Genomic DNA, 61,721 nt, shown 5'->3' with positions numbered 1-61,721 from the left:
GCAATGTATCATCACTTACAATAGTGATCACAGGTCATTGTCTGGCACGTGGTTGCTATGGCAACCCATGGGCCCTCTGCAATTAACAGAGGCCCGATGACGCTATATGAACCCTTGTAGATGCCGCTATCTACATTGATCACTGTTGCAGTTGTTAGGCTGACTGTCAGTCACAGTCGGCTTCTGCTGTGGGATGGCGCGGGCTCACTTCTGAGTCAGTGCCGTCCACAGGATATAAGTTTATGTTCTGTTGCATTAAGTACCATGCGTGTAGAATATGAACTTATGTCATGTGGCGTTAAGGCGTAAATTTTTCTTTTTGTTACTATCTTCTGAGATCCATTTTCTTTTCCTTTGAGAGTATGAGGAATAAATACTACAATGGTAAAATAGATCAGGCTTTTACAAATGAGGCATTTATAGACAATTGTTAGTACAATTGTTGTCCTAATAGAGCAGTCATTGATCGGCTGTACATCTCTCCAGTTAAGGCCCATTTCCACGCAATGATTATCGCTCAAAATTCGTTCAAACAGACAAATTTACGTGATACTCATTACATGTAAACGCAGGCAGTCATAGCCGATTCGTTCACTTGTTGTTTATGGCTGGTTTTTAGCCAGCATAAAAATAGTTGTCAGGCAGTTTAAAATTTGTTCCATTTGAATGGGAATTGCTCAGTCTCTTGAGAGGCTTGAGAGTAAACAATGTAATCAATGTGTTTGCCTTGCATGCATAATGAGTACATTGTTTACTCCTGTCAGGAGAAGACAATAGAAACCTGCTGGACAGATAATTCCTTGCATAAACAGATTCTCACATGAGCCAACAACTTCTACTGAGTTTACTTAAGCTAATGAAGGAAACAGAGAGGATTTCAAGGCACTAGCTGTACTGCAATTTTATGCAAAAAAATCATCAATTTGTTCAGTCATTCGGATGTTTTAGGGATAATTATATCATTGCGTGTAAATTGGCCTCTACACAGGTAGATAGATGTACAGCCAACAAGTGAGAATCTTTATTTTTATATAAACAGATCTGCTAATCAGCTTCGCTCGTTTATTGCCTCATGCTTTTGGTCAGACTGGACGATATCAGATAATTGGTAGAAGTAATCTTATGACTGTTCAAACTATCATCTTGGCTTCAGTTTATAACACTGAAGTATCCGATTTTTCAATTGCTCCAACCTGACCTTGACGGATCTCACTGACTTTGCACTGAAATTGTGCAAATTGTCCACGTGAAGTTAAGGTGGGCATACAGATTAGCTGGCACCAATATGTTAGCCCATACTGGCCATTACAGTGATTCAGACTGGTCAAACATTTTAAATAGCACCAGTCGAAGGACAAATGATCTTTTTGGGAAGAACTCTTGTCAAACTATCCAACCAAACTTTAAAAAAGGACCGACTTCTTTCAAGATAATGACAGTTTGTCATCAGTGACCTAAAACGATGATTTGTTATTAAAAGGGGTTGTCCAATTTTTTAAAAACTATGTAAAGCCTTCCCTATATTTTAGGGATGTGTTTCTTAGACTGGGCAGCAGATTGTGCAGTGTCCAGTAGAAATAGTTCCCAGATTTGTGCTATGTGTGAAGACAGTGGATAATTACAGCGCTACTTTATAACTTTTTACTAGAGGGTATGCAGACAGCTGTAAATGAAAGCAGTGTCTGTGAGAGGAATCATGTAGCCCTTCACATTGCTAATACCACCCACAGTAAGACAAGCCAGCATCAGAACAACGGTGCTTTAGGCTGGGTTCACATGAAGCAGAATTGCTGCGGAAATTCCGCCTGTAATCTTAATCCTGAGATTAAGCAGCAAAGTGGACGAGATTTGCAAAAATCTCATCCAAGTCCTGCGGTAAAGCAATGCGGAAACTGACACGTAGCACGGAATTCAAATCCGCGGCATGTCAATTGTATTGCTGTCCTCTCTATGGGGAAAGATGGCAGCAGCGGAGTACAAGCGGACAAGCTGCTTCTAAAACTGCGCCGAACAACGCGGGTTTTGAAGCCGCCTCTACACAGTGGAAATCTTGCGGCGTTTACGTGCGGTCCCACTGCGGACATTCCGCAAGATTTCTGCAGGATTTTCGCCCTGTGTGAACCCAGCCTTACAGAGATGGAAAAGGTAATGAAAAATAACTTTCTCATCTATAATGGCATTATCTAGGGAGCTTGCAAAGGTACTTTCAGAAAATCCTTTGCATCAACATTAGCATTTACTTGTTTTGGACCAAAAGATGGATTTTGCAACTATATAGACTGACATTAAGGCTGGGTTTACACAGGGCGGATTTGCTGCGGCTTTCCGTTGCGGTTTTGCCGCAGAAGAAATGCTTCTGTGGCAAAACCGCTTCAAAGGTTCATATTGGCTTGCAGATTTTCTTGCGGAAAAATCCGCGTTTTTTTTCCGCAGCATTTTTTACTTTTTGCTGCGTATTTTGCTGCGTCCATAGAGGTCTATGGACAAAAAAGTGCTGCGGAAAAGACAGAAGAATGGACATGCTGTTCTTTGAAAACCGCGACGTAGTTGCATTTCCGTACTGCGGCTGTGCGGAAAAAATCCGCCCTGTGAGAACAGCTTTTTTGCAAAACTCATTTGTGCTGCATTGCACTGCAAACGCAGCAGTTTTGCCGCAGTGCGGATATGCAAAACCGCAGCAAATCCGCCCGGTGTGAAGCAAAGGTGCAGATTTAAGTTTAATTGTTCATTAAAGGGCAATACATTCTCAGATAACTTCTGCTCATCTAATAGCTTATTAGTGTCTCATCAATCTCGCAATATACTTTAATATTTTTTTGTTTTACCACTGTAAGTCAGCCTCTCTGCAATGCACTGCCTGTTGTTAGGCATCAGCTTCTCTAACAACTAGGACATTAGGTTGTTTAACATCTGTGGGGGAGGGGCCATCTTCACCAGTTTAGCTTCCCTGCACTCACACAGCTTTCAGATCTGCAGTCAGTGTGTATACAATATCTGCCTCTCTTGGTGTTACCTATATCTAACCAGCTATGTGCATTTATCTTTATGTTGTAGTCATTAAATTTGTCTCCCGTTTGCTACGGGCAAAACAGCATAATCCTTATTGGACTGATGTGTATTAGCTTCTTTACCAGGTCTTGTGTGTTTGTATGGTCACAGCATATATACAGATCTATAGAAATCTATATACTGTATATGCTCTATACATGATGTGACCATGCAAACACACAGGGCCTAGTAAAACAGCTAATACAAATCAAAACTGTAATAATTATGCTGCTTTGCCCAAAGCAAACTGGAGACCCACATAATACCTAGAACATAAAGATAACAGCACATACTAGTAACACCAGGAGAGGCAGAGATTGTGTACACACTGACTGCAGATTTGAGAGCAGTGTGGGAGCAGGGTACCTGAGCCTGTGAAGACAGCCCCTCTCCCACAGCTAAGAAAACCTCCTAAAGTCCTATTTGCTAGAGAAGCTTAATGCCTAACAACATGAAGTGGATTGCAGAGCAGCTTTTATTTACAGCAGTAAAACAAAACAAATAATGAAAGTAGATCAGAAGATGGATGAGATAAACAGGCTATTAGATGAGCAGAAGTTGTATGAAAAATTTTCAAGCTAAATGCAGTTATAAACATTCTAACCCAGTACAAGTATTGTATCTAGAAAGAAGTCTGACAAAAAAGAAAAAAGCCGGTGAAACCTTGCAAGGAAAATGAATAAAGTTATATTTATTATACCCCTATATCACATCAAATAGAATGTTCCTCTAAAAGCAAAAAATTGTAGCTCTAAAACTGCAGCTTTTGCTCACTCTAAGGTAATTCTGTATGGCATTTTCTAGAAAGAGTATTTTGTGAGATTTTAAACAGTTTTTTGTCAGTACATTTGCTGTAAAAATATAAATTGTGGCTCTGAATAGCTATTGACCGATGTCCTCAGCAAAGCATCAGAAGAGAGACTCTGATTATTATCTGTGACAGGTAGCAACATCTGGTGGTCTTCTGGGCCAATGTGGAGAGTAAGAGGCAAGAACAACTCAGATGGCTTCAAATCCGTGCAGTCTGGTGCTGAATTATTCTTTTCTGTATCTTCCTCGTCGAGGCTTCTGTCAGTAGGTTCTGCCTCGTCCGGCTCTTCATTCCCTGCAAAGCATTAAAGGGACTGTCTAGTTTACAAATGCCATTTTCAAAAAATATATAAAGGAAATTTGACTTAATAAAAGGGGATCTGATGTTCCGGGCCCCTATCTATGAGACAGAGAGGATAAGAGGAGCAAGTCTTGTTCTGGAGGACTTGGCAACACAAAACCTATTGATTTCAATGGTCCACATGTAACGATATCAAGTGCTTAGTTCCACTAAGCGCTACCAATCAGTCCACTAGCAAATAACAGCTTATGCATCAAGGTCAGAACAGCGCAACACCTATTAGCACCTTATCGTTGAGGGATCCCTCTAATAAAAGGGGATTCTTAAACATGAGTAGTGTGAAGCTAATCTGGTGTTCCTATAATCTATAGAGCCAAAAATCCAGCTTCCCTTAGACTATCTTTAGCTTTGATGACCTTATGGCCTATTCTTCTCAGTACATGTACAACTAAGGGTCCCCATACCCATTAGACTATAGTCAACCACAGTCCACGATAATGGAGGGGCCACATGACTGTCAAATGTGTTTGTGAGTGCTAAACTTTCCTTTGACACTTGATATCAGAGAAAATAAAGACCAGAAACATTGAATTTCAACCCCAGATCCTTCTTTTTCTGTAAGACATAATGCACAGAGTTCTGGCTGCGGTTTGCCTCCCTAAACACATGACCACTGCTGAGCCGGACGTTCATGTGAATGGGACAGCCAGGGAAAATAGCTGTTGGGTGAACAATTATTTGTCTGACAGCTGTTGAATGTGTAAAAGGCTTATTTTCCCACTGTTCTTCTTCTATCCAGCACAGGCTCTGTCTCTGCCTTCCTGCTTTCCATCGAGGTCTCACATATTGACCCCTATGGTTCGTTCCTGCTTTCTTCTATGCAGAAAATTGCATGCGGACGAAAAGCAGGAAGGAACCATAGAGGTCAATATGTGAGACTTCTTTGGTCTAAATTTCACAGTTTCCACTCATGTCAGTCTATTAAATTGGATAGAAAAGTGCTAAGAAGATTGTACAGGGTAGATCAGATTGTGGATAGGAAGGAAAGCATCCAAGTCTTCAGGCATGGTAGATCACAGAAGTTATAATGTAACAGTATAGATATAGAGGAAGAGTACAAAAACACTGTAAAAAGAGGGGTTGAATCACATAAGCCGTGTACCAGTATATAGAGAAAGAAAACAACACTAGCGTCAGACTCTAGAGGGGTAAGAGGAAATCACACACCCCTGAACATCAGTGCCTATCGGCAAAAGGGCGAGGAAATCCCTCATGGGCTATAGAAGCAGAAATCAGTACAGGAAAGAAGCTGTGCTGATATATGCAAGTACTAAAGGCAGCAGCATCCTGACATCCAGCACGTATTAGGCCTCCAGCATACTAGTGTCTTTTTCATCCGTGTGTAATCCATTAAGAAAAAAAAAAAAAGGTCTATACATGAACAGCATACAGACCTTTATTCTACTAGCTGATTTAACTCGGGTGAGGCCAGGTATCTTTGTACGGACGTTTGCCTGTTTGCACAGAAAATTTTATGAAGTTGTGGTTACTCAGAGGAACTGAAGAATAAAATATGTATACGCATAGAGGAGCGTTGGATTCTCCTCAGACTGCATGTACCGATGTCCTCTGCAGAATGTGCCACCACTCCCACTCTCCTCACTTTTTACCCTTAAAGGTAACGCCCCTTTTTGGGGGAGGTTTGTTTTTACATCGTTCACCATACGCTAAAAATACCATGATACCATTCTGTGCATCAGCACAATTAGGCCAGCTTCACACGGCTGAGAAAGCACGCAAGATTTGTGCGTTGAGAGACGCACAAATATGAACCCCGTTCTTTTGAATGGGGTCATACACATGAACTATGTTTTCCCGCATTGCACCGCGATATGATATTATAGAAAAAAACAAATAGCAGCATTTTCTATCTTGTGTGTGCTCTTGCATCGCACCAACCATTGCTTTTAATAGGGCTGGCGGCAGTAGCGCGGCGCCACTGAAAGCAATAAGAGAAATTCTGCGATCCTCTGCAGCGGAGGAGACAGCCGTACTGGAGGATTCCTTCATCCCCGAAGTGATGAAAAGGCTGTTTTCACATGAAAACGCCTCGCATCCCTGGGGAATTCCCATGATCGGGAGCACGATATGGGGGTCAGATTCACGGCCCCATATCACGCTCGCCTGTGTAAAGTTAACTTTAGAGTGATACTAAATTTATATAGTTTTTTGTTTTACAACTTTTGCATACTAGAAAACCTTTCTTTTAAAGCAATATATATCTTTTGGGGTATTCCTACATTCAAAGAGCCATAATAATTTTCTGTCAATGGAGCTGTGTGAAGTCTTTTTTTGTGGGCCAAACTGTAGTTTTTAATATCCTTTTCTGATCGCTTTTAATTCCAATGCTTGTGAGGCAGGATACTCAAAATTAGCAACTTTGCCAGCTGAGCCCCTGCTGTTCACAGGCTTCGGATGCAGTGCTGTAAAAAAGGCACATGCATTGAAAGAAAGCCAATTAGTGGCCACCATAAATAGGCGTATAGTCCGTTACTAACGTGTAATGGGGCAGCATGATGAGAAATGGAAAACAGTTGTTGCAAAATAGAAAACTAATACCGTACTTCTGTTGTAATATGAATGAGAGTGGAGTGTCCAGCTTGTTATATTTGCACCAGCTATAGAATGGATTTTATTCACAGAAAAAGCCAAAAATACAATACCTGAAGGTCTGCAAAGCAGACACGGTCGCCATAGGCACGATCGCCATAAGGCAGGCACAATCGCCATCGGCACAATCGCCGTAGGGCAGGCGCAATGGCGTAAGCCCTGGAGATATGCAGTCAGCCAGACAAAGTGAAGGAGCAGCTTGTTCTTGGCAGGCTAATATGCAGTCACCCACTCAACCCAGCCCAGATTGGGGAGGAGTGACTGCATATACTAATAGCCTGCACATGTGAACGATACCAAAAATGCCAGCCATAGATGGGTGGTGACCCACCATACAGGATATCAACCCTGGCTGATATAACAGCGGGTTGCCCTGTATCTCTAAAGTGGGCCACACTGGCTGACATCTTGGGCTCCCCCACCAACTAGCAAAACTATATACAAAAGTACTAATGCATACTAATAAAATGCGGGTGTTGGTACTGCATTTTGGCCAAAACGCATAGGCTGACGGGCCGCGCCGAGGCCACACCGCTTCCGTCAGTACCTACGCTAACTCACTATATAACTCACTCCTCTACTTTATTGTCTGGCTGACTGCATATCTCCAGGGCTTACGGCCATTGCGCCTGCCCTATGGCGATTGTGCCAGTGGCGATTGTGCCTGCCTTATGGCGATCGTGCCTATGGCGACCGTGTCTGCTTTGCAGACCTTCAGGTATTGTATTTTTGGCTTTTTCTGTGAATAATGTCTTTGTTTTTTTTCCCCTCACCTCTGTGATTTTAAGCTATAGAATGGAAGGGCACCACAATGGTTTAATAAATTATCATTATCTATCGTATTTCACAAAGAACCTTTCCAGTCCAAGGAGTATATAAAAGTATTAGATAATAGTTGACAAGATAGCTAATAGAACATCTAAACTTACCATTGTGCATTTTCAGTTTGTGTTTCTTCAAATTTTTCACATCAGTGTATGAATTTCCACATACTTCACACACAAAAGGCCTTTCTCCTAAAACCAGAATGATATAGAACATGTAATAGTCCATACACAACAACCTGTAAGGCTGGCTGTCCACGGGCGAGGTGTCACGCGAGCTCCGTGGCGATAAATGTATCAGTTCTGTATAAACGTGTACAAGTACTTCATATGCTTGCTCTCTTCTGCTGACTAAAGCTGTCCACACACTTTAGATACCGGTCAACCAAAAACTTGTCTGTCTGACAGCTAATTCCTCCCCGATCCCTACGCCCGAGTGGAGTGAGCATGTATTCTCAATAAGGAGAGGGAGGTAAGCTGCTGTCGCCGAATTACCCTCTTTGAGAACAAAGGATCAGAAATGTATCAGGGAAGGGAATTATCACCCAGATATTTTACTAATTAAAACCACATAGTGAAACATGTTCCATTTTTCGAATCTGCTTTTTTTTTTCTGATTGTTGAATCCTTATTCTATCGCCTGTACATGACTATGGTTGCAGCCATCTTGACTGAGCTGCAGTTATCAGCATATAGAGCCATGCTTTACAGCAGAAACCATGGGTCACAGACACAATGGACAGAAGTGGACTTATTGACTTCTATGAGAGCGCCTTGTGGGCATGCTCTGTAACCTGTGCATAGAGGAGGTGAGCTGTGATCTTCATAATCCTGCTTGTCATGATCATGAGATTTCTACTGAAAAGTGACCTCTACACACAGTAGTGTTGCACTATTATTAGGCATAACGGTCAGTGTGAAAACTACGCAGTTTTAGGATTATTTAACCCATTAGGGACCAAGCACTGTAAATGTACAGTGCTTGGTCCTGGGTTTTAATCCCAGCTGATTGTAAAAATATGGCGGGGGATTAAAGCCCCTGCAATCAAGCAGAAGCAGGTCGGTTGTCAGCTGTTAGTCACAGCTGAGAACCCGAAGGAGAAGGCAGGGGTGTTTTTTAACCCCTTCTGCCTTCTCCTTTCCTGAGTATACAGTGCATAATGAGCGCTATGTACTAAACAGAGAAAGTGGAAGTGTTTCTTCCACTACTTGACCGCCAGGATCCCCTGGCACAGCAGAGCTACAGGGTCCCATCAGACCCCGATCAGCTCTGCCAGTAACTATTGTTACTACAGGGGATATTTTCCCCTGTAACTGGGGCTCCTATGGATACCCCAGCTATAGTGGAAAAGTGTTAAATAATAAAAAAAATAAAACATGTGAATGTCCCCCAGAGGTCTTATATGACGTCATGGGGAACATAATAGTAAAAAAAAAATATATACATAAAAAAGACACAAAACCATTGCCGTATGAACTCTGTAATCCAAAACCATACATATTATATATCAAAACATCTGAAACAAAATGAGAAACCCGTTCCCATACTTTATTTTAGCAAAAATATACTAATTAAAAAAAAATAACTATAAATGTAAAAAAAAAATATATATTTTTTTTTAGCTTTTTTTTTTACTCCCAATAAAACTGAAAAAAAAGTCAGTGAAAGATATAAAAAAAAAATAAAAAAAAATCGCCCTATATGTCACGGGGGGAAAAAAAACGCAGCAAAAATAATTTTAGTAGCTGAAGGAAAAAAATAGGGCAGTTAAACCACCACATGGGTAAAATCCCTTAAAAGTATCTGGTCCTTAAGGTACAAAACAGCTTGTTTCTTAAGGAGTTAAAACTCTAGTTCGTGACAATAAAAAAAAAAAAATTACTATACATTCTTAAAAAATGTGTGAAAAGGCTATGGGCACCATGACCGGCATTTTTTTCTTTAAATCCAAGTGCTTTTACATAAAAGTAATATTTACAATTTAAGGTTTTTTAAATCTGTCAACCATTTATTTCCTGGGCTTGCATAGTATCCAATTACACTGCTAGTTGGAGGACTGAAGAAACTTGTAAAATCCATCTGTCAGTCAGGCAGACTGACAGACTGTGAAACTAATGTGGGAGAGAATCTGTATATGAACTAGGCAGCACATGGAGGGGGAGATATGTCATGTACTGGTACACAAGGGGAGGATGGGGAAAGGGGTCTGATGGATTGTACAAAAAGCTCATTCCTCCAGCGATCACTGTAATGGGACACACTGCAAACCTAGAGAGAATAAACATTTGAAAGTTTTTAGTAACATTAAATTACAAATAGCACTTTTATGCAAACAAATATAGATTTAGAGAACGAAAAGCCTGCACGTGTGTCCTAGAATGGTAGAGTTGGAAGGGACCTCAAGGGTCATCTGGTCCAACCCCCTGCTCAGTGCAGGATTATTACAGCGGTACTGGTGTAACTTGTCTACACCAGACGTAGGGGTGGAGATATGGGTTGACCGGGTACAGTAGTAGGGAATGGCAAGGCTGACAGCTGTACAGGCCCCTCTGGTAGTACACTTTTTGAAGGACTGCAATCTGCGATCCTTCTGGCTGTTTCACAGCTGGCGGCTGCGGCATGCCATGTCAGCTCCTGCCGACCCTGTGACTGTCTCCCCCCCCTCCCTTCCGTCTCAGACTTTTACAGCTGCAGCATGTTATCTGCGCTTCTGTCAACCCGGTTACTCTCCTGCCGGTGGGGTGCCATCTCCGCTCACCAGCTGCCTTTCACATTTGCGGAGGTCTCCCATGCAGTCCTCCATCCCTGCTGAAGCTGCCCCCCTCTCACATGCTTCCATGCCGTCTTCCCTCTGCCATCCCGTCATCTGTCCCCGCTGAAGGTGTCCCCCCTGCCCACCATTCACATAGTCCCATGCAGTCGCCGCTCAGCTGTCTCCAAACGCCGGTGTTCAGGGCCCTGCTGTACTGTTCCTTGACGCTGCCGCCGGCAGCACTGTCACTCTCCCCATTCTCCTTGCTGCAGAGGGGGACCGCTGTCACTTTTCTCCCTTTCCCCTTCCCCATGCGACCGCCACAGACGAGGGACCGCTGTCTGTCTCCTCCCCGCTGTCACAGGTGGCCGACCAGCAGCAACAGTAGCAGCCGTAGCTTCTCGGGTTCAGATGAGGCAAGAGGTACAGCTCAGGAGAGCACATCTGCGGCAGCCAATCAGGCGGTGGGGGTGTGTCCTTCAACTGAGGACTGCCAAAGCATGTCTCTACCCATTATTCTGGTGGAGACAAAATGCACTAGTACCCACTAAATCATCTCAGACAGCCTCTGTTTGAAAACTTCCTGTTCTACGCATTGATCACCCTCACTGTTAGAAAGTTTTTTCTAATATCTAATTTGTGTCTCCCCCCTTTCAGGTTCATCCCATTGCTTTTAGTCTTTCCTTGTGCAAATGAGAATAGGGCTGATCCCTATGCACTGTGACAGCCCTTCAGATATTTGTAAACCGCTATTAAGTCTCCTCTCAGACTTCTTTTTTGCAAGCTAAACACTCCCAGATCCTTTACCCGTTCACCATAGGACATGGCCTAGCCTATAACATAAAGACGTGATTTATAGAATAGGTCATTTTCTGATGACACCTGAGTATAAACAACTGTCCTCCTATGACTGTGACAGATGAAGATTTTGGCCACTGTGGCACCAGATAAGTACAGGAAAAGTTGGTTGGTGTACAGAAGTATTGATATTTTCATAGAAAAACAATGTAGAACTCATTTCACCAGTGACTTACCTGTATGAGACCGAAAGTGTTTGTTAAGTTCTCCAGAAGAAATGAAACTCTTTCCACAAACTCCACAGATGTAAGGTTTCTCCCCTGCCAACAGCATATGGTTGAAAGTAAATATAGATTGAAGATAACAAAGCAAAACCAAAGATAGGTGTGTTATATAGTCGTCAGGGTTTTAGATCTTACTCTATAACAACACTCTATTGCACATACCCCATGTAACTAAAAAAATGTAAATACTTATTTGGAATTAAAGGGACAAAGAAGACAAAAACATTTGGCTATGTTATTGCAGGATTTTATACACACTGATCCACCCCATTCCAGTTACCTGTATGCTTCCTTGCATGAGTAATTAGAGAACTGGAGACAGCAAATGCTTTTCCACAGGTGTCACAGACATATGGTTTCTCTCCTGTGTGTCGCCGGACATGGTAGGTAAGGGTGCTAGCCTGCGCAAACCTCTGACCACACCTGTCACAGACATATGGCTTTTCTCCACTGTGTTTCCTAACAAGAAGAAAGCAAAACCATAGTATACAACAACAAAAAGTTATGTCGCTGTACTAGAAGCCTTACAACAAGCAGCTTTAGAAGAAGTCATTTATGTCCCACCAATCCACCTCTTTTATATGAAGATATATGCAATTATGTGACCCTGCAGTATTTTCCTATTGCTATGAATCAGTACCGAATGTAAGACCAGGATTTTTGGTAAGCTGAAATGAAATGACTAGCAATTTTCGCTCGTCACTCTGTCGGTGAACATGTTTACCCTGAACAACAATTGATTGAATTCCCTCTTTCGAACATTTATTTGGCCAATAGTCGTCCCATGTGTAGGTACCTTTAGGCCTCAGTAATATTGTGTCCCTGAAGTAACATAACATAGTATGTAAGGCCGAAAAAAGACATATGTCAGTCCAGTTCAGCCTATTACCCCCCAAATGTTGATCCAGAGGAAGAAAAAAAAACCCTATAGGGTAGAATCCAATTTTCCTCATTTAGGGGTAAAACTTTCTTCCCGACTCCAAATGAGGCAATCAGTAATAATAATTGGAAAAATAACAAGTAATGTCACATGACAGCACTATCTGTCTGAAGACCGTAGTGTTAATTCGTAAAAATTGAGGTAACATCCTGTTGCGATAACTGGAAGACACAGCCCTGTGAAGGTACATCGCTGTGGATGCAATGTCACTATATCATTGATGGAAGCTGGCAGCACAGGACTTATGGAGAATTTTAATAAGTCTCTTAGAAATGCTTATAATCACCCTTTGCAACCCAATTTTGTATTCAGGGTTTCCTACGGGGCTTTCTCTTTCTGCCATTATACAATGGCGCCATCTGCTGGCTAGAGCCAGTACTGCAGTATGGGACATGCTGGAGAGGCCCCCGACAACACAGCGGCCAATAATGTACAATAAGAATTCCCTGCCGGACGTCTTCCGACATCTGAACTGTATAGCCTTCAAATCAGAATGTTTTTGGACGTCAGACAGTAGATTGGAAAGGGTTAGACGTCTATTTCTTACTGGTTCTGCTATTTGCAGTAAAGGTCTGAATCTCTGACAAACCATTTCATGTCCTGTACATCTACAGTCGCCCATATACCTTCTATAGCTTTTGGCCGAAAGCTTGTTTGGCCAACAGCTCTCTCTCCAGACTCCTCCATACACATGAAAGCTCGGTTCACACAAGTGTTCATGTGTTTTGCATGAAAGACAAAAAGAGATAGAGGTGAAAAATGGAGAAACCGTTGTGTTGTCAGTACCACTAAATAAGGGAGTAGATCCTGTAAAAGGGGGAGAATGTGACACTTTGTGGAGGTTAGGACATTACTAGTGTTACACACCTGACATGTATCTTCAGATTGCTGGAAGTTGCAAACTGTAGGTTGCACGCATCACATTTATACGGTTTCTCTTCTCCATGGTGCATTCGGCTATGAAAGACTAACTGGCATTTCTGAGCAAAACCTTTATCACAAAGCTTGCACTGATATGGCTTTTCTCCTGAAAAATACCAGAAAACAAAAATGGAAGTGATTCAGAATCTGGACTGCATATGAATGGTCAGCTTGTCCACATGAGGGTTATGGAATGACTGAATCGATGGAATAGAGCTGGCAGATCATGAAGCTGTCTTACAATACCCATCTCCGGTGATACAGAGGTCTTCATAGTATTATACAGAGGCATACATCCGACCATCCACTGACAGTGGAGAGGCCAGGATCCCTGAGCTTCTAGTGCTGCACTGTTTCCATAACCCCATTCACTTCTATGGGAGTTACAAAAACAGTGTGCAACAGTCAATTTGTCTTAATCCAGGCCATCACTAGTTTTGGCAGTGAGCCGAGTCAGGGGACCCCTGTTCTGGTAAGAGGTACGGGTCACAAAGGTGGGACCAGCATCTGTCAGACATTAATGGCATGTCCTTTGGATATGCTATAAATGCTGAGATGGTAATATACCTTTACTGGAAACTTAGCTGGAAAAAAGGAGTAAAATCAGTAGAAGTGACAAACCATTAGGCCATGTTTACATGCGGGGGAATGGTTGCAGATTTCCGCACAGAAAGTACATTTTCTTTGAGTCAATGGAGAGAAAAAATCCCATATATTTTCAGGCAAACTGCAGAAATTCATAGCAAAACAGCACGGTACGATCTGCTGGTGCTTTTCTACACATTTCTGCAACAGGGTTAGAGAAGCGGGTCCTGAGGATCCTACAATCGCTCCATGGATTATGTTGGTTGTGTTACATTGGGAACATATAATGTAGATGCAATTGGAAGCAACTGGCAGAAAAGATCCTTTGGACAGGTAGGTTTAACCCTTCTATTCCCCTAACACTGCAATGCATAAAGTGAACATGTGGAATATCTGTGTATTTAACTCGGTTTTTACAGAAAGAATAGTAGTTGCTAAAATAGCAGAATCAGTCCAATAAGGGCTCATGTCCACGGGCGGGTTGGAATTCCGGAATCTGCGCGGATGATCTGGAGTTGAAACCGCCCATAGACAATCATGGGCGCCCGCAGCTTAATTAGAGTATGCAGGTTTGTTTTCCATACCTTCCGGACCGGAAATCCCGCAGCGGGGCTCCCGCCCATGGAACCTGACCCGCCCGTGGATATGAGGCCTTAGTCTGACAATCAAGGCTGAAAATGCTTACGTCATAAAAGGGTTAGACTAGTTTAACGTCTCACCTGTATGCGTCCTTACATGTGTTTTTAGCTGGTTACACTGAGTGAAAGCTTTTCCACATAAATGACACACGTAAGGCTTAACACCTTTGTGGATCCGCATGTGTCGCCGAAGACTGCTGGCTTCTGAAAAAATCTTCCCACAAGTATTGCATGTAGGTTTATTCTTGAAGTAGCTCTGATCCCCCTCCTTAAACACATCTTCCATCTTGCACATGTTGGATGCACTTGTAACATTAAGCATGCAGTGTTCCTTCAGGGCACCGTTTTGTGGCGACCTCACTGATGCAGTGGGTGCAGCATGAGCTTCTGGTAAGTGGCCTTCACAGGTCAGCGCAGCAGTGATTGGCAGTAAGAAGTTATCCTCATCCTGAGTGTGTTGCTCTGCTATACATTCTCCCAGTTTATTCAGAGGCAGGTGGGAGTCCGATACAGTTTTCTGATGTTCCGCCCTCTTTTTAGGAACTTTTTGGGTAGAGGGTATTTTCCTTTTCCATTTTTTGCTCCTAGCCGTTTTCCTGTTTGTAATCTTCTTAGAAAGACATATATCTTCTCGTTTGTCCGCTGTTGCTGTGCTTACCGGATGGGTATTTGTGTCAGGACAATCCTCTGCAAGATGCAGTTCTGTACCGCAGGCTTTCTCCATCATAGCACAGTCCAATTTAGTTCTGCATATCAAAACTACTTCTTCTAGCACCAAGTATTCCGCTGCAGTAAGCATTTCTTCTAAAAGACACCTGTAAGAGATGCAACAAGATGAGTGGCACTTGTTTTATGTAATTGGGCTGGCATTTCATACCACAGTTTTATAATAGTATAAGATCATTATGCTACTCTTTGGGCAATACATTTCTCTAACTACTTCATGCAAATTTGTCTTCCCAAGGGCAAGAGATGGATTCCTACCCTAGGTAAGCTAAGGGTATAAAAGAATAAAATAACCATCACTCACCCTTTAACTGACCCTCCGGTCCAGTACCGCTGCTCTGGTCACCGCTATTCCAGTCCACGCTGCTGCAGGAAATGACGTCACATCCATGTGACTACTGCAGCCATTGCACACAACTACTGAGGCAGGCAATTGCCTGCAGCTGTCACGAGGACATTGAACATAATGTCATGACTTCCTGTAACAGTGGTGGCCAGAGCGGTGGCGCTAGAAGAAGGACAGTTAAAGGGTGAGCAATGGTTATTTCATGCCATTAAAGTACTTCTCTAACTTCTCGATGCTGTAGGAACATAAAATTTGGCACAACCATTCTTTAGGTCCTAAATAGAACAGGTAAAGGTGTCACAATTTGATTATTCAGTGCTAAGTGCAAAAGTATTGGCACTCATATGTAATGTACCTGATCTAATTCTCTAACCTCCCGATGTTGTACAAACATGAAGTTTGGGAGGAGAATTCTTTAGGTTCTAAATAGGATACGTAAAGGGGTCACAACTTGATTATTTAATGCTAAGTGCAAAAGTAAGTGCACCCCTATGTAATGTAACTTCCCAGTGCTGTACAAGCGTGAAACTTGGCACAACAGTCTGTGTGTATATATACTGAGGAGAATCTACCTCACCTCTATGTGTATATACTGAGGAGAATCTACCTCACCTCTATGTGTACATATTTAGGAGAATATAACTTACCTCTATGTGTATATACTGAGGAGAATCTACCTCACCTCTATGTCTATAGACTGAGGAGAATCTACCTCACCTCTATGTGTATATACTGAGGAAAATATTACTGAACTCTATGTGTATATACTGAGGAGAATGTAACTGACCTCTGTGTATACACTGAGGAGAATATAACTGATCTCTATGTGCATATACTGAAAGGCTGTAAAGTACATAAGGAAGCGGCCATGGACTGCAGGAATGGAGCATGCCTTTAAGGCTAAGAAGGGGCTTCGACCTCCAGTCTGGGGGTAAATGTGAAAAAGGGGTATTATTTTTAAGGGTAAAAAGTGAGGAAAATGGGAGGGAGAGGGACATCGGTACATGCAGTCTGAGGAGAATCTAACGCTCCTCTATGTATATACATATTTTATTTCTCGGCTACTCTAAAGTAACCACAACTTCATGAAAATTTTCCTTGCGAACAACCAGTAAACAACCTGTACCAAATTAACTCAGGTGAAGCCGAGTATATCAGCTAGTGCTGGTATTAAAGCCATAGTGTACTCATAAAAGCAATCACACTATCCATAGTGTACTCAGAGTCAAATTTACTTGCTTCTGCTTTACCTTTCCACAAAGAACAGAGAGTTGTAAGGGTGCACCATTGTAGGTTTCTTCGTCTGTGCTGCTTTGCACAGGAGATCTGGCAGGCAGAGTTGACCTCTGATAGATTGTGGGGTTGTGTCCCAGGACAATGAATCCTTGTTAGTTACTCTGGTCAATTTGGGTGGACATGGTAGCTGCTTACACATTTTCTGATTTGCTACAATTTTTTTTATAAATGTTGAACTGCGAACACTCTCTTCAAACTCAACAAAACTGTTAATAAAGTCCCTTTTACACAGCACAAATATTGTGCAAATCCATCATTAGATCAGTCTGCATGATAATTGTAAAAATTTTTAAATACACACCTGCCAAAGAACCTTACACTCCCTAACTAATTGGAGAACAGCCTAGAACTGTGCCAAAATACTGTTTGTTGGGGCTTCAAATTGATTGTTAAAATGGCTGCACAGTTTTACAGGAAAACAGCAGTTTTACCTCCAAACGTGCCCGGTCAATAATAATTTCCAAACTTTGACAATATGATGCATATTTCAGCTGCATCATTGCTGCCCAGAAACTACACTGTGGGGTCCTAGGCTCAGATGTTCAGATCCTGACTCCACAATGTAGAAAAAAACTAAATAAATCTTTGCCCCGGGTGCAGGAAGACCTAGCTACACTTCAGATTTATGTATGTGAAGTTGGCCTTAAGCCCCATTTACACGCAACAATCATTGCTCAAAATTGATTCAAACGATGGCTTTTGAGTGATAATCGTTGCATGTGAATGCTTCCATCTTTCGCTCTTCGGTTGAACGATGATTTTTAAGTGAGCATAAAATCCATCGTTTAGCCAGAGAAATATAACAGGGACCGCACGCTGTGTTTTCACAGGAGCAGCTGATTACATTGTATACAGCTGACAGCCGCTGCGAGAACAAAGGAGCTGATTACAGTAATCAGACCACCTGCTGTGTTCTGCAAGCAACTCCTGGAGGCTCATTTACATGTAAATAAAGCTGAAAAAGTGCTAATGGGTATCAGTGTCCATTAGTACTTTATGCAAACCTGTCAATATTTCAATCTTTAGAAAGATTGTCATTGCGTGTAAATGAGCCTTTAGACACCCACTTGTTTACTGCTTGGTTGAAAGCCAAGTAAGGGTGTATTCAGACATTGCTGTTCAAGGTGCGTTTCTGAACTCAGAATTCTGACACCATTTTGCAGGGGAAACTACAAGTTGACTACAATCTCTGAATATATATTTAATTTGTTTCATTGTTACTAAATTCTCACAAAAGTTAAGTCTTCTGCAAGTTTCTTGAGATAACAGAATAATGACCAAATAAACCCGTGATTGGTAATGATCACTTCCATTGCATTGTACGTTCTATATGCATCATAAAACAAGCTCCTCACCTGTCAAAATGTAATTCACCACTATAAATAAAATCCAGCATCGTGTGGAATGCAGCGGGCGTCACTCGCTCCGGGTCAGGGAGTATAGTACAGTCCGAGGTGTCCTTGAAAAGGGCTCTGAAATACTCACTGAAAGAAGCCAATACATTCCTATGGGCTTTGTATTGGACGTCACCAATCAGAATAGTGCAGTCGCACAGGAAGCCCGCTTCTCGCTGTTTCTTTAACTTGTCTAGCAATTGTTTACAGTGCTCAATATGGGCCATGATGGCAGGGCCTGGAACTTCTTACCTAGAGGAAAATCAGAAGTTGCCAATGAGCACACATACAGGCCACTCAGGTAAGTCATTTACAACTCATTTATTTCATACAACTGGGTTGGGCTCCGCTCACACCGATGTCATGGCCTCTGCTTCTATGCCTGAAACTATCCGTTTTCCATGGACCCATAAGTTCCACAGATTTATAATGGGATCCGTTACATTTCCCTTTTTACTAGGCACAATAGACAATACTACTCTGCCTGTGAGGGGTGATGAAAATCGGATGGTCGAATGCTCATTCGGTCATCAGCTATCTTGCTCAACACCCCATAGACATGAAGGCTCAGTTCGGCTGAGTGTGCATGGATTCTGACAGTACAAAGGGGAGAGACTTCTGGCAGCAGCTTATTATCCCTTATAGCGAAAAGACCCCTTAGGGAAGCAACCTATTTTGTCCTTAAAGGGAAATTTTCTTCGTACTAAATACCATTCTGTTGTCTATACGTGACTACGGGGACAGCCAGTTAACACCATTTAGTGATACTTTATAGCAAAATCATAGGTAACAGACGAAATGGACAGGAGTGAACCCACTGACTTCTATGGGAGACTGTTCTAGACGTGCTCTGTAACACGTGCAGAGATCATTGTGTAGGAGGGGGAAGGAGACCTGTCATTATATGCCTCTTGGAAGCCGCTATGGGAGGAACCCATGTGGCTGCAGGATGTCCTGAACATATCACTGAGCTGTCATTGTCCCTCGTACCACTACTAGGGGTGACTGTTGTATGCCATCGTTTATAGCAGCAGTGATCTATAGCTTATGTTACTTGCCACCAGTTCACCATCAGAACTGGAGACGCTGCTGTTTATTATCTTAGCTCTTCTACTTTTGATTCATAACTATCCTGATGAGTTCTTACTGAAGGAAAGGCGCAGACTACCTAATGGGGGTATTACAGAGGCTCCAGTGATGCACTCAGGTGGATGGCAGCTTTACCACCATTCCTTGGTGCATACTGGAGGCTCTCTGGAGCTGACTGACTAACATTACCTATTGCAGGGACCCTCAGGACACATTCAGGTGGATCACAATTTATTATCAGTCCATGGTGCACCTTGGAGTGATCTCTGGTATAGATCTCTATTTTAGACTGCCATCTTTCTAAGTAGATCAGACACATTGGATTATTTCTATTATTTCTGATTCAAGACTTTAACAGCAATTCTAGACAACACAATGATATATAGTTTTTTTTTTTTTAAAGATCTGTTTTTGTGTTGCCGCTTCCAAGAGTCGTAACATTTTTATTTTTCCATCGACGGAGCTCTATGAGGGCTTGTTTTTTTGAGAGATGAGCTCTCAATTTATACAATTTTTGGGAACAATAATATTTGATTGCTTTTTTATTCCCCAGAGGCAAGATTAACAAAATTTGCAATTCTGGCATTTTTTTTATATTTAACGGAAATTACTCTGCAGTATAAATAATATGCAAAATTAATTCTGCAGGCCAATATGATTAAGTCAATACCAAATTGATATTTGGATTTTTTTGCAACTTTTACACACTTTTTTAAGAAAAAAATTTTTTTTCGGTGCTCGCTGCATTAACCCCTTGAGTGGCGGGTTTCCTACCACCCTGTCGTGCCCACCAGGGCAGGTTTTTTAAAATGGTCTAATCATTGAATTTCAACTAATTTTACAGTTGTGTCTCAAGAGCCATAACTTTTTCATTTTTCCATTGACATGGCCATATAAGGGCTTGTTTTTTGCGGGACAAGTTGTGATTTTTTAAACAGGGGGGAGGAAAAAAAGAAATGGGGAAAAAAGAAAAAAAGGGGCCATGTCATTAAGGGGTTAAATAATGCATTAACTTCCTTCTCTGGGTCATTACGACGCATGGATACCACATGTGTGATTGTATTTTTGATTTTTTTACAAAGTAAAGGGAGACAAGTGTTTTTCTAATTTTTTAAATAATTTTTTAACTTTTTTTTTTTTTATTTGTTTTTTTTGTCCCTTTAGGGGACTTCCACAGGGACCCATCAGGACCCCCTGATCACATTCCGGGGGTCCGATGGTGACAGCCCTTTTACATGCTGCAGTGACATAGAATGCCGCATGTAAAGGGTTAACACTGCAGAGATCGGAGGTTTTCTCTGATCTCTGCTGTAAGAGCTAGTACCTAGCTGTCCAATGACAGCCAAGCACCAAGCTCTCCCTGCCACAGAGATCATCGGCTTGCTTCTGACAAGCCGATGGTCTCTATGGCAACCTGTAAACAAAGCAGGAGATTGCCGGTATATCGGCAATATCTTCTGCTGGTTTTTCAAAGCCCTTGCTTTGTTCTCTGTGGGTCTGTGCAGGCAGAGCACACTGTCACATCTTGTGGCATTGTGCTCTGTAGCTCCCATAGTGATACATAGCCCGGAAATCTTCCGGGCTATATCGCTATGGGCAGTGGAGCTCGTCCCGGAAAATTTCCGGGCGTGCCACTCAAGGGGTTAAAAGACCCCTAACATTTTTCTTTTTTTGTCAATGGTGCTGTGTAAGGCTTCCTACACACGTGTAATGTACCTGCGGAACAAGGTGTTTCCCTGTAAAAAATGCCTCCCATCACTTTGACTTTTGGACGCGTCGGGAGGATCAGCAAGTGTTTCCCATCGTTTTCAATGGTAAACCTCACATTGCACCCCGTGCGATGCGTCTTCTGATCCCATTGAAAACAATGGGCGATGCATTCCGAAGGGAAGCCCAAAGAGGGGCTGTGGCCCAGTTTTCTGTTTTATTATTTTTAAGTCGACAGTGCTCTGCGAGGACTTATTCTTTGCATAACCATATTGGGTTACAAACAGCTTTTTGATCAATTTATTGCGTTTTCTTGGGACGTAAAATGAACAAAACAAGCATTTTTGCCTTAAGTTTTTAGCTATTGCTGTGCAGGTTAAAAACAGTGTGTTAGGGGGCGGAGCCTAGCTTGCCGAGAGAGTGGTCGCATGGTGTCAGTGCTCCTGCAGAGAGAGACGAATTATCTCCCCTGCGGGCGCCTCTGGGCCATCTTATCCCGCTCAACATCAGCCTTTGCTGCCTCACAAGCTAGAGCTTGACAGGGAGAAGCTCCGGACGAATCACACCAAGTCGCGGAGCGGGGCCTACCTCCTGCACTGAAGCCGGGCCCTGGAGTGGACTGCCGGCGCGGACCGGAAGTGGAGCGCCTCCTTCATCACCGCTCGGGAGTGCATACCGGTCCTGGACAACAACGCGGACTGGCATAAGGTCAGAGGGGGAGAGGAAGCACGAACGGGACGCCATCAGAACGGAGCTGCATCCGAGCGCTCCGGTTAGAGAGCCGGCGCGCGCTTCTCGGCAGGGCGCGGACCGGAAGTTCGGCTGCCCGGCGCCATCTTAGTTCAAGCCGCCCCAGAGTTTAAGCTCCCGGTGCTCTTACAACGCAGGCCTGCGCGGGGAGAGCGTGGGACGCCACCCGAGGGGCCCAACTGTCAGCTCCGTCACCAGCGAGACAACCCGCACCGCAGCGGCCCCCCCTCCCCCCCTCCCCCACCGGAGAACACTCTACAACCATAAGTAGAGAGGGCTGGCACATTAAGCACCCCGGCACCTGGGAAGTTAAGAGGAAGATTCCTCCCCCTCTTTTCTATCAGCGGGGCCCCCCACCTGCAATAAGAAAGGCGCACGAACAGTGAGCGCCCATTAACCGGCTCATTAACCGGCTCAGACCCGGAGTACAGTATACAGCGCCTCAGGGAGGTGGACCCCCCTCCCCCCCCCCCCTTCATCAGAATATAACTTTGCAGACATTCACTTAAAAGCCACCAGACTGGGGACAAACCGAGGAACTATACCTGGCATAACCCGGCCAGAAGCCGCAAGCTGCACCACATACAGTGGACCCCCCCCTTCTTTTTTTTCTGCACCCGTGTACAATTTTTGAAGGGGGCCCCAGAAGAGCTCAAAAGGGTCCAGAAGGGAAGCCCTGACAGGGACTCTTTACAAGGGAACCACAAGCTGCTTCACACGCCGCGGGCCTTCCCCTCCCTTCGTTCCCCGTATACAATTTTAGACGGGGGTTCCAGAAGAGTTCATAAGGGCCCAGAGGAAGGGTCCTGACAGAGACACCTCACAGGAGGGCCACGCAGGGGCTAACTCGGTCAGAAACACCCACAGTTCCTCACAGTCTACCCAGGGAGTGAGGCTCCCTACAGGAGAAATGATGTGCTAAAATATAGTACCGTCTCGGCGGCACCTATCGGGACTTCTAATAGCAATTTTGATATCAAAATGGGGAAGACAAGTAAAGAAAAAAGCAGTGACCCTCAAGGCACCCCCCGCTCAAACAAGGGGCAAGTCGATATGCAGCGTTACTTGAAGGAGCGCAACACAAGGTCTCTGCACGACACAGTTAAGTTAACACCCTCTCAAGCATCCAGCAGGGCAGCCAGTATGGAGAGAGAGGACGGGGGGGATTCAGAGGGGGAAGAAGGCGAGGGCATCTCAAAGTCCTTTATGAGAGAACTCATGACCTCTACTATGAAGCCTGTTCTTATGGAGTTAGGAGAAATTAAAGAAGAAATGAGGCAGCTTGGTAGAAGAGTAGATGACCTAGAGTCCTCCTCTGCCACCATCACAGCACATGCTCTCGACATGGAGAAAGTCCTAGCTGAGCACCATGCCCACCTCAACAAAGCCCTTATTATGCAGGAGGATATCGAAAATAGAAACAGACGTAATAATATACGCATAAAGGGCCTCCCGGAATCCTGGGCCGCAGAGGCGCTCCCTAAAATCGCCGGGGAGATTTTCTCTCTGATCCTAGGTGCCGAAAGAGCAGACGGCATCTCCATAGAACGCATTCACAGAGCCTTGAGGCCTCCGCCTTCGCCTTCTGAACCCCCAAGAGACATTGTTTGTAAGCTGTTGAACTTCCCAGATGCGATAGCAATCCTGAGAGCAGCAAGAGACCACAAAGACCTCTCCTATGCGGACTCCCCAATTCAACTATTCCAGGACTTGGCACCATCCACTCTCGCAAAACGCCGCCTGCTACGCCCCCTTCTGGATGCTTTAAGGGCAAATAATATTAAGTATGCATGGCTTTTTCCATTTGGGATTGGTATCAACCACAAGGGACGTAAGCTAAACATCCGCTCTCCAGAGGACCTACAGAGCTGCTGGCAGATCCTCGAAATGGAGCCTATAAGCCTACCTTGCTGGCTGCCGATCCCCGATTTTCCTAATCTGCCTCGCCTGGACCCCCCGGATAAATGGCAACCGATTGCAAACACAAAATCCCCAAGGGGGAAAAAGAAAAAGGCTCGAGAGGAAGTCTCAGGAGACTGCACCTGAATTGGGACTTTGTTCCTTTGGATTCCTGTATTACACCTGATGGACGATATCCCGCCTAAGTTCAGGGGCTCTGTGATTTGATCACGTCGTACCACCTTACACTTGGCGAGCATACAGCCGAGTGCAGGGGACAGATATTGTGCCTGTCACCCCTATGTGGTCCATCACAGAGCCTTATCTGTACCGCATAAGCGACGGGATCCTGCTGGACATCCTGTCGCCTGTTATTAGTTTTTTTTGGGTTACTGCTCATAAGTTATTTAGTGTTCTATTTTCAACTGTATTCTTGCATAAATGTTCTCACTGTCTACACACCCCACTTTTTAAGTCCCGAGGGGCAACCCGCCGAGCCGGTTCATCTCAAGCCCTACGGCTGACTGTCTTGGTGCGGTGCTCGTTTTTCTTTGTTCACAATTCCCTTACTAGGAAAGAGTAGCCCGGACCCTATTCATTGTTACTAACAACTTAGAAGAACCGCTCCAACCTGCTATATATTATTGTTGTTCTCACTCTTTCAGGAGCGTTCAGCTGTGTATCCCCACCCTCTTGTGTAAACCCTGCTACCCTCGCCCTCCTCTCCTCTCCTAGTGTTCTTCCCAACCACCTAACACCCACCTTACACCCTCCCCCCCTCTCAACAACTAACTAAGGCGCACTCTGTTACGGTGGGCCTGAGCTCTAGTCCTGAATTACTGTAACTTTACCTTTATATTCTAGCAGAAAGTCCCGACTGGGATTCTCTCCCTGGGGAAGCCTAACCACCCTCCGCACGATGGATGATCTACGAGTCACCTCCTTTAATGTGAAGGGCCTTAACTCTCCGATGAAGAGGCATAACATATCTCTGTTGGCCAAGAGGTATGGCACAAAAATTCTCCTTTTGCAGGAAACGCATTTCAAGAAGACGAAGTGTCTAACCCTGCCGGGCAGACACTTTGAGCAGAGCTTCCATTGCGCTCACCCGTCCTCGTCCTCCAAGGGGGTGTCAACATATCTCCACAAGTCCCTTAACTTCTCCTGCGCCTCCGAATATAGAGACGGAGAGGGCAGAGTCCTCTTCTTGAAGGGGCTAGTCAACAATACAAAAATGACCATAGCTAATCTTTATGCCCCAAACGCGGACCAAATCCCCTGGCTAGTCAAACAACTGACAACGTTGCGTCACTTCATGGAAGGCCACCTGATCCTGGGAGGGGACATGAATGTAGCACTCAACCCTCTGATTGACTCCTCAACGGGTAGATCGCATATCTCTCAACTAAAACTCAAGAGGTTGGTGCGGGCGCTCCAAGACCTTGGCTTGGTGGACGGGTGGCGTACCCTGAATCCTTCTACGAAGGATTATACCTTCTACTCTCACGTTCACAAATCATATCAGAGGCTGGACTACGTTTTCGTATCCTCCGACCTTATGACCTCCGTGGTAGGAGCTAAGATAGATATTATCACTATCTCCGATCACGCCCCGACCCACTTGGATTTGCGTCTATCGCATCCCAAGCCAAGAGAGTGGAGATGGCGCCTGAACGCCTCACTACTAGACCCGATTGAAGAAAGAGAACGCCTCTCTAAACTCATCGAAGAGTATTTTGTATTAAATGGGGAGGGGGGCCCGGAGGTCCCGGTAGTGTGGGAGGCCCACAAGGCCTTCACAAGAGGTCTCTTGATAGCGCTTGGCACCAAAACAAAAAAACTTCAACAAAAAACAATAGACGCCAAACTAAATAGAATCGCGACATTAGAACTGCAGGCTAAATTATCTCAAACTAAAACTATATTGGATGAACTGACCAATCTAAGGAAGGAGCTTAAACAAATTCTGGAGTCAAAATTCATTAGGAAACAACTTTACTTCAAACACACAGTATATGCCCAAGGCAATAAAGGGAGTAAACTTATGACTGCCCTAATAAAGAAAGCACGCGCAAAAAACTTCATCAAATCCATAAAGTCTCACACAGGCTCGCGGGTGACCTCCTCGGAAGACATCGCCGACGCGTTCCAAAGATACTACTCCCGTCTGTATGACATTAAACATGATACCCCCCACCCTGAGGGACTAGATATAAAAAAGTTGACTGTGTCCGCCCTCCGCAGCGCGCAACTTCCGAAACTAGACGACACGCAAGTAGCCTCGCTATTAACACCTGTAACACAAACAGAAGTAGAACAGCTTCTCGCTTCTAGCCCTCAAAATAAGAGCCCGGGTCCGGATGGCCTGAACCTCCCATACTATAAAGCCTTTGGCTCTGTCCTGACCCCCAAACTCACTGAATTCTTCAACGCTTTATTAAACGGTGCTAGTCTGCCCAAACAAGCGGCTGAAGCACATATCACCTTAATCCACAAACAGGATAAGGACCCGGAGATATGTGGTAATTATCGCCCAATCTCTTTGATTAACTTCGATATTAAACTGTGGGCGAAAATTCTCGCAAAAAGAATGGATAGTCTGGTTCCCCTTCTAGTCAATGAGGAGCAGGCGGGTTTTGTGCGGGGGAGGGAGGGCAGAGACAATTGCCGCAGGTTACTTCATGCGATACGCTTAGCCCAAAAACACCGCATCCCATTGGTTCTGGTGGGAACTGACGCCGAAAAGGCGTTCGACCGCGTCGACTGGGCCTATATGAGGGAGGTCCTGGACCGCTTCAATTTTCCCCCGGCCTTTGTCTCTGCTGTCTTCTCTTTGTACGCAGCCCCCCACGCCAGACTCAAAATTAACGAAATTCTATCCGCTCCCTTCGACATTAAGAATGGAACTCGCCAGGGCTGCCCTCTGTCTCCCACGTTATTCGTCTTAGCACTAGAACCCCTTCTCCAATTAGTACGACACGATCCGATCATCACAGGAATCGCATGGGAACACCATTCCCTCTACACTACCGCCTTCGCGGACGATATAGTTTTTCTGGTGTCCAACCCAGAGGAAGGCCTCCCCAGGTTGATTGATCTGCTTAAAAGTTTCGGTCTAATTTCTAACTTCAAAATCAACTACGGGAGGTCTACGGTCCTAAATGTGTCTACACCGAGGAACCAAATCAGAAAATTAAAAGAAAACTCACCCTTCACATGGGCGAACTCCTCAATAGACTTTCTGGGGGTTAAGATCACTGGAGACCTCAATAAGCTATACGCTGCTAACTTCCCCCCTTTATTAGATCAGATTAAAAACCTCCTGAAGCTATATGATATTCCCCGCATCTCGTGGTTTGGGAGAAAGAACATCCTAAAAACTTACATTTTACCTATAATCACATATAAAATTAGGATGCTCCCTATCCTCCTGCCGTCGAGCTTCTTCATAGCGCTCCGTAGGGCGTTCTCTGGGTATGTCTGGAGGCAGAGGAGACCGAGGCTAGCCTATGGTTTGATGACTAGGGGGAGGATGGAGGGCGGCATTGGCCTACCGGACGTCCGGGAGTTCTACAGGGCTTCACTTATGGGATACTGGATGGATATGGTCCACCCAATAAAGGACCAGCTCTTTGTCTCGCTGGCTAAATACGCAAGTGGCGATGCATTCATAGAGGATCTCTGGGTCCCCTCAAAAACTAGGTGCAGAGCCAAAAATTTCAACCCCCTGATTAAGGGTCCTTGCGAGACTTGGGCTGATCTGAAGGAGGAATTGATCCCTGAGCCGCCCACACTTGCCCCACTTGGCCTTCTCCCGAGGCTCCTAGACATACCTCTTGACTCAGCTACCAGAGCAATATGGGATAGGTGCAACGCGCTCAAAATAAGTGACTTGCAAGTGCTAGCGCACTTAGGTCCCGCTGAAGCACTTAAAACCTTAATCCCACAACATAAATTCTCCTTCCTGCAATTGGCCTCGGTCGAGAGGATGTTTGGGGAATTTTTCAAGAAATTTCCATCAAGCAGACCCCAGACGCCCCTTGAAAAAGCGCTGATGGAACAAAACCCAAAACGGAGGAAATTATCGCAGATCCGTAAACAATTTATCATTAAAACGTACCCATCCAAACCTGCTTTTCTACTTTCGTGGGAAAAGGAGCTGGGCATTACTCTGTCATTAAGCGACACACACTTAATTCTAAACTCATCCTTCGGCCTCTCTCAGTGTGTTTTAGCCCAAGAATGCCATTACAAACTCCTCGTTAGATGGTATAAAACACCTCAATGGCTCTACGCGTACAAACTGGCGCCACACGAGAGATGCTGGAGATGCGATGGGGATCCGGGCTCCTATCTCCATATCTGGTGGGATTGCTCGGTGTTGACACCCTTTTGGAGGGAGGTGGAGGAGACAATGAGGAAAATCGCCCCTGCTCTCGTCTTAACCCCGGAGATAATCTTCCTATGGAAGCCGTCTCCAGCGTTTCATCCAAGAAAGAACAAACTCTTGGCCTTCATGATCGATGCGGCTAAAGCTTTAATTCCCTCCCTGTGGCTCCAAAAAATAGCGCCCTCAGTTTCTCAGTGGTTAGCGAGAGTGGACGATATTTGCAACATAGAAGAACTCGCCAGCTGGTCCGGGAACACAAGGGAGGAGTACTTTCAGATTTGGGGGCCATGGAGGGAACTGAGACGCACCCCACATTAGAGTGAATTTTGTTTAACTGAGAAGAGGACATAGCTCGGCACGCATCTGGTCAAAAGAGAGCCTCTCTTTCCTGACCGTTCTCCCCTCCTCCTCTTCCCAACCTTCTCCCCCCCCTCCATTCCCACTGATGGTCACCCCCTGTCATCACCCAGGACACCACCGATGCTACGTAATAGTTCTCACCTTTCCTTGTGTTCCCGTTCATTATGTATGTCTGTCTCTGTTTGTTATATAAATGACTGGAGGGTCGACAAACAAGAGGATAGCAGTTCTAGGTTTCAGGTGCGCAGAGTTAGCTGTTGCAAGGTGACTCTCATGAAGAGAGATCCTCTGCCACCCAAGTTAAGAACGCTGCGCAGTCATGGTTTTATGTTGATTCTATTTGTATACCCTGTATGTCTTCAGTTACTGATTTAAACTTGTTATTTCTGTATTAAAATAAAAACCTCAATAAAACAGATTTAAAAAAAAAAAAAAAAAAAAAAAAAAAAAACAGTGTGTTAAATTTATTGTACAGGTGGCTATAGATACGATACCAAACGTGGGTTTTTTAAAAATGATTTATATATAGAGGTTAAAGTGTGCAAAAAGGGAGTGTTTGTATCCTGCTTTTTTTCTTTTTACATATTTAACTGTTTTACTACATTTTTATACCCTTTTGGGTAATTGAAGCAGAAAAGCAATAATCACTATGATAATGCATTGCACAAGTTCTGTACTGCAATGCATCAGCACTTACAATAGCGATCACAGGCCACGGCAGACCCGGATGCCATTGTCTGGAGTTCAATTGCCATGGCAACCCATGGGCCCTCTGCGATTATATAGCGGAGGGCCGATTGCTTCATAGAAAAAGCGCGCTCCCTCTATGGACCCTTTACATGCCACTATCTATATTCATCACTGTGGCAGTGGAAGGCCAGCTGTCGGTCACATTCAGCTCCCGCTGTGGGGTGACGCAGGGGCACTTCTGAATAATACAATGTTATATTAGGTCAGACTTTTACAGATGAGGCATTATGAATTATGTAATTTTTTTGGTTTGGATTTTCTTACATGAAATATGGAAAAGCTTTCTTTTAACTGTTATTTTTTTTGTAATACTTGAAAAATCTTCACTAAACTTATTTTTACGGCTTTTTAAAAAGATTCCACTAGGGGACTTGAACTTACACTCCTCCAATTGCTTGTATATCATATTGCAATACTATAGTCACCAGACATCTGCTGTACGTTTGGGAATGTGTTAAAGGGATTGTCCGAGTTATTCTTAATTCCTGTTCCCCATGGGAAAAAATAATAAAAGACACTATATTCACCGATTCCTGGCTCCCCGCATGTCCACAGCTGCACCTCAGTTCTGCCGCTGGTTCTGTGTTTACAGGCTGTGGTCAGCTTGTATATGGGACATCACAGACTGCTGCGGCCAATCACAGACCCTGGCACTCACCAAGTATAGCGTCTTTATTAGTTTTGGCCATGGGGAGCAAGGATTTTAAAAACAAAATAACTTGAACAACTCCTTAGTGAAGATGGGGAGCCTAAAGACTAGATTAGCATGAAGACGAAAAATAAATAAACAAAGGCAGCCATAAAAAAAAATTTGTATGGAGTCTTCTCACCGTGAAGTCACATCGCTTCTATCAACTTGAGCCTACAAACAAACAAAAGAAAAATGGAGGGAGCGTATTAATTTTTTTTTATGACAAAATCACAACTAACGCAAATGAGATTACAGCATTCCAAGGGATGCAGACTACACCCCACCAGACTCCATAGTTCCCTCACACAGAGCAGTATTCTCATATGGTGCCCTATTGAATGATAGCCCTCTCTTTCTCACACACTACTCCTATGCCCCCTCTCTTCCTCACCCACTGTTCCTCAGCCCCCCGCCCCTTTCCCCATGCTCACACACTACTTCCTGTGCCCCCTTTCTCAGACAGCTCCCCATTTATCTCCATCTGCCTCACATTCTTTCCTTTATCCCTATTTTATCCCTATGTCTCACACACTGCCCACCGTCTTCCTCACACACTGCTCTCTGTACCCCATTTTCTCTCTTTACACACACTAACCCCGTGCCCATCTCTTTTACATAATGCCACCTGTACCCTCCTTACTCTTCCTCTCACAATACCTCCCATGCACCCTCTCTCTGCCTCACACTGCTTCCATGCCCAGTCTCTCACACACTACCCCCAGTATACCATGTCTCTTCCTCACACACTACCCCTAGTATACCATGTCTCTTCCTCACACACTGCCCCCAGTATACCATGTCTCTTCCTCACACACTGCCCCCAGTATACCATGTCTCTTCCTCACACACTACCCCCTGTAACCATGTCTCTTCCTCACACACTACCCCCTGTAACCATGTCTCTTCCTCACACACTATCCCCTGTAACCATGTCTCTTCCTTACACACTACCCCCAGTATACCATATCTCTTCCTCACACACTACCCCCAGTATACCATATCTCTTCCTCACACACTACCCCTAGTATACCATATCTCTTCCTCACACACTACCCCCAGTATACCATATCTCTTCCTCACACACTGCCCCCAGTAACCATGTCTCTTCCTCACACACTATCCCCAGTATACCATGTCTCTTCCTCACACACTATCCCCAGTATACCATGTCTCTCCCTACACACTGCCCCCAGTATACCATGTCTCTTCCTCACACACTACCCCCAGTATACCATGTCTCTTCCTCAAACACTACCCCTAGTATACCATGTCTCTTCCTCACACACTACCCCCAGTATACCATGTCTCTTCCTCACACACTACCCCCAGTATACCATGTCTCTTCCTCACACACTACCCCCAGTATACCATGTCTCTTCCTCACACACTACCCCCAGTATACCATGTCTCTTCCTCACACACTACCCCCAGTATACCATGTCTCTTCCTCACACACTACCCCTAGTATACCATGTCTCTTCCTCACACACTACCCCCAGTATACCATGTCTCTTCCTCACACACTACCGCTAGTATACCATGTCTCTTCCTCACACACTACCCCTAGTATACCATGTCTCTTCCTCACACACTACCCCAAGTATACAATGTCTCTTCCTCACACACTACCCCCAGTATACCATGTCTCTTCCTCACACACTACCCCCAGTATACCATGTCTCTTCCTCACACACTACCCCCAGTATACCATGTCTCTTCCTCACACACTACCCCCAGTATACCATGTCTCTTCCTCACACACTACCCCCAGTATACCATGTCTCTTCCTCACACACTACCCCCAGTATACCATGTCTCTTCCTCACACACTACCCCCAGTATACCATGTCTCTTCCTCACACACTACCCCCAGTATACCATGTCTCTTCCTCACACACTACCCCCAGTATACCATGTCTCTTCCTCACACACTACCCCTAGTATACCACGTCTCTTCCTCACACACTACCCCCAGTATACCACGTCTCTTCCTCACACACTACCCCCAGTATACCACGTCTCTTCCTCACACACTACCCCCAGTATACCACGTCTCTTCCTCACACACTACCCCCAGTATACCATGTCTCTTCCTCACACACTACCCCCAGTATACCACGTCTCTTCCTCACACACTACCCCCAGTATACCATGTCTCTTCCCCACACACTGCCCCCAGTATACCACGTCTCTTCCTCACACACTACCCCCAGTATACCATGTCTTTTCCTCACACACTACCCCCAGTATACCATGTCTCTTCCTCACACACTACCCCAGTATACCATGTCTCTTCCTCACACACTACCCCCAGTATACCATGTCCCTTCCCCACACACTACCCCCAGTATACCATGTCTCTTCCTCACACACTACCCCCAGTATACCATGTCTCTTCCTCACACACTACCCCCAGTATACCATGTCTCTTTCTCACACACTACCCCTAGTATACAATGTCTCTTTCTCACACACTACCCCCAGTATACAATGTCTCTTTCTCACACACTACCCTTAGTATACCATGTCTCTTCCTCACACACTACCCCCAGTATACCATATCTCTTCCTCATACACTGCCCCCTTTCTGTCTCTGACACACACTGACCCCGTACCCCCCTCTCTTAGGGCTCATTCAGTTGTGGGTTACAGTCCATGAATACACAGCGTACTCACAGATAAACTCGCCTATTAATGATGTATATTGGCCCTTCTTTACAATTTCTTTGTGCATGTAAGCGCTGAATATTTACGCATGCAGAATAACATAAGATGGGAGCATTGGTTTTATGCGCACATATACAGTGAATACCCACGTTTAATTCGTATTCACCACATATTTGCACAGTCCCACTCACTTCTGCGGCCTATTTTGGTGCTTAATACACAGCATAAAAGAATGTACTGTGTATTATTTCACATGACCAAAAACCACAAGAAAAATATACATGTGAATGACCCCATCGAAATCAATAGGCTTCATTCACTATGCCATACCCTGCGCATGTATCCGTGTGAATGAGCCCTTAGGCCGTATTCACAAAGCTGACAGCAAGTTGTACCCGAAATTCTTGGGTGCAACTCCCGCTGGACAGCACACGGCCCCTCGTTCATGTACTGCCCAACAATGGGACGCCACATGTTACATGCCCTAATCTCGTTCAAGAACATGCAGCGATCAAGAGAAAACAATCACTCCTGTGAATGAACCTGTTCCAATGAGTTGTTACTGTCCCTGCGAGCCCGGTCCATCTTGGACACGGACAGAACTTGCATGGAATTCTCACCCGTGTGATACAGCCTAAAGGCTCACTCACAGGAGGGTATTCTGGCCGTGTAATATGCAGGTAACGTTGTCATTACATATTCTATGCACCCATAGACTACAACAGCGTGTAAAATACACTAAACTAGGGCATACAGCAGGTCTGATGGCCCAATTCAAATCAATGGGGTAACCACGCGCTGCATAACACACAGCCAGCATACGTTCATGTGAAGGAGCCCTTACATACTGCTCTCCGTGCCCCCACACAACCCCCAGTGCCCCCATCCTCAGTGCTCCCCGTGCCCCCTCGCACCCTGCTCCTCATGCACCGCCTCCTCTTCTCTGTCCCCTCACCAATACGACCAGACTCTTCCTGGAGACAAGCCCCTCCCCTTCCAGTACGGTCATGTGACCTCCAGGTAGCAGATATCAGTAGCGGACGTCCGCCGCCTCAGTCAGTGTGGGGCCGGGAGGGCATCCACCTTCTAACCCTAAAGTGCAGACCCCGAGCTCCGCCGGCGCTCGTTGTTTTACGGTTGCCTTTCAGCGGCCCGAGGAGCTCCGTGAAGCGAGGACTAAAAAACGGCAGCCGTGGACCCTCCTGGCCCCACCATCCCGGCGTCCCCGCTCAGTGCCCGGGCTCTCACTCATGTTCCCGCGGCTCCCACTTACACGGCCGCGGTCTACCGCCCCCACTGGTAGTCGCGAAGAGTCCGTCTCTGTCAGCCGGGGGGCCGCGGGCGGAGTGTGAGGTCCGGCGGGGAAAGCCGAGTAGAGGAAAGCGAGCCGTGCCGTCTCATCTGCCGCTCCGGAGCTGTGGGGCGTGCGGTGGCGGCGGGCTCCGACATCACTGCGGTGGGTGGCGGCGGGCAGTCTCCCGGCCGAGCTACAAGGGAGGAGTGCGGCGGATTGTCGGGCAAACGCCGCTGCGTTCCCGCATCCACAACGCGCAACCATGCTGTGGCTTCCTACTGAGTTTAGCTGCGGCAATGCTGTGTGATTTGCGCATTCTGCAGCATTCCTGCCCCTGTACCCATCGGCCGGCTGCACACGGGCGGATGTGAAATGCGGAATCTGCGCTTGGTACCGCAGCAAACACCGCCCATTGCATGCAATAGTGATTCCTTACACACATGAGCGGAAATCCATTGTTTTCTGCCTGTGGATGGGGGAAAAAAGAAAAGCAGCATGTTCCATGTTCCATTTTCCTGTGGATGGCCATCTGCAATAATTGTGGATTCCGCAGGAAAATCGGGATAGGGCTTATCGGGGAAACGTGGTACCTCTGTTAACGGCACTGCGGAGGCACGCAAGCAGTCATGTACAGTTATTTGTATGGATTTAGCGATGACGGGCTGCGGGTCGGATGGTCCCCATTGACCTCAATAAAGGCTGTCTGCGTGGATTTCCTTGCAAAATAGAGCATGCTGCAGCTTATTTTTCTTTATTTTTATTTTTTTCCCTTCCATTCACGGAATCGTGTGCGTGTGTGTACGAAAATGCGTGCCGTTCAATGCCTGCGTTTTACCGCGGACTGTCTGCGCAGCCAGGGAATTTGCAATACCAATCTGCCCGTGTGAGCCTGGCCTCCTGCTCGGTTCACACGGGGGGCTGACTTACAGGCGTCGTTCCTTCGCATATTAGTGCAAAGTCTGCCTCCAAACCAGCATTATTTGGTGCATGTTTTAACCCCTTAGTGACCAAGCTTTTTTGCGCCTTAGTGACGCAGCCAAATTCTGGAAATCTGACGTGTCGCTTTGACATAGAAAAACTCCGTAAGGCCCCCTGTCCGCAGCATTGCTATGGAAAGCGCTGGCACCTGTCCATGAGCAGAGAATCATTGTGATTCTCCGCTCGTGGCAGGCAGTTTGCAGCATGCTGCGAATTGCCCTGATTCTCTGCGGCCAGCCTATCTAGTACCAGTAGATAGGGTTGACCGACGGAGATTCGGTGGCGGCTCCCGCGGTGGAGATCTTCCCCGGGACTTAGCAATGCCTGTGGAGAGGGGGCCTTAAGGTTTTGCATATCCAAGTGATTCTGACATTGTTTCTTCGACACATATTGTACTTCATTTAGGTGGGGAAAATAGTCCGATAGAATGTATGCGTATTTATTAAAGGCACTAAAATTGGGAAACTCTTGAAAAATGTATCCTTTTTTTGACATTTTCAATTACAATATCTCATGTTTCATTAGATATGCATTTTAATTATTTGATGTTCCCTTTATTTGAACACTGGCTCTCTCACTGTATTGCAATTGGATTGCCACACCCCGTCCCTGCTCCTTTAGGTGTCATCTCCTCCTGTGTATGTTTTTAATTGTCTTTTATATTTTCATATGTATTAATAAAATGTGATCCTTTTCATTCAGCTGTATGTGCAGACCTATTTATTTGATTGTGTATATTGCTATAGAGCACGTCTGTTAATACAGAGTTAGGCCATTTTGACTAATACACGGAGGAGACTTCCAGAGTGTGTCAGGCAATCAGCTGAGGGGTGCAGGGATAGAAAAATGTGTTTTTGGTGGAGTGGGCCTTTGATATCTTAGGACTCATGTCCACGGGTGGGTCAGCTTCCACATGCGGGAGCCTGCAGCGTAATCCGACCCTGCCCGTAGCTGAGGATACTATTGTTTCAGCTGTATCCCGCTCCCTAATCACAGGCTGAATATGAAGAACAAAGCGGTCCAGCTCTGTTCTCCATACCTGGCATGGAGCGCTCTGCTGCAGGCGCTCCGTGCAGAAAACATCTGGATGCAGAAGACAAGCGGATACTCCCCCCCCCCCCCCCCGTTTGTCTTCTGCATCCTCTACTCGGAGCACTCGGCTGTATAACAGCCGGGCGCTATGCTGGATGCAGAAGGCAAGCGGGGACACCTCTTGTCTTCTGTATCCTCTGCTCCGAGCGCTCGGCTATATAACAGCCGGGCACTCAGAGCTGGGAACAGCTGGATGCAGAAGACAAGCTGGCAGTGCAAGGTGATCGCTCATCTTGAGCTGTAAATGGCACAACGATTATCGCTCAAAAGTCGCTTGAGCGACATCTTTTGAGCAATAATTGTCTAAATGGGCCTTTACTGAGTAATCTAGTGTTATGAAAGTACAAAATAATTTCACGAATAACAATAGTTACCTTTTTAATTCAAATCACACTTGTCTGATCACTGGGCAATCCTGTTTATCTCTACTATACGTTATAATCCCTTATGACTGCAGAACGGTTATTGATTCAGGGATTATTCTGAGTGCCAGATTGGAGTCAGGAAGGAATTTTTTCCTTAAATGGGGAAAATTGAATCAAGATTGAGGTAGAGGGGGGTAACAGGCTCAACTGCATGGACATATTTCTTCTTTTGACCTTACATACTATGTTACTATAGAGTCTGGTGTGGTGGAGAGTGTTAAGCTCTTGCTCACGACCTGAAGATTGTGAGCTCAATGCCCGCATGGTTCAGGTAGCCGGCTCAAGGTAGACTCAGCCTTCCATCCTTCTGAGGTCGGTAAAATGAGTACTCAGCTTCCTGGGGAGTAAAAAGATGACTGGGGAAGGCAATGGCAAAACAGTCTGCCAAGAAAACGTTACCATGTGGTGGCTCCTTAGAAGTCAGTCATGACTCGGTGCCTGCATCGGGGGACCTTACTACGGTATGTTACTATACCTTTTCACACTGTACAGAAACTGTCTGACTTCCCAGTTGTGGATCATACAATTAAAAAAGCATTGAAGTACCATATTTAAAGAGAACATGTTATTAATGTAACAAGTACTGCACTCTTTTTTGCCATTATGATACCGTTCTATTTCTTTCCTTTTAAATTACGTTTCTTGCTTTTATTCTTCCCTTTTGTGTCCTTTTTTGATTTCTTTCCTTTTTTTCTAATCTGAAGAAGATAAGCATAGGGTCCAAGTCCTTTTCGTACCATTACTCCACGCCACAGAGCCTGGATCTTAAAGAAAACATTAAGAAAATTTTTGTCAGGATCTAAATTCGTTTACTAATTAATTTGGGTAATAATATTGCCATACAACATCAGTGCAGTCCCAACTCAAGTCTTCTCTTTTGCACATTCAGGTAGCCTTCTACTTAGTGCCTTCCTGTATCAATCAGATTATCTATGCATTGAAAGCTCTATTTATACTGGTGTTATGGCTTCTGCTGGTACAGGAACCATTGTATTTATAAGTGGTGGCGAACCTGCGGCACGCAGAGCCCTCCCTGCTGGCCTGCGTCACCATCGGCCGCTCACCACATTAGTAAATGCCTGCAGGGGCCACAGCTCCTCTGCTGGCATTCACTCATCAGCGCTGCTATCTGCACTGATCCTGGCGCACACTGTGATGTCAGTGTGCAGCCGGGATCCTCCTCCCCTTCCCCCGACGTCTCCTACTTGGTTCCGCGACAGCAGGGCGAGGAGGCATCCGGCAGCACACTGACGTCAGTGTGCACCAGCGATCATCAGGCAGTAGAGGAGCGGCGCTTCCACGAGGAGGAGGGGTAAGTATATGGGTCTCGGAAGGGGGTATTATTACCGCTGGGGGGCATTTTGACTGCTGAGGAGACCGCTGAGGGGGGCATTATTACAGCTGGGGGGGCATTATTACTGCTTGTGGACCGCTGGGGGAGGGGGGTGTCACTAATATTACTGCTGGGGGGTGTCACTATTATTACTGCTGGGGGGCTGCTCTGGGGGGGTGTCACTATTATTACTGCTGGGGGGTGGCACTAATATTAATGCTGGGGGGCGGCTCTGGGGGGGGTGTTACTAATATTACTGCTGGGGGGCCGCTCTGGGGGGTGTCACTATTACTGCTGGGGGGCCGCTGGGGAGGGGGGCAATATTATACTGGGGGCCACTGTGGGATGTCACTATTATTGTTAGGGGGTCACTTATCGCTGTGGGGTGTCGCTATTATCGCTGGGGTAGGTTTACATGTGGCGGAATTGGGCAGGACTGTTTCAAAATATACAGCATGCAAATTTTGACTGCTTTTTGGATGTGGAAATACTGCAGAATTTTCCACAGAAATTTCCGCTGAGGACGTTCTGCAGTCTTTCCGCATCCAAAAAGCAGTTAAAATCTGCACACTATCTATTTTGAAGCGGCCCTGTCCTTTTTTTTAAACGATGCGGGTAAAATAGTACGTTGTGATAAGCCCCGCCCCTTGACATGTTGGCACTCTGCGGTAAATAAGTGGGTTTTGGGTTGCAGTTTGGGTACTCGGTCTCTAAAAGCTTCACCATCACTAGTATATATGATAGATCCATGGATCTTGATAGCTTCCCATGAGTTTTTTTTTACATAAAATAGTGCAATACATTAGAGAGCAACAGAACCCTGACAGAAGGGACTAAAGCTGGCCATATACCTTAAACAATTGTTAGCTGAAAGGGAAAATCAGAATAAGTTGCTGTCAGACACCTAGGACTGTGTCCTGTTTCTTGTGCAAACAAAGGATCAAGCATACTAGAATCCAAACATGTCCTATCCTTTTTTCCAGGACTAGGAACACTCCCACACATAAATAGTGGTTGCTTGGTCCCGCTAAACTGGTGGGTTCAGCCTGTGTTCATCTAATGTGTATGGGCACCTTCATGCAAGTGTAAACATAGCATTAGAGATGCACTAGCTGTAGCCACCAGTTATTGTTTTGTACAGCACAATAAATTGCCCATGACACAGATAGGAAGTAGCAAAACACTGCTTCGCATAAGCTAAGCAGACAGGTGCTAAATATGTGTGAGCAGAATAAGGCTTTTAGGCTCAAAGTGTACCTAACTTTTCAGAATAAGCTGCTCTATGTACCTGAAAAATAACACAATTTCTGGCCATTATATGACTTGCATTTTTCACCAGCGTTCCCCTCTGCAGGTTGTTTCTTTGATTTTGAGTTCTCCCTCAACTGGTGCGAGGAGCCACCGCTTATGCTGTGTTCTATATTCTGTGTACAGAAAAGACTGTGGATTCTGCTCCCTAACTCTCTATAGCACACACAGACATATCATCATGAAAGGACATTATACAGTAGTACCAAGCTATATGGATGATTTCAGTAGCTGTAAATCACTGTACTGTTAGCAGCCGCCACATCTGTGTGAGTCTCTCCACCTGTGTCCCCCTCCAGCAGCTCCCTCCTCATAAAGAAATTTCTTTGCCTAACCCTCTCTGCAGGATAAACGATCAGGATCCAGACCTATATTCTCAGCAAGTACAGAGGAAGAGGTTCAATAATCTCGAAGATTAAACATGAAATTAAACAAATAAGAGAAGTTTGGTAATAAATCATCTCATGTTATTATATCGTGCCAAGAGGTTGTACCACATACCCAAAGAATTTTCTTAATTCAGTTGTAACATTTACCTAATTGGGTACAATGGTATTTATGGAAAATCCCTCCCATGGCTTTTAAACCAAATCGCTAGCTCAACCTTCCTCTAAAAAGAAGACATTACTTCCTACTTCATTCTTTCATAATCTACCAAGGTTGCTCCACCATTTTTTTCTACTATTCTACACTATCCTCCCCATAGTCTTCTGTGGCCTGCATCACCCTCCTTTACTTTCTGTTCTCCATGTTGTTATTTCTGTTACCAGAGCCGGGCATGACTTGATAATCGGTAGGAAGCAGAAAATTCAAAACAAGCAAGACCCTTATAGCCAGCCGTCTGCAGGAATTTTTCAGCCCAGAAACACAATTTTAGGTAAATAAAGTGAATTGCACTTTTGCCGATTATCACATTGGCAATCACATAAGCTCAAGTTTTTTGAATGGTCAGCGACTGTTTATATTTCGAGGCGCTTTTAACACTTGCGTCTGGGGCTCTGGGAGATTTCCATTTGTCAGCTCCATCCTCAAAGCCAAACAACGAAAATACTGGAACTATCAGATCCGGCACATGCCTGAGTTGAACAGTGCTGGAAGGACCCCATTGACTATTATGGGGTGTCTGGCTTCTGGCATTCCGACCAGCATTTTCATGAATGAAACCGCACCGCCGTCTTTTGGCATTTTCTACCGGATTTGCCCCAGATCTCTGACACAGATGTGAATGATCCCTAAATCAATTCATTCAGTATTGCAGCACTGTAAAGTTACCTTTGTTGCTAACATATGTTTTTGCCTTCTTTCTTGCAAGTATTCCCATATAGCACTTTTCCCAAGGCTGCACAAATCTAGAGGTGGATTTACCATTGGATTGTCATCTAATAAGAGCCGCTCTAGTTTGTGCAACCTGTCCAGGTTCTCCGGTAGACTGGTCAACTGGTTATTTTGAAGAAGCAATTTTTGCAAACCTGAGCAGGAAATAAGAACAATTTGAGATTATTATTACATAACACTGAGTACCGTACAATACTATAACAAGTACTTTACCATGAAGCTGACAGATGGTATCTGGTAGCTGCTTCAGATTATTATTGTGGCAGTCCAAAACTTCAAGATTGTGCAGCAAATTCAATGTGGATGGGAGGAATTCCAGATTATTGTTTTCAATGTACAGTTCTTTCAAATTCTGTATGGAACCAAACATAGATAATCCTAGCTTTCATTCACAAAAACATACAAAAATACAGTATCCACTTTACTAGAAGCATGTTGCAGTTTCTGACATTTTATATCTCTGAAAGGCCGCCTGCAGACGTCCGGGTTGGACCCGTCCCGCAGCCCTGCAGGGGCCAGAGCGTACTCACCTTGCTTCCGCGGCTCCGGCTGTTTGATGTGCCGGCTGCCGGCACATGCACAGACCGGAGCTGGTGATTGAGATTTCTGTGCGGGGCTCTGCTAGCCCCACACAGAAATAAAGCATGCCGCGATTTGTTTGCCGCGCAAGATTTCTCGCGGACATATCGCGGCCATCTGCCTAGGATTGCGTTTGCTAACGCAATCCTATGGCAGCTTCCACGGGCGGAAATTCTGCGGGAAATCCTGCCGCAGAGTTTCTGCCCGTCTGCAGGCGGCCATATAGTCACATAATTTATTCTTGCATTATAATTTAAGAAATCCATTTATAACATATATATATATTAACCCTTTCCAATCCACTGTCTGACTTCTTCCTACATTCTGATTGAAGCTTGTACAGCTCTAATGTCAGAAGATGTACAACAGTGTATTCTTACCGTCTATTGCCAGCCACTCCCCTGTCGGAGTCTCTCTGGCGCACACACACTGGCTTTAACCAGCAGATGGCACCGTTGTATAACAGCAAAAAGAGAAAGCCTTTTAGGAAACCCTGAATCCAAAATTGGATTGGAAAGGGTTAAGATTATTATGCTATTTATATTATTAACAATGGTTTTACCTTCAGCATGAAAATGTCGTCTGGTAAACTTGACAGCTGTAAACCGTGATCTTGTCCAATATAAAGTTTTTCCAGAGACTCGAGCTGCAAGACGTTTTCAGGGAAAGCAGTAAATCTGTTCCCAGTGATCCCAAAATATGACAGGTTTTTTAAGGATCTCACTTCTGGTGTAAGCTATAACAACAAGAGGGCAGATTTATCAAAGTGTCTAATAGAAAAACAGTCTTTGTTGTACGTAGCAACCTCTAATTTCTATTCATTACCCTATGAACGATTAAATAGAACTGACTGAAAGAACTATGCTTTTTCATTTTTAAGGCTCCTGTTGAGAATAAGATGAGTTTACAAACCCACAAATTATTACTATGTTGCAGAATATTTCCTTCCTCCCATTAGTGACATCTGTGACACCTGTATAGAGTAGCGCTTATCTATTCCACTCTTTAGGTGCTGCAGTGTTACTGCAACTTTATATATCCTTTTTTAATGTTATCTTGTCATTTCTGATACACATTTTGTTTTATTGTAAGATTGACAGCCCTACATAGTGGAAGTTCGGGAAACCCTCACAGAGTAAGGGCGCCCACCCACTGGCGTTTTTTTTCCCTGCGAAATTCGCAGCATTTTTTTCTCTGCAGGGGTCTATGGGACTTGTAATGTTAAAATCGCGATCGCGCAAAATCGCGATTTCGCGGTAAATTGCGATTTTGCGCGATTGCGATTTTAACATTACAAGTCCCATAGAACCCTGCAGAGAAAAAAATGCTGCGAATTTCGCAGGAAAAAAAAACGCCAGTGGGTGGGCGCCCTTAGAACCTAGGAAAGAATCTAACGAGTGCGGCTGAGATAAAAAGGCATATGATGTAATAGCGAATCGCATGCATGATCCATTTGTGGCAGCATGCAGCTTGCTACTAAGGGGAAGAAGGTAGCTCTAGGATCAGCAGACCCGAGTGGCTACCATCTACAGATCCATACTCCGTTTACTAGCCCAGCCAAGGAATCTAGCAAGAGGTCAGTACAGACCAGTACCGGTGGAGATGGATGCAATCCTTTCCCTGGGCCGACCTGCCCAGTGAGCATGTTTCTGTCAGGTGTGACGCAGGTAGTAAACCCAGGGGTTCTGTAGCCGCCAGCCAAGTTTATGAGTTGAAGCGTAAGCACTGCCTGCTGTATTGAAAGTTTGGTAAAGTTTCCGCATTGCCTGCATTCTCTGTCTCTGAGAATAATCCTCCCGCCGGTTACAGTTACTTTATGGCTCAGTGCCAACCCACCAGTGACATACCTTTACACCTCTATATAAATAAATAGTCATCTATTGGATTTTGTAATATGTATACAAAGGATACGGTAGATTATGACAACTCTACATGCAGGAACTGAGGTTGTCATGCTATGGAGCAGACAGATAGGCAGTGACCCAATCTCTGCATTGCTGGAGATCACATTTTTTAGAGAGTGATTCCAACTTCAGCAGCTCCTAATATTTCTGTTCTTACAATATAGTGGTGCCATCTGGAGACCTCTCACAATGCAATGGAAGACATGCAATCGTAAAGTAGATAACTAAAAATATCTACTTGACTGTAGAAGTGTATACATAAATACTTTCAAGGTTTCTTCAGGAAAGGGTGGGCTAGGTATAGATGGCAGGCTCAGCAGTGGTGCCGGCAGATTACATCTTTCTTCACTTAAGGACCTTTAGCCCTTTCTCGCTCCATAATAGATCTCGCGCTATCCGGCAGCGGGAGCCGGCTGTCAGTGATAGCCGGGCTCCCACTGCAACAGCAGGGGTGCATCGGAGATGTGCCCCCCCCCCCTGTTAACCCCTTCCCTGCAGTGATCTATGTAGATCGCGGCATGGGAAGGGTTCACAGAGAGACCACGCTCCCTCTGTGAAGTTGCCGGACTCTCGCAGTGTTATTGCAGAGAGCCCCGCTGGTTGCCATGGCAACAGGATGCCAGATACCGGCGTCCTGTATTGCCAGTGCCTGTGATCGCTGTATAAGCGATAAGGCATTACAGGAGAGAAGTCCAGCAATGACTTATCACAGCGATCATCAGTGCTGTGCTGTAAGTCCCCCAGAGGGACAAAAATTGTGTAAAAAAAAAAAAAAAAAGTCAATAAAAATGTACAAAAAAGGAAAAATGTAAAAAAAAACCTTTTTCTGGTGCTTTTTCTCATATTAGCATGAAAAAAGGTAAAAAAATTAAAAACCCACATATTTGGTATTGTCGCGTCCGTAACGATACGTACAATAAGCTGCACATGCTTTTTATTCTGCACAGAAAAAAGCGTAAAGAAAACCTGCTAAAAAAACTGAGGTAAAAATGCACATTTTTAGCGTTTTGCCTTCCTAAAAATGCAATAAAATTGATCAAAAAAGCCGTAGGTACCCCAAAATGGTACCAATAAAAACTACAACTTGTCTTGCAAAAAATAAGGCCTCACAGAGCTCCGTACATAGAAAAATAAAAAAGTTACAGGACTTTGAATGCAGCAATTTTGAGAAAAAAAAAAAAGATTTCCAGAATTTTGTAAGAATTTTGGTATCGTTGTAATCGTACCGGCCTGCAGAAAAAACGGATTGTGCTATTTTAGCTGCATGATTAAAAATGTAAAAAAAAGGCCAAAAAATCTATGGCACAATTGATGCGTTTTCTCTCCCTATGATCATAAAAAAAATGATAAAAGTTTTACAATATAGTCAATGTACCCAAAAATGGCACCATCAAAGGCTACAGTTCGCCATGCAAAAAACAAGCCCTTATACGGCCGTGTCGACGGAAAAATAAAAAAGTTATGACTTTTGAAAAATGGAGATGAAAATCCGCCAAAAATCGTTGCGTCCTTAAGCCCAAAATAGGCCATGTCATTAAGGGGTTAACAGGGAATGATTAACGTTTAAGAAATCGTTCAAACGAAAATGGACAATAAATTGTTCAATGTAAACCTAGCCAGCGATTGATAGACGAACGATAAATCCTTCACTTTTCATTCATCATTTATTTTATGCAATCGTTCGGTTTAAATACCGATTATTCGGTCGTTCTCATTCACTTATACAGTGATGTAAACGACTGAACTATTTTTCGTTTGACCCATAGGTGGTAAGCGAGTAGACAGTTAATGTGTAGTTTCAACATCTACATGTATCTGTAGCTTCAAAACAATATATCATCTGTTGGGGCAACCCATTTAAGCATGAAACAAGAGAAAAGGAGGGGGAAGATAAAATTAATGCCCTCTGAAAAATATAGATGTAGTCAAGGGTCTTATTAATAATGCCGCCTTACCGTGCTCATTAAATTGTCATCCATTGATAAGACTTGAAGCTGTATGAGACCACAAATTTCATGGGGACAATCGGTGAAACTATTTTGGCTGAGATCCAATATCGTTAGAGATTCTAGTTCTGCAAATGTAGCAGGTAAAGTAGACAAGCCCGTGTTTTTGAGATAGAGCACATTAAGGCGACGTAATTGACATATCGTAGGTGGCAACATTTTTAACTCGTTATTTGACAGTCCGAGTTCATTTAGTGCTTTCAGCTCACTAATATCATGAGGAAGTTTGTGCAGGCGATTACCAGAGAGGTCAAGGACAGCCAACTTCTTGCACTGGCAAAGTGTCTTTGGGATGAAGGAAAGTTTATTGAAACTCATGAACAGTTTAACAAGATTACACAGTGATCCAATGTCAGCAGGTAGAGATGTCAGCTTGTTTTTTTCAAGATCAACAACCTGCAGAGCTGTCAGAGCGCATATCTGTATGGGAAGTGACTGAAAGGCATTATTCTGCAGATAGATTTCCTTGAGATGTATTAAATTAGTTACTTCTGGAGGGAGAGACTTGAGTTTGTTGTTGGACAGACCAAGCAGTTGTAAATGGTGGAGGTGTTTGCACAGCTGAACTGGAAATTCTTCAAGGTTTATGTCATAAAGTCTCAGCTCTTGAAGTCGATGGATCTTACTTATGACATCCAATGACTTGTGATTGAGAGGGTTGCTACTAAGGTCTAAACTCTGGAGATTCTGTAGCTCTCCAAGTTCCTCACATATGTCTATAATATTGTTGTTATTTAGGTAGAGGACTTTGATATTTTGAAAATGGCAGATCTCCTTTGGGATGACTTCAATAAGGTTCTTCTCCAAATGCAGTTCTTCAAGGTCTTCAAGATCTAGAATGGAAACCGGAATTTCTGTGTGTTTTTGCTGAGCAGAATCCATGAAGAAGACATGGTGTTTCACAGCGTTGGAGAATTCAGATTCTTCCTTCGCTTGAACTGTCTCCCATATCTGCTCATTAGCGTCCAAGAAAAGGGATGTGACTACATTTGAAAAGCGAACTTTGAACATATGACCAGGTGGGCATTCGATAAGTTCAGACATGATGGTAATTCTCGTTTACATATAACGCCTAAAAATGAAAGAAAAGATGAAGAAAATTAAAAATACAAGAATTAAATATATTACATCAAAAAAGTTATTTCTTATGAAATGTACATACTGTCCAGGTAAGGTAGTAGGAGATAAAGCCCTAAATCTAAACTGTGCACTCCTATTAAACACATAAGTTTAGTGTCTGTGTTCCTCAAGGAGAACATACACATCAGATGATCATTGGTTGAACCTGCCATTTTTGTGCGGCGGTGTCCTAAGTCCTCCCTTCTAAAAAATAGAAGACGCTACACTCACTGATTCCTGGCTCCCCGCATGTCCACAGCTGCACCTCAGTTCTGGCTGCTGGTTCAGTGTTTACAGGCTGTGGTCAGCTTGTATATGGGACATCACAGACTGCTGCGGCCAATCACAGACCCCGGCACTCACCAAGTGAGGGCAATATAGCGTCTTTATTAGTTTTGGCCATGGGGAGCAAGGATTTAAAAAACAAAATAACTTCAATAACTCCTTTAGTGAACATGGGGAGCCTAAGGCCTCCCTCACAGAGGCGTTTGCAGAAAAGCAGCGGTTTTCAACGCTCCATTTACTGCGATTTCAGCAGCGTTGTCATGCAATTTTGACAAGGTTTTGGCTGCATTTTCAGCACATCTGAAAACGCTGCCAAGGATGCTGAAAAAAAAAAAAAAACTCACCTAGCTGGCGCCATCCAGGTCCCTGCTGCTGTTCTCCCGAGCTCACTGACAGGAGTTCTTTTGATGGTAATGGAGTTTGAAAACCCTGCCTCCAGCAAGAGATTGCTCTGATTGGCTGAGCCCGCTGAGTGTCAGCAGGCTCAGCCAATCACAGCCATTCATTGAATGACTGTGATTGGCGAAGCCAGCGCTCCTGAATAAATCAGAGCAATCTTTCGCTGGGAGGTGGATATTTCAGCCTGCTCGGAGATCCAGAGAACAGCGACGGGGACCCCGACGGCGCCAGCTAGGTGAGTATTCCTTTTTTTTGGGGTAATGCAGCTAGCGCTTGCGTTTAGTGCTGCCAAACACAAGGTACCTAGTTGTGCTACGTTTTCAGAAGCACTGAAACTGCTGCCCATTCATTTCAATGGGTGACACAGGGCTGAAAACGACCAAAGGTAGAGTATGCATCGCTGTCAAAGCGCAGCATTTTGACGCTTGCCTAAGCAGGCCCATTGAAGTGGATAGGAGCGTTGTCAGCACTGAGCTAAATGCTGTACATGGCAGCGCTGAAGGCTGTACAAAAAAAACTGTGTGAGGGAGGCCTAAAAAGTAGGTTAGCATGAAGATGAAATATAAACAAAGGAAGACATAAAACAAATTTGTATGGAGTCTTCTCACCGTGAAGTCACATCTCTTCTATCAACTTGAGCCTACAAATAAACAAAAGAAAAATGGAGGGAGCTTATTAATTTTTTTTTATGACAAAATCACAACTAACGCAAATGAGAGTGCAGCATTCCAAGTGATACTAATAGGAGTCCTCATGTAGACTACACCCCACCAGACTCCATAGTTCCCTCACACAGAGCAGTATTCTCATATGGTGCCCTATTGAAGGACAGCCCTCTCTTCCTCACACACTACCCCTATGCCTCCCCTCTCTTCCTCACCCATTGTTCCTTAGCCCCCCATGCTCACACATTGCTTCCTGAGCCCCCTTTCTCACACTGCTCCTCATTTATCTCCATCTCCCTAACACAAAACTCCCTCTACACACTGTCCCTGTGCTCCCCTCTTCCTCACACACAGCCCCGGTATACTACTTCTCTTTCTCACACACTACCCCGCAGTATACAAGATCTTTTCCTCACACACGGCCCACAATATACCTTGTCCCTTCCTCACACACTACCCCCAGTATACCATGTATCTTCCTCACACACTACCCCAGTATACCATGTCTCTTTCTCACACACTACCCCCAGTATACCAGGTTTCTTCCTCACACACTACCCCCAGTAAACTATGTCTCTTCCCCACACACTACCCCTAGTATACCATGTCTCTTCCTCACACACTGTCCCCAGTATACCACGTCTCTTCCTCACACACTACCCCCAGTATACAATGTCTCTTCCTCACACACTACCCCCAGTATACTATTTCTCTTTCTCACACACTACCCCCCCAGTATACAAGATCTTTTCCTCACACACGGCCCACAATATACCTTGTCCCTTCCTCACACACTATCCGCAGTATACCATGTCTCTTCCTCACACACAGCCCCAGTATACCATGTATCTTCCTCACACACTACCCCAGTATACCATGTCTCTTTCTCACACACTACCCCCAGTATACCATGTCTCTTCCTCACACACTACCCCCAGTATACCATGTCTCTTCCTCACACACTACTCCTAGTATACCATGTCTCTTCCTCACACACTACCCCCAGTATACCATGTCTCATCCTCGCACACTACCCCAAGTATACAATGTCTCTTCCTCACACACTGCCCCCAGTATACAATGTCTCTTCCTCACACACTACTCCCAGTATACCATGTCTCTTCCTCACACACTACTCCCAGTATACCATGTCCTTCCTCACACACTACCCCCAGTATACCATGTCTCTTCCTCACACACTACTCCCAGTATACCATGTCTCTTCCTCACACACTACCCCCAGTATACCATGTCTCATCCTCGCACACTACCCCAAGTATACAATGTCTCTTCCTCACACACTACCCCCAGTATATAATGTCTCTTCCTCACACACTACTCCCAGTATACCATGTCTCTTCCTCACACACTACCCCCAGTATACCATGTCTCTTCCTCACACACTACTCCCAGTATACCATGTCTCTTCCTCACACACTACCCCCAGTATACCATGTCTCATCCTCGCACACTACCCCAAGTATACAATGTCTCTTCCTCACACACTACCCCCAGTATACCATGTCTCTTCCTCACACACTACCCCCTGTAACCATGTCTCTTCCCCACGCACTACTCCCAGTGTACCATGTCTCTCCCTCACACAGTACCTCCAGTATACCATGTCTCTTCCTCACACACTACCCCAAGTATACAATGTCTCTTCCTCACATACTACCCCCAGTATACCATGTCTCTTCCTCAAAACTACCCCCAGTATACCATGTCTCTTCCTCACACACTACCCCCAGTATACAATGTCTCTTTCTCACACACTACCCTTAGTATACCATGTCTCTTCCCCACACACTACCCCTAGTATACGTCTCTTCCTCACACGCTACTCCCAGTAACCATGTCTCTTCCTCACACACTGCCCCCAGTAACCATGTCTTTTCCTCACACACTACCCCCAGTATACCATGTCTCTTCGTCACACACCACCCCCAGTATACCATGTCTCTTCCTCACACACTGCCCCCAGTATACCATGTCTCTTCCTCACACACTGCCCCCAGTATACCATGTCTCTTCCTCACACACCGCCCCCAGTATACCATGTCTCTTCCTCACACACCGCCCCCAGTATACCATGTCTCCTCCTCACACACTACCCCCAGTATACCATGTCTCTTACTCACACACTACTCCCAGTAACCATGTCTCTTTCTCACACACTACCCTTAGTATACCATGTCTCTTCCTCACACACTACCCTTAGTATACCATGTCTCTTCCTCAAACACTACCCCTAGTATACCATGTCTCTTCCTCACACACTACCCCCAGTATACCATGTCGACCCCCAGTATACCATGTCGCTCCCTACACACTGCCCCCAGTATACCATGTCTCTTCCTCACTCACTGCCCCCAGTATACCATGTCTCCTCCTCACACACTGCCCCCAGTATACCATGTCTCTTCCTCACACACTACCCCCAGTATACCATGTCTCTTCCTCACACACTACCCCTAGTATACAATGTCTCTTCCTCACACACTACCCCTAGTATACAATGTCTCTTTCTCACACACTACCCCTAGTATACCATGTCTCTTCCTCACACACTACCCCCAGTATACCATGTCGACCCCCAGTATACTATGTCGCTCCCTACACACTGCCCCCAGTATACCATGTCTCTTCCTCACACACTACCCCAGTATACCATGTCGCTCCCTACACACTGCCCCCAGTATACCATGTCTCTTCCTCACACACTACCCCCAGTATACCATGTCTCTTCCTCACACACTACCCCCAGTATACCATGTCGCTCCCTACACACTGCCCCCAGTATACCATGTCTCTTCCTCACACACTACCCCCAGTATACCATGTCTCTTTCTCACACACTACCCCCAGTATACCATGTCTCTTTCTCACACACTACCCCCAGTATACCATGTCTCTTTCTCACACACTACCCCCAGTATACCATGTCTCTTTCTCACACACTACCCCCAGTATCCTATGTCTCTTCCTCACACACCACCCCCAGTATACCATGTCTCTTCCTCACACACTACCCCCAGTATACCATGTCTCTTCCTCACACACTACCCCCAGTATACCATGTCTCTTCCTCACACACTACCCCCAGTATACCATGTCTCTTTCTCACACACTACCCCCAGTATACCATGTCTCTTCCTCACACACTACCCCCAGTATACCATGTCTCTTCCTCACACACTACCCCCAGTGTACCATGTCTCTTCCTCACACACTACCCCCAGTATACCATGTCTCTTCCCCACGCACTACTCCCAGTGTACCATGTCTCTCCCTCACACAGTACCCCCAGTATACCATGTCTCTTCCTCACACACCACCCCCAGTATACCATGTCTCCTCCTCACACACTACCCCCAGTATACCATGTCTCTTCCTCACACACCACCCCCAGTATACCATGTCTCTTCCTCACACACTACCCCCAGTATAAAATGTCTCTTCCTCACACACCACCCCCAGTATACCATGTCTCTTCCTCACACACTACCCCCAGTATAAAATGTCTCTTCTTCGCAAATTACTCCTAGTAACCATGTCTCTTCCTTACACACTGCCCCCATGTCTCTTCCTCCGCACGGCAACTAAAAACATGTGCATGAGATTTTTTCCTGACGCACGGGAAGAAATCGCAGCATGCTCCATTCTCCTGAGGATCCCGCAGGGACGGCTTTTATTGAAGTCAATAGAAGCCGTCCTATCCACGGCACAGCGACAGCTGTCATTATGGATGTGCCACGGATCCGCAGGAAAGCATGGGATTTGAAACAAAAAAATAGCACTGCGAATGCGTCTTGCTTGTTGCTGGATTGTGTGGATGCATGCGCAACGCTGAAGAAAGAAGATCCGGCCGGCGCAGAGGAGATCCGCGCTGGAGCCGGAGAGGTAAGAAAACATTTTTTTCTCCCAATGTCCGCAAGCACGGCTGGATTCCGCTGTGGGATTCTGCAGTGGAATCTGTGCGTGCAAGTGGACATTGGGCCTTAGGGCTTATTCACATGTGCATATGTGGGTTTCAGGCCATGAATACACAGTGTACTCACAGACATACTTGCCTATGCACTGCATATTTTGGCCCTTCTTTGCGATTTCTATGTGCTGCATATTTACATATGCAAAAAAAAGACAAGACGGGACCATTGATTTTTTTGTGCACATATGTAGTGAATACCCATTTTTCATGTGTATTCACTGCATATTTGCGAAGTCCTATTCACGTCCGTTGCCTATTTCGGTATTTAATACACAGTAAACTAGTAAATGCTGTGTATTTTTTCTTGCGACCAAAAGGCATGTGAAAAATACACGTGTGAATAACCTCATGGAAATCAATAGGCTTTATTTACTGCTTAATACATTGCGTATTCATTCCCATGTGAATGACTCCTTAGGCCGTATTTACAAAGCCAAGAGCAAGTTGCATCCAAGATTCTTGGGTGCAACTCACGCTGGACAGCACATGGACCCTCGTTCATGTACTGCCCAACATGTGGGACGCCACACATTACTTGTCCTAATCTCGTTCAAGAATAGGGCAGAGCAGGACATGCAGCGATTTCGCAATCTCTGAATATTGATTAAAAAAATCACTGATGTGAATAAACCTGTTGAGATTAATTAGTTCATCTTCTGTGTGAGCTCGGTCCATCTTGGGACACAGACAGAACTTGCATGGAATTCTCACCCATGTGATACAGCATAAAGGCTCACTCACAGAAGTGTATTCTGGCCGTGTAATACGCAGCTAATACACATGTAACGTGTATTCATTACGTATTCTGCGCACCCATAGACTAATAGCGTGTAATATGCACCAAAATAGGGCATACTGCACTATTTTTCAGGCCTGTGAAAATTGCAGGTCTGAACGGCCCAATTTAAATCAATGTGCTTTTAGCACTGCATAATATACAGCCAACATACAGCGAGACCTTACATACCGCTCTCTGTGCTCCCTCTCTTAGGGCGCATGTCCATGGCCGGGTCTTCACCGTGTATCTGGTACTGGTGTATCTTGTCAACACCGGAAGTTAGGGGTGTGACAGGAGTAAACGCCCCTGTCATGCCTCTAGATGCCGATTGGGAGACAAGATCCAGCAGTAACACCCATACCCCCACACAGTGACAGCTCTGCGATGCGGACGGGGACAGTGAGTGGCTGCGATTCATCGGGCTAAAGGCGGCAGCAGTGCTCGGAGTGCTGGTCGGGCCCTCCCCCGCTAGCACTGCCAGAGCCCGCTGTCAGCCTGCATGCCGGCCGCAGCATCCCTGCCACCGTCCCATCAGGACTGGAGTCCCCTGTTGCCGCACCGGCTGTAAGTCTCCATGGTGGCTGCAGCATCCCTGCCGCTGTCGCAACAGCGCAGGAGTCCTCTGCCGCCGCACACGCTGTCAGCTTCCATGCCGTCCGTGTATTCGGCATCCCTCGCCAGTGCCGGCCGTCAACGGGTACATACAGTTTCATCAGCGCTGCTGTGGGACGCCGGGTGATACACAGCTGGGGCTCACCCGTAGGCGCTACAATCCCTGGCACTGCTGCTAGGATCATGGAAGCTGGAGACCAGGAGGATAACGGAGCCCATAGCCCACTGCAGACGCTGCCGTGTCTCTGAGGATGAAGGTTGGCCACCGAAGGATCGGTGTGTCTGCGGCAACCAATCGCCATCTTTGCCTGTCACATAGTCACTCCCTACTATTCACTAGGTCTCCACCCACACTTGTGGTGGAGACAAGATACACCAGTACCCATGTATCTCACATGTGTTGCAGGCATGTGTGATATGCGGTAAATGGAGTCAATGAAAGTAAATGGACTTTCATTGATCCAGGCACACCAACATGTGGACACTGTGTATCGATACGCACGAGAAATAGATCGCAGCATGCACTCTGCCTACATATGTAGTGTGAGCCCTATACGCTTGTATGGGCTGCGTATGATACACTGTACATAAGCAATATATTGTATGGACTGCATATGACATGCTGTCCATACGCATCTCCGCTCTGAAATAGAGAAGGGAATTGAAAAAAAAATAACACTGCGCATGCCCGTGTGCTACGATGGCATATATAGTGCCACATGCAGTCTCCGCCAGCAATGGGTAACATGCTGCTGGAGACCCGCAGCGTTTTATGCATCCGGCTGTGGGCATGAGCCCTTACTTACCCACAACCCCCAGTGCCCCCATCCTCAGTGCTCCCCGTGCCCCCTCGCACCCTGCTCCTCATGCACCGCCTCCTGTTCTCATCACTAAAACAAAACCAGACTCTTCCTGGAGACAAGCCCCTCCCTTCCAGTACGGTCATGTGACCTCCAGGTAGCAGATATCAGTGGCGGACGTCCGCCGCCTCAGTCAGTGTGGGGCCGGGAGGGCATCCACCTTCTAACCCTAAAGTGCAGACACCGAGCTCTGCCGGCGCTCGTTGTTTTACGGTTGCCTTTCAGCGGGCCGAGGAGCTCCGTGAAGCGAGGACTAAAAAATGGCAGCCGTGGACCCTCCTGGCCCCACCATCCCGGCGTCCCCGCTCAGCGCCCGGGCTCTCACTCATGTTCCCGCGGCTCCCACTTACACGGCCGCGGTCTACCGCCCCCACTGGTAGTCGCGAAGAGTCCGTCTCTGTCAGCCGGGGGGCCGCGGGCGGAGTGTGAGGTCCGGCGGGGAAAGCCGAGTAGAGGAAAGCGAGCCGTGCCGTCTCATCTGCCGCTCCGAAGCTGTGGGGCGTGCGGTGGCGGCGGGCTCCGACATCACTGCGGTGGGTGGCGGCGGGCAGTCTCCCGGCTGAGCTACAAGGGAGGAGTGCGGCGGAGTGTGAGGTCCGGCGGGGAGAGCCGAGTAGAGGAAAGCGGGCTGCGCCGTCTCATCTGCCGCTCCGGAGCTGTGGGGCGTGCGGTGGCCGCGGGCTCCGACATCCCTGCTGGGCCAGCAATATGTACGCGAGCAGAAAGCGGCATGCTTCATCTTTGCGCGTATTCTGCGCAGTTGGCGTGGGGCCTGAAGAGTGCTCTGCGGGTTCCACACGAAATGCTCTGCATAGCATGCAAAGGAAAAGCACAAATGCATTGGTATGCAGGGGGCCTTACAGCAGCACTTGAAAATCTCGTCCGCAAGCTGTGGAAATACTCTGCGTAAGGCCGGCTGCACACGAGCGTGACGGGCTCCGCCGCGGAATATTCCGCGGCAAAGCCCGTCACGGCACCCCCAGAGACCCCATACTTACCAGCGGATCCGGTCTCTTCACTCCCGCATGATGCTTCCCCGCCCACCGCCGCCACGTCATGACGCGGTAGGCGGGAAAGCGTTTTCACATTATCTTCCGCTGTGTTACAGCGGGAGATAGCGTGAACGGACGGCTTCCATTGACTGCAATGGAAGCCGTCAGCGTGTACACAAATAGAGCATGCTGCGGGTGAGGACGGGAGATTTCATGGTGCGGTGGAATTCTGCACCGTGAGCCCTGAGCTATTAGGTTCAATAGAACCTAATAGCTGCGGGCAACGCAGCGGATTTTTGCAGCGAATTACGCAGCGGAAATCCGTTCGCGGGAAGGAGGCCTAAAACCCATTAGGCAATTCATATGTGGTGCGGAATTCACTTCTGCAGCATGTCAATTTTATCCCCATTCTTGCTGCGGAATCGACCTCTTCTTAGTTATGCACCAAATGGGTTGGGGTTTGAGGCAAGCTGCGGACATTCTGCTGTAAGTCAGCCCCCCTGTGGACCCGGCCTTAGGGTATGTTTACACACTACTGATGTGTGGCAGATTTCCTTGTGGATTTTGTTGTAGATCTGCAGCAGATTTCACCCTTTTATCTTAAATTCCATTGGAACGGCAAAATCTGCTGCAGATCTGCACCAAAAATTGCAACAAAGTCTGCAGCAAATTAGTGATGTGTAAACATATCCTTAGAGGGTCCAGACGCCAGATGTGCTGGAATTGCCATGCAGACCCTCTGCAGGAAAACTGCTGTACTTAGAGTAGTAGCAAAGTGAATGAGAGTTGGAAAATATCCACAAATTGTGGAACTACTGTGCCAAAACTGATAGGCGGAGCAGAATGCGATTTCACAGCATGTCCATTTTATTGCAGTTTCTGTTGCAGAATCCACCTCAATGAGGGGGTAGATTCCGCACAGAAACACGGGATGCAGGGGGGTGCTTACACGGGGCGGAAATGCTGCAGCATTCCCACATCAAAGCAGTCAGAAGCCGCACCATTCGCTTTGGATGCGGAATTGGCTAGGGACGTTCCGCATTTTCTCCGCCCTGCGTAAACATGTCCTGCTGGGTCCACACAGGGTGGGGATTTATAGCGAGTATTCCACTGCAGGCTAGCAGCGGTAAGCCTGCCTCCAAACCCTCACTACTTGGTGCGGGTTACGGGATTCACCCTCTCATTCCGCTGCATGTTAATTTCTGCGCAGTTTTTCTGTGGATTACTTTCACAGCTTTTGAATGAGATTTTCAAAATCTAATCCACTGTGCTGCTACTGTAAATGCAGAATTTCCATGCCGGGGTCTGCAAGTCTACTGAGGTCCATGCAGACTTCCTTCTCTGAAGCCCCAGGGGGTACGCTTACACAGGACGGATTTATTGTAGAGTGTTCGCAGCGGAAGCCCTACATCCACACCCAGATTGTGATAGTTGTTAATATGGATTTTGGTGCAGACCTCTCCCTTATTTCAGAAGACCTCGATTCCTCAATGTATCCGGTACTAAAATGAACATGCTGTGGATTTAAATTCTGCACCGCATGTCAATTGTCCAATCTGTGCAGATTTTTTTTCTGCAGCGTGGGGACATGATTGAAAGCTTCATCCACTTTGCTGTCCTGTAAATTCCACAGATTTTGTCAATCAACGTCAAAATGTAAAACTGCAACAAAATCCATGTCCTTCTGTTGTGTGTCTGCACTCTGACTAAGGCCTCATGTCCACGGGGAAAATCAGGCCCGCTCCGGATTCTCCATGGAGAATCCGTAGCGGGTCCCTCCTGCCCCGTGGACATGAGCACTGAAACTAAGAATAAACTTACCTCCCACCCGCTCCGGATCTCCTTTTTGCCGCGGCGTCATCTTCTCTCCGTCGCGGCCGGATCTTCTTTCTTCGGCTCGGCGGATGCGCAGGATGACGTCGGTGACGTGCCCTGCGCATGCGCCAGCCCGAAGAAAAAAGATTCGGCCGCGGCGAAGAGAAGAACCGGAGCGAGTGAGTAAATCCTGATTTTTGTCTCCAGCGGATCCGGACGGCTTCGATAGGCTTCAATAGAAGCCCGCGGGAGACCCGCACGAAAATGCAGCATGGTCCAGATTTTTTCATGCTCCATTTTTTTTAAAATCCCTTTTATTGACCATCCGCGGGTATTTATCTACCTGCGGGTGGTCAATGCATCCCTATGGGGTGCGGATCCGCGGGCAGGAGAAGAGTTAAAATCCACTGCGGATTTTAATTCTTCTTTTGCCCGTGGACATGAGGCCTTACTCCTGTCAATGGGCAAAACCTGCATGCGAAAATCCAACACGGAGACATGATTTTTTGCATTGGAACTCTGCATGCAGATCTTGCCAATTGACAGGGCTGTCAATTCCGCTTACAGACCTCACGGCCATGACGGGCTTGTAAGTGGAATACTACAGCGTAGTCTGTCACGGCGCCCCCCAAGACCCCATACTCTCCTCCGGATCCGCTGCTTAGCTCCCGCATGACACTGCCGGCGCAGTACAGCGCATGACGTGCCGGCGGTGTCGCATGACGTGCCGGCGGTGTCGCATGACGCAAGCGGCAGTGGGCGGAGCGCGTATTCACGCTATACTTCCGTGACAGGCTGTTTTTATGCAAGGTGGAAAAAGCAGCCATCTTTATTAAAGGGGTTTACCAGGCAAATGCTATTGAAGACGTATCCTCAGGTTAGGTCATCAGTGGTTGATCAGCTGGGTTCCACCACTTGGGATCCCAGACAATCAGTTCATCATGCACCTGCTGTCAGTGACACAACACGGGTATGGAGCAGAAGCAGTTGGCTCTGATTACTGGGAGGTGTCAGCGCTTGTATTTGCAGGAGCAGCTTTCATTAAATCATGGGAACTTCATCAGCATTTACCAGCGCTGGCCACTACATGGGTCAGAGCGACAGCTTTTACTCGGTACTCCTGTGTGTTGAGACACTGACAATAGGCAGCTGATTGGCTGGGGACCTATACTCCGGATAGATTAATAGTTTATCAGTAGAGATGAGCGAGCATACTCGTCCGAGCTTGATACTCGTTCGAGTATTAGCATGTTCGAGATGCTCGTTACTCGTGACGAGCACCACGCGATGTTCGAGTTACTTTCATTTTTCCCTGACAAATTTGCGCGCTTTTCTGGCCAATAAAAAGACAGGGAAGGCATTACAACTTCCCCCTGCAACGTTCCAGCCCTATATCACCCCCCTGCAGTGAGTGGCTGGCGAGATTAGGTGTCACCCGAGTATTAAAATCTGCCCTCCCGCGGCTCGCCACAGATGCATTCTGACATAAATCAGGGAAAGTGCTATTGTGTTGGAGCTGCTATAGGGAGAGTGTTAGGTGTTATTTTAGGCTTCAAGAACCCCAACGGTCCTTCTTAGGCCATAGAAATCGCAGATCGCACCTATGTGCGATCTGCGATTTCTGTTCTCTATATGCGCTCAATGGGGCCGGCGGCAGCAGCGCCGACCCCATTGAGAACATATAGAAGACAAATCATTCTTCTCTGCCACAGCTGTAACAGCTGTGGCAGAGAAGAACGATGTTTGCCCATTGAATTCAATGGAGCTGGCAATACAGCAGGTTCCACTGAAAGCAATGGCCTGCCGGCGAGCGCGGGATGAATTGTCGGGAAGGGCTTAAATATATAAGCCCTTCCCTGCAATTCATCCAGAAATGTGTTACAATAAAAATATATACCGGCGTATAAGGCGACGGGGCGTATAAGACGACCCCCCAACTGTCACCTCATACGCCGGCAATACAGTGGAGCAAAGAATAAAAATCATTACTCACTTCTCCTGGTGTTCTGCGCCGCTGCTGCAGGCTGTCGCTCCCTCCTGGTTCCCGGCAGAGCATTGCTTTCTCTACGAAGGGCTTTAAATCCCCGCCTCCAGAAACACACGTGCCTTCAGCCAATCACAGCCAATGACAATGATTGGCTGAAGGCACGTGTGTTTCTGGAGGCGGGGATTTCAACCACTGCGTCCAGAAAGCAATGCTCTGCCGGGGACCAGGAGGGAGCAACAGCCTGCAGGAGCGGCGCAGAATGTCAGAAGAAGTGAGTAATGATTTTTATTCTTTGCTCCACTGTATTGCTGGCGTATAAGGTGACAGTTGGGGGGTCGTCTTATACGCCCCGTCACCTTATACGCCGGTATATATTTTTATTGTAACACATTTCTGGATGAATTGCAGGGAAGGGCTTATATATTTAAGCCCTTCCCGACAATTCATCCCGCGATCGCCGGCAGCCCATTGCTTTCAGTGGAACCTGCTGTATTGCCGGCTCCATTGAATTCAATGGGCAAACATCGTTCTTCTCTGCCACAGCTGTTACAGCTATGGCAGAGGAGAACGATCTTTATGCTGACAGTGTGTGTGGGGGGGGGACACTCTTGCCGCTATTGTGGCTTAATAGTGGGACCTGGGAACTTGAGATGCAGCCCAACATGTAGCCCCTCGCCTGCCCTATCCGTTGCTGTGTCGTTCCCATCACTTTCTTGAATTGCCCCGATTTTCACAAATGAAAACCTTAGCGAGCATCGGCGATATACAAAAATGCTCGGGTCGCCCATTGACTTCAATGGGGTTCGTTACTCGAAACGAACTCTCGAGCATCGCGATAATTTCGTCCCGAGTAACGAGCACCCGAGCATTTTGGTGCTCGCTCATCTCTATTTATCAGTAATATTCGCCTGGAGAACGCCTCAAGGTCGTGTCCCTCCCCCCCCCCCTATTTTTGTATCCCTCCCCCCTTTAAAAAAAAAATAAAAATCACAACTTTTTATTTATCCATCGACGTTGCTGTCTGAGGGCTTGTTTTTTGCTGGATAGTATGTATTTTTCAATTGTACTATTTAATGTACCATATAATGTACTGAAAAATGTAAAGAAAAAATCTATGTGGAGTGGAGGAAAAAACCTTGAAATTCCACCATCTTTGAGTGCGTCTTGTTTCTACAGCGTACACACTCAACAAAAATGACATGATAACTTTATTGTATGAGTCAGTACGATTATTACAAGACCAAATTTATATATATTTTCTTTTGCTGTACTATTTTTTTTTTTAAGATATTTAATTTTTAAAATTTTCTGCCTCCATCTTCTGATAGCTATAACTTTTTTATCTTTCCGTCGATATAGTAGTGCAAGTTCTCATTTTGTGCGGATTGACCTGTAGTTTCTATTGGTGCAATTTTGGAAACCTATGAATTTTTGATCGCCCTTCTATTACATTTTTTCTTGGAGACGGAGTGACCAAAAAGCGCAATTCCGGCATTCCCTTTTTCTTTTCTTTTTTTCCTGACGACGTTCACGATATGAGGTATATCATCCGTTACTTTGATAGATTGGACTTTTATGGACGCATCAATATCAAATATGTATTTTTGTTTTATTTAGATTATTTTATTATAAATATGGCAAAAGGTTTTGTTTTTTTAACTTAACTTTTTTTTGTAATAAGTTGCAAAAAGTTTTACTAATTATTTCGTTTGTGGTTTTATTTTTATTTTTTTTAAGTTTCCGGAGGGGGCAAGAACTTGTGCTTCTTTCATCGCTCCTGCTGTATAATGCCATTGCATTACATTATACGGTTATCTGACAGGCAATATGCAACGACGGCCCCTATCTGCCATGACAACCGCACGGCAAAATGTTATCACGAGGCAGTGTGGGACCCCCCCTAACATCAGTCGGGGCATTTAAATGCTGCTGTCAGAATTGATGGCATTTAAAGGGTTAACAGTGCCAATGAACGATGTGGCTTATTGGAGCTGCTGTAGGGTGGTGTCAGCTGTAAGAAACAGCAGCTGCGATGTATGAAGCGGGATCGCCCTGTGATCTCCATACATACGCTAAAGCTGCAGGACGCCCTATAGTGGTAAGCGGTTAAACAGCCCTGGCCTCATGGGGGGATTCTAAGATGAAATTGGAGTACAAGGGGCCGCCGTAACAAATACGGTAATATTTAGGCACGGGAGCATTTTTTGAGTTAGACTATATTCCTATGCGCCAGACAAAAATTTTGTGTAAGGAAAACGACGGCAGTCATGATGGAAGCTGGACAGACACTATTACAGTCAGCGAGGTCTGTCTGATTCTGTCACAGGACAGCTCTGATTGGGCACAGATTACAGTTTCCTACGCCAATACTGTAGCAGGAAACCAAGAATCAACTCAGCTTCAAGCAGTTGGTTTACAGCCATTTATAGAGTGGCTCTAACTCCAACTGCTGCTTGGATCTGTGCTATAGTCGTCCATCTATCACATGGTGTTACTTGTGTGGACCTGTGCCAGGTCTGTGGGTACTAGAGCCTTCCTATGTCCGAGTAACCACTTTCTATACGGACATTGCACTACAGCCTGTCCTTGCGGAGATTTCACAATATGATGCCACCATTTCAAATATGCCATCTCAAAGTCAGACATTTGGGTGGCCGAAGATCTAACTCTACGATTTGGCATATCTGGCCATTGACAATCTGTATAAAAAAAATAGCTTCATACATAACACACTTTGAAACTTATAATTTGCATACTAATACACAAACGTCATCCAGTCTTTAATTATTTAATACCCTTCATATGGAGAGACTTTGATCCAAGTTTCATACATTTTCGGTCTCTCTATGCATGTAATGCTTTTAGTTTGCACCTCCTGCGTAGAAGGGAGATTAGTGGGTAATTGAAACTCATTAAGATTCCTTCACACTGGCGATCGCAGTGATTAAAATCGAGGTAAAAGCGCAGTCTTGTTTATGCAAGGTTTGCGCGTCAGCAATGCGTTTTCCTGAAGATAATCTTGCATTGCTCCCGCTTGCGACTTTCTCATGTGGCAGACAATAGGTGTTTCTAGTGTTAAAGAAGCATCGCATCACACGAACATCGCAAGTGTGTGCATGGCAGTGCGATAAAATAGAGGCTCCGTAGGGAAATGTGGGCAATTAAAAAATGCAAAACGTAGAAAGATAATGCAGGCAGCAATATCCAAATCTCACCACATCGCAGGACAGAGAACATCGCAAATGGGAACGAAGCTATTGAAAAGCTTGGGTTTCATAATTCTGCGTCTTCTCGCACTCTTGCATCACACACAAATCACACAATTTT

General features: G+C 45.6%; 2 protein-coding genes across 6 annotated transcripts; both read right to left on the bottom strand.

Annotated features, from left to right (window-relative positions):
• Window positions 1-3,719: 3,719 nt before the first annotated feature.
• On the bottom strand, window positions 3,720-33,629 carry MYNN (myoneurin). 2 transcript variants are annotated; one of them, XM_066600811.1, is made up of 9 exons: window positions 33,552-33,629; window positions 30,110-30,141; window positions 18,296-18,586; window positions 14,654-15,387; window positions 13,296-13,455; window positions 11,769-11,947; window positions 11,441-11,524; window positions 7,759-7,845; window positions 3,720-4,153 (listed from the first exon to the last, which is right to left on the bottom strand). In XM_066600811.1, exons 3-9 carry the CDS (start codon window positions 18,559-18,561, stop codon window positions 3,888-3,890), a joined length of 1,776 nt encoding a protein of 591 aa, XP_066456908.1. In that variant the 5' UTR covers window positions 18,562-18,586; window positions 30,110-30,141; window positions 33,552-33,629; the 3' UTR covers window positions 3,720-3,887. The 2 variants fall into 2 exon arrangements, with proteins under 2 accessions (XP_066456908.1, XP_066456916.1); XM_066600819.1 differs by having other exon boundaries at window positions 33,593-33,611.
• A 2,724-nt stretch (window positions 33,630-36,353) lies between these two features.
• LRRIQ4 (leucine rich repeats and IQ motif containing 4) lies at window positions 36,354-53,627 on the bottom strand. Of its 4 annotated transcripts, XM_066600840.1 has the most exons (8): window positions 53,547-53,627; window positions 47,303-47,334; window positions 44,841-45,963; window positions 41,544-41,717; window positions 40,616-40,754; window positions 40,340-40,536; window positions 39,274-39,435; window positions 37,118-37,190 (listed from the first exon to the last, which is right to left on the bottom strand). In XM_066600840.1, the coding sequence occupies exons 3-7, from the start codon at window positions 45,933-45,935 to the stop codon at window positions 39,292-39,294; spliced, it is 1,749 nt and encodes a 582-aa protein (XP_066456937.1). In that variant the 5' UTR covers window positions 45,936-45,963; window positions 47,303-47,334; window positions 53,547-53,627; the 3' UTR covers window positions 37,118-37,190; window positions 39,274-39,291. The 4 variants fall into 4 exon arrangements, with proteins under 4 accessions (XP_066456944.1, XP_066456928.1, XP_066456953.1 ...); XM_066600847.1 differs by lacking the exon at window positions 39,274-39,435 and having other exon boundaries at window positions 36,354-37,190; window positions 40,433-40,536; XM_066600831.1 differs by lacking the exon at window positions 39,274-39,435 and having other exon boundaries at window positions 36,354-37,190; window positions 53,547-53,617.
• Between the last annotated feature and the right edge of the window lie 8,094 nt (window positions 53,628-61,721).

This window comes from Eleutherodactylus coqui, chromosome 1 (assembly GCF_035609145.1).
Source record: "Eleutherodactylus coqui strain aEleCoq1 chromosome 1, aEleCoq1.hap1, whole genome shotgun sequence".
NCBI lineage: Eukaryota > Metazoa > Chordata > Amphibia > Anura > Eleutherodactylidae > Eleutherodactylus > Eleutherodactylus coqui.
Note: the sequence above shows the minus strand (reverse complement) of the source record. Positions and strands in the feature narration are given on the sequence as shown.

Excerpts from the sequence above, each read along its gene's own strand:
- MYNN (XM_066600811.1), bottom strand. The coding sequence starts at position 18,561 with ATGGCCCATATTGAGCACTGTAAACAATTGCTAGACAAGTTAAAGAAA. Across the intron at positions 15,388-18,295 it reads GGTGAATTACATTTTGACAG|GTGTCTTTTAGAAGAAATGC; the intron begins GTGAGGAGCTTG and ends CATCTCTTACAG. Across the intron at positions 7,846-11,440 it reads ACACTTTCGGTCTCATACAG|GAGAAAGGCCTTTTGTGTGT; the intron begins GTAAGTCACTGG and ends TTCTGGTTTTAG.
- LRRIQ4 (XM_066600831.1), bottom strand. The coding sequence starts at position 45,935 with ATGTCTGAACTTATCGAATGCCCACCTGGTCATATGTTCAAAGTTCGC. Across the intron at positions 40,755-41,543 it reads ACGACATTTTCATGCTGAAG|AATTTGAAAGAACTGTACAT; the intron begins GTAAAACCATTG and ends GGTTCCATACAG. Across the intron at positions 40,537-40,615 it reads TACCATCTGTCAGCTTCATG|GTTTGCAAAAATTGCTTCTT; the intron begins GTAAAGTACTTG and ends TTTCCTGCTCAG.